Raw genomic sequence first — 52,463 nt, 5'->3', positions numbered from 1 at the left:
GGGAATGAGGAGCTGAGAAGCTTTTTGGAAAGCCTGGTGGAGTGGGCTCTAGGCTAAGACTTTGCAGATGATTTCCAGAACCTGACTCTGGAGAAAAATTTGCCTCCACTCCTGTGTGCTGCTTGTTGATACTCACAAGATCACCACACCAAGCAATTCCCCGTGACCCCAGCTGGTCGTCCTACAATTCAGTTCAATTCTCACATGCACCAGAGTGAACGCGGAGCCCAGAGGGGAATGGATGGGTCCCATGAGGCTGCCCCTCCCCCCCTTCTGACACCCCTGGATCGTAGGTCCCAGGTTACCCACAGCTTCTGTCAAATGTGACTACAAATTGGGGGTTTCCATGGTTCCCCCACCTTGGATTTGATTATTTGCTGGAACGGCTCATAGAACTCAGGGAAACACTTCTGTTTACCAGTTTATTATTATCATTATTGCTTACTCCAGAACTTCATATAAGTGGTAGTATTAGGAGTGAAAGTACCTGCGAGCTTTGGTACCCGGCTCCTTTCACTCAGGCTAATGCTTCTGCGAGCCCTCCTTGTTGCTGCCATGTTTCGTCGTGAGCCGTATTCCTTCTCAGCATATGCCACAGTTTGTATCCACTCACATGTGTGTGTGTGTGTGTGTAATATACACATGAATGACCTGCCCCACCATGGGTTAGGCCTCCAATTAGCAGCTGGTGGCTATCAATCAAAAATATTTTTACCCCCATACGTATATATCATACTACATACATCACAAATATAATATACTTGTATCCCATGTAATATGTCTATGCATATACATAGTATATATCACACATGTCCATATGATATATATCACATATAATACATGTTTGTTTTCAAGGGATTTATCCCATTTATTTTTTACTTGAGAGACAGAGACAGGAGAGTGAGCGCAAGCCAGGGGAGGAGCAGAGGGGGAGGGAGAGGGAGGAGGAAAGAACCTCAAGCGGGCTCCATGCTGGGCATGGAGCCTGATGCAGGGCTTGATCCCAGGACCATGAGATCACGACCCAAGACGAAACCAAGAGAAGAGTATATAAAGAGTCAGATTATTTGGAGTGTACTCTGATGTTTTTCTTTTCTATTTTATTACTTTTCTATTTTTTCTATTTTATCTATTTTTTCTACTTTAGTTTCTTTTTTTTTTTCTGTCTTATTACTTTTTTATGCTACTCACAGCCCATGAAACTGGTTTCATAATCCATGAAGAGGCTGTGACCCAAGGTCTGTGAACTCTTGTTATGCAAGCCCCCGAGGACAGGACCTGGTCTCTGTACTTTGTCGTGATGGCCTGTACACCAGGGGAGTGGCCTTTGCCCTGGGCCCCACGCTACACAGGGCCTGCTCCAGCCTTATCCGGCGGAGCCCCTCTCCAGGGCCTTCAGGATGTGCCCACCAGAGTCTATGCCTTTCTTGACCCTGCTCGGGGTCCCCGGGACCCTGGAATTCCCTGCCCAAATGGCTTTGAGCCCTCCCCCTCCAGGGCCTGTGTGGCCTTCTTGATGGGCCTCCCCCTCCACCAAGAGGTGGCCCAAAGGCAGTCATTTGTAGTGGGGGGTGTGGGTAGAGTTCGGATGGGCAGGCTGGGGAGTCCACACTCGTGTGTGAGGCCCTTCACAGTGACAAGGGATCTGCAATGTAAAGAAAAGTAGGCCCCTGTGGGCTTGGGACTTCCATTTGCACTTGGCCAGTTTCCTACCAAGGTAAGGGGTGAGCTCACATCCAGACGCCAGGCTGGGGTCTTGAACTGCTGTGGGCCCAATCCAGTGCTGATGCTCCCACCAGCCAGAGTCCCCACGGCCTACCCTCCCATCCCTGCTGCCTCACACCAGCCAGGCTGTGTTCTCTGGGTTCCCTGCCTTGGCTTTTGAGTCTGTGGCCCCCTTCCTTCACTCCTCTGGGGGCCCATCCCCAGTCCCAGCTGCTTTTTTCCGCTCCCCAGTCACGAATGATCAGAGGCCATAGGCAAGGACCACAGTGCTTTACTTTTCATCTGAACACAATGGGTAACTTGGGGAGCAGTGCCCAGGGAGCTGGGCAGCCCTCTGGGTGGGCAGGGTAGGGAGGGGAGGGGCCTTGGGCCATCAGCCCCGGCTTTGGCTCCATCCGGGTCTTCCCTCTCAGGCTGGGCTTTATTGACTATTCTGTAGGCTTCGCGAGGGGAGGGAGGTAGCTGGGCACGGTGAGCCGGTGGGGACTCAGTCTTGGGGTGCCCATCGATTCAGTTGCCGGCCCCTACTTCCAATGGTCTCACCTGTTACGATTCCGGCATAGTTGGGGTAACCGCCTACACTTGCCACCTGTGGGTAAAGAAAAGGGTTCAGTCATGAGTTGGAATAACAGTGATTATCGCGTGTGCTCTGGGTGCTAGGGGTCAAGGCCTACTGACCCTGTCCCTCAGGAAGCTCCAGGGCAACCCTGAGCCAGAGATGAGGAGCACACAGGAAAAGAGCAAGTGCGAGGGCCCCAAGGAAGCAGCCTCCCACACACACAGAGGAGCTTGAAAACCCCTCTGAGCTTGTGTGTGATTCGTTCATTCAGCAAATATTTACTGCACACCTACTATGTGCCAGGCTCTGATCTTGGTACCGGGAGCACAGCTGGGGACAGGAATGAATAAAATCCCTGCCCTGCGAGAGCTAACTTTCTAGTAGTCCGGGAGACCGACAATGAGCAAAATGACTAAGTCAAGTGTACGGACAATGATATCAGATGGTGATGTGGGCTCAGAAGAAAACTAAAGCCAGGAGGGAAGCAGGGAGCCCAGGGGCCGGCGCCATCCTCACGGCATTGACTAGAGAGACCTCACTGAGCAGGTGACATTTGAGCACATTGAAAGAGGTGTGGGGGGAGCCACGTGGACATCTAGAGGAAGGGTGTTCCAGGCAGAGGGAATAGCCAGTGCAAAGGCCCTGAGGTAGGAGACAGGTGGGCTTAATGGACAATAGTGGAGGTCGGGGAACCAGACCAAAGTGAATGAGGGGGCGGATTCCAGAATACAAGTCTCCAGCTGCCACCTTTGCCTACTCACCTCTTTCTACTCCCCGCCAGGCTCACACAATCCCAGCCACCCCGACCTCTTCCTGTGGCTGCTGCAACATGCTCAGCTAATTCCTGCTTTGAACTTGCTGCTCCCTTTACCTGTTTTTTCAAATCGTCTTTCTCATCATCAAGTATCTGTTCTGACTTTATCTCTTTAGCCGGAGTGTCTCTTCCCATCCCTCCTGGCTTGTTATTCTGCTTTTTTTCCCTTCTGGCAATGTCCACTCTGCTCACTAATGCACTCGCCTGTTTACTGTCATCCCCCCACTGGATGTGAGCTCCCCAAGGGTGGGGACCGGGCACAGCATAGGCACAGAGTAGGTACCCACAGATGACTGTCCCCGGAACCACTGCCGGCCCCAGAGCTAACTTTCAGGCTCTGCCCTCACACAGACCTGGGTCCAGTCCTTCCCTGATTTTCAGGCGCTGCATGACCTTGGGCACACCCCTAGTTCTCTGAGCTTCACTCTTCCCACAGCGGTCTGAGTGGGGGATGGCGGGAGGAGAGGGGTGAGGACAGGCTCCAGTACAAGGTCAGGATCAACAAATGGCAGAGACAGTGTTTCTTGAGTTCTGGACTCGGTGGGGGGCAGGAGGCACCCGCCATCTCTTCTCACCACTGCTAGTGTTCTGCCTCCCACCTCAGACAGAAAAGGATGTGGCTGTGTGTGCTTTCCTGATGGGGAAGTTGGGCAAGAGAGGCAATAACACTTGATGTAAGCTATATGGCTTCACGCAGAGCTTGTCAACGGGCGGCCTGTGTGTTTTAGTTCATCTGCAGCATTTTAAAAATTCATTTTTCTGCTCATTGTTCTCTCTCTGCCCCCATTCCCTATACAATGCTGGGCTCCATGCAACGCTGTCCCCAACCCCCAAGAGACGGCAACCCCTTGGCCCCTCGTCACCTAGCTGAGCCCTGGCTGGGAGGCCGTGGCCAGAGAGAGAGGTTTGGGTTTCAGATCCCTTCCCCCTCTGCTCCCTCCTGGTGGGATGGAGGGCAGGGGCATGCAGAGGCTGGAAACCTCTCCCTGGAGCCACGGAGCCACGACCCAAGCGAGTGGCCCCGTCTGCAGTTCTGTCTCCCACTAGTCCCTGGCGCCACCACTCCCTCCTGTCACCTCTCCAGGCTGTGGGGACACGGCTGCCCCTCCCCGTTGCTGTGCCATCCTGCTGCCACCAGAAGAACCACCCAGCTGAGCTCAGCCTACATCTCTAAGGGCATGTTTGGGCTAAGTCAATGGTGATCATTTTAAGCCATTGACTTCTTCCAGTGTGGTTTCTCCAGACACGTAGCTAATATGACCTGTTTAAAACAACTCTGCCTCAGGGAGGAGGGGCTTCAAGAACTGATCCCCTGAGTCAAAGTCCAAGCTGAAGCCTCCTCCCTCCCAGGCTTGGGGCCTCCCCCAGCTCTGAGTCTTACTCGTGAGGATGACAATGCCGGTGATGAACAGCACAGCTGCGACCAGCAGCCCCCGCTTCCGGAGAGTGTATTCATCTGCAGAGAGAAAAGTGGAGTAGAACAAGAGGGGCCTCCCTCCCTGCCTCTTCCCACTCCTCCCATGGGTAACTTACCATAAGAGAAGGGGTTGTCCTCGCTGGAACCTGGGGGGACAGACAGGGAGCAAGTCAGTGTTCAACAAAAATTGTGGAGTGAAGCAGTGAATGACGGAGACGGTAGGGAGGGAGGGAGGAGGACCTGGGCCTCAGCCTTGGGATGCTTAGAACCAAAGCCTCATACAACGCACCACATGGCTCCCACCTCCTCTCTACCTCAGCTCCTCACTCCAGTGCTCACCTCTACGGCCACCCCACTAGCAGCTGGACAAGGCCCCTCTCACCTCAGGGCCTTTGCACTGGCTGCTGCCTCTACCTGCAACACCCCTGCCCAGACATCCACATGACTCCCCCTCAGCTCCTTCTCAGAGAGGTCTCCCCAGCCCTCCAGTCACCTCTGCCCATAATGCTACTTTATTTCTCTTGATAGCAGCTTTAAACTACCTGATAGATAATTCTTATAACTCTTATTAGTGTCTCTATCCCCCACAAAAATGGGGAAGAGATTTCCCAAGAGAAGAGATTTTTGTCGGCTTTGTTCACTGCTATCTCTCTGATACCTAGAACACAGCAGGTGCTCGTCAATGTGTTTTGAATGAATGAATGAACTCTCTATGTGACCAATCATTTCTACCCCTTCAGTGGGGCTGGCTGGGCAGGAAGTGGAAGATAAGATCACAAAGGGACAGATCAAGGTATCCCTGAAACAGAGCTCCCTTCCTGACCCCTAAACTGATCTCAGAAGCATGAGTAAGTACAGCTGAGACCAGAAGAGCCCCTCAACTGAGCCCAGATGAAATCTCCAAACTGCAACCTTGGGAGCTACATAAATGGTTGTTATTTTAAGCCAGTGAACATCACAGTGGTTTGCACTGGGCAATCATTCATGGATTCGTTTGTCTATCCAGACATTTATTGGACGCCTACCTTATAGCCCCCTCCTTCCAGCCTTGAACTCATGTATCCACCCAACACATGTTTACGGAGGACTATTTCATGCTGGGCATGGTTCCAGGTGCTAGAAATACACAGGGTATAGGAAATTTCCTGTTTCCAGTCTGGGAAGGGAGTTACTGACCAGTCGGCCCGAGGATAGGGTCTGGCCTGCCGCCTTTGCCTGGAGACTGCCTTTTGGAGACCGTTGTGCCTTTACTGGGTTCAGCTGAGGGTGTGGCTAGATGGTGGCAGAGGGCAGAAATGAGTTGTGGAGGAGACAAGGAAGACAATCCCTTCCTGGGATCATGACCTGAGCCCAAGGCACCCGCTTAACAGACTGAGCCCGCCAGCTGCCCCACCACCTCACTTCTTAAGTATGAACCGACAGGCAAGGGTCACGAGATGTTTGGGAAAGCCTTGGCCAAGGGAAGGCTCAAGCCAGACTGGCAGCAAGGACAGACACATGGAAACCACAGAGAACGTAAAGGACTGTGTGCTGTGCGGGGCTCAGACACACTGGTCCTAGAGAGCCTGGGCTCACATTCTGGTTCTGCAGCTTTGGGCTGTGTGGCACAGGGCTAGCAGAGGAACCTCTCTAAGCCCCAGTTGCCCTCCTATAAAATGAGGTTTTGACAGTTCCTACCACGCAGGGGGCCATGAGCACTGAATGAGTTAACATGGGAAAGCTTAGCACAGTGCCTGCCACAGAGCAAACTCCCCTGCTGCTGTCACCCTAGAGCTGGCTCTCCTCCTAGGAGCAGCTTCCCCTTTCTTTGGGGTGGGAGGGCCTGCTCCCGCTTTACCCAGTCCATCTGGTTCTATTGTAACACAGGCCACAAGGGGGAGCATGTGACCCAAGCTCCTTCTTCCCTGGGAGGAGGGCTCTGGTGAGCCAAGGCTCTAAGGTGCCTTTTACCACTTGATTTCATGACCTCCTCAGCCCAACTGAATTTCTCTCACGCATATTCAGGAACATGATATCATAACACAGAGTAACTCGAGTCAACACGGACTCACAACAAATGAATCTAGAGATGTGAGAATGTTTTCTCCATTGGGAAGAGTGGACACAGTCACTACACATCCCTGTACCTCCATTTTGGTGGAAAATAGAATAGTTCTCTTCTCTAAGACATTTTATTTCCATCCATGGTAAAATTGCTTTAATAGATAGGCTCTGTCAGAATCAGATGCTTCACTGCCATCCCTGGAAAACTACAATGATTATAAAAATCCACAAGGGGAATGACATGGCCTTGGAGGTGATGCTCTTGTGCAGTGCCCAGTCTGCACAACTGTGCATGCATGTCAGCCTGGGAATGATCCAAGCTAAGGTACCTTCCAGATGGGGCTGCTCTTCAAATATGGGTCACACAGGAATGGGAGACCACCTGCTGACTTCCCCTCAGCTCAGCGTCCTTTCCCATGCCTGTTAACTGACTCACTGTTCCTGAGGGGAACTACTTCTTCCCTGACTCTGGTCTTTGCAGTGCAGACAGGGGTGACCCTGCTCTCCAGCCCCAGAGTGGGCACAAGTCTCGGGTCTAACCAGTCAGAGCAATCCATTTCCCTGGCTCCCTTGCCAAAGGCCATATGTGGGCGTGTGACCCCAGCTGGCCAGTGAGTGTCAATTCTATGCCTTGGGCTACAGGTGAGAAAGAGATGTGCTCTATCTGCTGGGTTTATGACTTAAATAGAACTATAGGACTATATTTGCCACCAAGAGGGGAAAAGAAACTTGAGAACTTAAGAACATAGACAACAGAGCTGAGAAAGAGAGAGCAAGTCAGTTATGATGGCAATCCTTGAGGACCTAGATCCACCTATTCCTGAAATCCTATATTGGGACTTTACAGAACACATATAGCCAATAAATCTATTTTACTTTTAGTTGTGTTTGCAGTATTTTGCAAGTGAAAAGCTCCTGCTCTAACATGAAGAGGTACACAAAGGAAACATCTACATCCACATTTCCAGGTGCCAGCCCTATAAAGGAACCTGAAAAACAAAATTCCATCAGGTTTGGAGAACACTGTGTACAACAAGCTCCTGTAGGGAATGCTTGCTGCAAATGAGTGTTAATAGGACTCCAAGAAGTCCCGCCAAAAAGAAATGTGTTTAACTCAGAGTTTCCCAAACACCTTTGACCGCAAATCAAAACAGAGTTTTTTGAAAATGTATGAACAATTCCCCAAACAGGTGCTCTGAGAAATGTACCTGGGGAACTGTTGACCCAGATAGAGAATTAAACAAAATTTGTATGTTGCCTTTCTAGTCCCAGGCCATACCTTCTGGGCCGGTCTTGCCTGTCCTCGGATCTGTGGTTAGGGGCGGGTACACTCCGGTCGGTTGCTGGGACTCCATTTTCGGGGTCTGGATCTCCTCCTCCTGCTCTCGTGTTGTTCCTACTCAGGTCAGATGAGTGAGGGAAGGGTGAGCAATGAGTAAAACAGGGGCTTGCAGATCCATAAAACATCAGAGGGCCCTCTCCCCCTCCTCTGGTTCGCAAAAATCAGGGACGGTCATGTTGCAGCTGTCACAGTGCAGGTGGGAAAGGGGGACACTGGCCTGGGGCTGGCGGTAGGGTGAATCTGCACAGCCACTTCCCAAGAGGCTTTGAAAACACATGTCGGTGTTCGTGTTCTTTGTCCCATAGCGTTGTGGGTAAACGCCGACATCCGGGACCCCCAGTCCCACCTCAGTCCCTGACTTGTTGTGACACCTCAAGTTATTCTGAGCCTGTTTCCTTGCCTGTAAAGGAAGGCTGTTCTATTTCAGAAGGTTTGGGTGAGGATTGAGTGAGTGAACGCAGGTCAGATAGAAACATGACCAATATATCATAAGCGTTGATGGGGTTTGCTTAAGGAGGAGGGAACGAGGTTGCCTATTGCGTTGCTGGGTGTAGGAGAGAAGACTAATATGTTCACAAGAGGTGCAAGTTTTCCTTAACCGCGCGCAGACATCCAAGCGGAGTACCAGACAGCAGTGCAAAAGAACAAGACCAGTGGTTTATACAGGAATGTGGGGAGAGCCTCCAAACATACTGTTGAATGGGGGGAAATAGCAAGTTGCAGAACAATAATCATTTTGCAAACGACCAGCTCACAGGAACACGCTCCCCAGTCAGGATATTTTCTGCAGGCAATCCCCCTGTGGTCCAACATCTCTGGGGGGCTACTCCCCAACCAGCGCCAGCAGTGGGGGCCTCTTGGAGACGGTGGGGAGAGAACAAAATGGGGGATGATGGACCATAGGATTTCATCCCGCCTATAATATCTGTATCACTTCTAAGCAGAATGTGTGCACGTACTATGGTATCATTAAATATTCATGGAGAAAATCGGGGAGAACTTTTTGAATGATACTCCCAGAAACAATTCAAAGCTCGCTTGAAAACTCAAAAAAGGCAAAAGATACAGAGATTAAAGGAAGGAAGGAATGGCTTTGGCCCCTGGGGAGTTGCCGGAGTGTTTGCAAAGCTCTGATCCTTGAGCTGGGTGCCGGTTACGCAGGGGATCGATTTAGAGTGATCTGCTTTAGTTCTATGTTTATGGGTTTTGTATTTTTCAGTCTGCATATTCTTTTTCACAATTTCGAAGGATTTGTTTCTAAAGAAGCGGAGGTGGGTGGCTGGTTGTCCCACCACAAAGTAAGACAGAGGGTTCAGAGCTGGGGGACCAAAATGAGTAACCAAGGACCGGGAGGGTCATGTGGGAGAGAAAGAAGAAGAGGGCTCCATCCCAGGCCCATGGTCCCGCCCCCTCCTCCACTCACCACCAGTCTGCAGGCTTATCTGAGGGGTGGGCTTGGGTTCTGGGTCTGCATCTGGAGTCCAGAAACATGGAAAGAAGAGAGAGAAGATGTGGAGAAGGTCTATGGGTAGAGGAACTGGGGGATTTCTGTAGCCGTTCAATTTTTATAAAATTGAGATGACTTAATTAACCGAATCACTTGCTAATGTCCCAACGGCCTCGCCCACACCTGCCCTGCTTCAGCCTTCTCCTCCCACAGATGCATATGCCCCTACTCAGAACTCAGCCACCTCTGGAAAGAGCCCCCTGGAACTTCCCTTATGAACCACCATTCCCTGAGTCTGGGTCCACTTCATTCAGTGAGGCCGGCACCAGTCTTATTGGGGTTGGAACATGAGACTGGGGTCTGGTCAATCACATTTGGCCTGTGGCCACAATGATCAGCTCATGGCTGGACTTGTCACCTGAGGCCAGTCAGGGATGCTCAGTTGTGGGAATTTTGCTGGATTGGGGAAGGGGAAATCCATTTTCCTCTGGCTTCCTAACAGGACGGACGGAAGCCTCAGGTCTCTAGGGGCCGTCTTGATCTCATAAAAGGATCGTCCAGCCAAATCAGAAAAGATAGAACCAAGAGACTGAGATAGGTTCCTGATAGCATCATTTGAGCACCTAGACCCAGCCATGCCTGAAGGCCTCTCACCAGACTTTCTGATTGCACAAATCCAAAATTCTTAAGCGGTCAGAGCTTGAGATTTTTGTGGCTGTTGTTATTTGCAGTGACAGGATCTTGACAGATCTATCTCTCTTTCCTCACCTGGGGCTGGTGTCAGAGCACGAACATTTGATTGGTTTGGGTCTGCTGGAGAAAAAACTGTGGCCTCCTTCGATATCTGTCCTGAGAAACCAAGAGCAAGGAGTCAGAGAGGAGCCTCTTGTCCCGCTTCTCTCATCAAAATTCCACCTTGCCCTCCCCTCTGAAGCTGTGGGCAGTTGCTCAGGACATACTGGTGAAGCAGCAGACAGACAGACAGACATTTGAATAGTGATATCCATCCATGGTCCTGGAAGTGTTTTAAGAAACGCTGATGCCCAGCACTCCTTCTCCAGCTCCTCTCCCTTGCCCAGACTTGTGGGAAAGGAGAGGTGATTTAGCCTCGTGAGCCCGGGTCCTAAAGTTAGCCAGGGCTATGGTCTCAAATTCTGTTTCCAGCGACTTCCTTCCTATGTGACCTGGAGCGGGTGAAGTCCTCTCTCTGAACCTCAGCTGTCTCACCTGCAAAGACGGCATACTACCTGAATCTGCTTCTCAGGGCTACAGACAGGGTTTTAGGACACAGCAGAGGAAAGGGTCTCCCCTACTCCCTGATATGCAGCCAGAACTGGATACAGCCACTGCTCCCGCCCTGGCCCAGCCTCACCCTCTCTGGCCTGGATACCCCCCCACCCAGAGCTCCCTGCCTTCATCCCTGCCCCCTGCAGTCTGCTCCCACTGGCAACCAGAGAGGCCCATCAACCCCTGGGTAAGGTCAAAGTGTTGCTTGTGCAGAGCCCTCTCCTTGCTCCTAATACAAGCCAAAGAACTTGTGGGGCCTGGGCCATCCCCCTCTCCCCTCCATCTGGTCCCCTGTCACCCCTCTCACCTCTCCTCTTCCTACCCTGCCCTTGCTCACCCCAGCCTAGTCACTTGGCCTGCGCGCTGTTCCTTGCACTCACTGGACAACACTCATCCCCCAGATGCCTGCTTGGCTCACCCCACCATGTCCTTTGAGTGTCAGCCTAAATATCACCTTCTAGCAAGGTCTTCTGGGGCCACCCCGTCTAAACAGTCCTCATTACTCTGCTCTGGTTTTCTCCATAGCACTTACCACCTTCTAGCATGCCATATAGTTTGCTGATGGATTGTTTATTGCCTGTCTTTCCCAGCTAGAATGTGAGCTCCTGTGTTATGTGATGCTGCTTCTCCCATGCATAGAATAAAGCCTGGCACACAGTAGCTGCTCAGTGAACACTGGTGAATGACTGAAAGAATACATGAAAACCATTTTAACAAAGACAAATGGGGCAGTTTATGACCCAAATTCTGGGGGCAAGAAAGATGGTTGTATCCCAGCCTCATTGCTCTCTAGCCTCTAGCACACGACACTTCCCTTTGCAGAGCCTCGGTCTCCTCACCCATAAAATGGGCCTGACCATATGCATAACAGGGTAAGGCTTAAGTTGAAATGAGTTCCCCTAGGCACCACAAGCCATGTAGAAAGCACCTGCAAATGCCCACCATGAGTACTGTCTTCTAGAAACCCTCCCCAGGGAGGACTGAGACAGTTCTTACTCTTGGACTGGCCCCAGCTCACCCCCTTTGCCTAATCGTGTATTACCCGGATTACTCGGCTGTCCCAGGAGCGGCTTTGCTGAGAGCCTAGGGTTCCTGGCTGCTCAGTAGAAAACTGACACCAGTCTCCCAGCCAAACCAAACTCAGTGAGTTCTTCTTGGAGGTGAAATGAAGATGCTCAGCAGGATAGGCTCTGGCCAGACTCATTGGAAGCGGCCACCCAGGTGCGAGGTGTCCAAAGAGGGTGTAACCCCGGTCCCCTCCACCAAGCCCCCACTTCCTGGTGCTGCCTCGGTAGGAGGGTAGAGACACAGGGCAGGCTATCGAAATCCACTGGGCGCCCGCCCACCCCCCACCAGTGTACTCAAGGTGGGGCACCCTGGGACAGAGTGGGGACAAGGGCTCAGCCTTACCTCTGGTGGGGAGAATCAGGCCAACGATGGTGAGGAGACACAGGCGACCAGAGGGCGACATCTATGGGGTGAGCAGGAGCTGGAGTCAGCCATGATGTCACTAGGCAGGACCTCCCCACACACACACACACATGCTGGTCCAGTGGGGATCCTGCAGTCCCTTCTTTACCCAGAGGAAGCACCTCTGGCTTCAAGGACACCCCCGCCAAGCCCCGCCAGGGCTTCAAGGAGAAGGAGGGCTCTAGAAGTGGAGGGAGGCCCCCAGCAACCACCCCCTTCTTCCATCTGCAGGCCCCCAAAGAAAACAAGAAGCATCAGACGGAAAGGGGCTTCCAGTAGCAACCACCGCACAGGGGCACCCCTGGGGCAGAGAAGAACTTACCCCACCAAGGCTGAGCCTACAAGGCACAGGAGTAGATCAGGAGGGCCCCGTGCCTCCCTCCGGGGCTGTCCCCAGAGGCTAGGAGTCAGCAAGGAGGGGAAAGAGGAAGAATGAGTAATGTGCTCCCGATCTCGAAGGAAAAAGTGAGCTGGTGTTAGGGGCCTCACTGCCTCAGGGACAATAGAGCAGGATGCTGGGCACCTCTTGGAGACCCGACTGGAGAGGAATGGCAGAGAGCTGGGGAGACTGAGGCCCACGGGCAGCCCGCAGCCCACCGTAGTGCCCGAAGAGCAGGCGCGGAGACTGGAGCATGAGTAAAGAGGAAGAGAGGCACGAAAAGAGCAGTCCTCCAGGCACCTGAGCCCGGCCCCTGAGCAGAGGGGAGGCGGGCGCAGGCGGATCGGAGGAGAGACTTACGTCAGAGCCGGGGGTCCCAAGCCGGCAGCCTCGTGGACAGAGGGCAGCGGCGGTGGCTGCGTCCCGGCGGAGGGTGTGGCCAGGGGAGAGCTGGCGGGCGGGGACCGAGACGGGCTCAGTCATTTCCTCTCGGGTTTCCTGGCTTCAGAGCCCGCGGTGGGAGCAGGAGGGGGAGACGCTGAGGGCGATGGGGGGCAGGGGTGAGAGGCCGGTTAGTGGCCTCCACCCACCCGCTGTGGGGAGGAGGGCGGGAGAGCACCGGCAGGTCTCGGTGGGTGGGAAACCTTTGGGGAGGCAGGGGAGGTGGGCGGGGTGTCTACTCTGGTGGCGGGGGCGGCGGGGAAGCGACGGGAAGGGGCAACTGGGAAGGAGGCGCGGAGCACGGGAGGGGAAACTCCCGGGTCTCTGAGACTGGGGAGGTCACTGGGGCGCTGGGGGAGGGGAGGAAGAAGGAGGTGGCAAGCCTGGGGACGGGAGAGAGTTCCCCCAAGGTTCAGTTTTGCCCTCTCCCCCATTTTGTCCCCACAGATGAGAACTCACAGACAGAACAGGGGAAAAAACCAAGTGCACATTTATTAAGCTCAAGACAGAGACTCCAAGGGTGCAAGGAAACCGATCTTCGGAGGGGAGACAGGGAGGTGCAGGGGAGCAATACGTGGGCATTCTGGGGGGCTGGGGCTGGACTCCTGGACCCCAGGAGCTGGAGGCCTGAGTCCCTGGGTCCGGGATGCAGACGGGCTCTTTGGGGGGTCATTGCCAAGACCTGGGGAGGGGCAGCGGGGTGCAGCCGCACCAGCCTCGGGTGGGTGAGGCGGCTCATTCGGGGGAGCGCTCCCCGGCGCAAGGCTGGGGTCCCCACCGCCTCCACCCGGTCCTCAGGCTTCTGCACTCAGGCAGGGACAGCAGTGGAGGTGCCCAGGGCTGGTTTTACACGCCACCACCTCCAGGGGCTGGGGACCGGGGGTGGGGGGTGGGTGGAGACAAAGAGAGACACAGAGACAGTGTCAAGAGAGCTGTGGTCACCCACACTGGGCACCTGTGCAAGCAGCCTCTTCCCACAAACCAGTGCCCCCTTCCCCCCATCCTCCCATGGAAACCAGACCCCCAAGAACTGTCTCCCTGAGCTAACACTGGGAATGTTTTGCCTCCCCACACAATGATTCCTTTAGGGACACCTGTGTGGCTTTTGTCCTGCCCCACAGGACACTGTCATGGAGGGGAGCATACTTTTGATGAGGCTGGAGACCCCTGGCCCATCTTGGGACCTTCTGGAATGTCCCCCCTGCTAGAAGGAAATCTCCATGCCCCTCCTGGGTCCCCAGCCTCCTCCTATACCCCCATCCTAGACACACACCCTATTTCCCCAATGTTTGGACACAGTTGGAATTCCTCTGTGTCCCACCCACTGGGGACCATCAGGCAACTGGAGTGGGTCACAGTCCTGGGCATATTCTGAGACCTTGCCCCAGGTACTAGCGCCACCCACCCCACCCCACCCCCGCCGCTGTCATCCACAAACACCCCCCCCCTTAGGGTTTTTAAATGTCATGAAAAGAACACAAAACAAAACACATCAAATTCCACACAAAATCCCCCCAAGCACAGAGTACCCCAAGACCCACTTTTTAGTTCTAAGCCTTTCTGTGAGAGGCAGAGAGATTCCCATTTCTGATTTTCATAAGTCCCTGGAAAGGATGCAGTTCCACTAAAAACAGGTCAGGATATTTTTACATAATTCGAATTAACACCCCCAAGGAGTCCCAATCTCTCATCTGCAGCTTATTCCCTCCTACATCCTAATCTCTGTCCACCTTCCACCCACCTGCACCGCCTCCTTCCCCACCCCCCTCACTCCCTCACACCCCCACACCCTCATACTCCTGACCTCTCCATGCCCCCACCCCCTCCATGGCCCCCACCCCTTTTCCCCACCCTTCACTCCCTCCACACTCTTCACCTCTCCACACCTGCCACCCCTTCTGTGGCCCCCCACCCCGCAACTCTTCCATCCCCTTCATCCCCTGTACTCCCCCTCCACTCTCCACCCCCCACGTACACCCCCTCCATCCTTCTCACACTTTATTCCCTTCCTGTACTTTCCATCTCATACTCCTTCCATCCCCATATTGTCTTTTCCAAAATCAGTTTTTAAAATCTGTATTCTATGCGTCTCTCCTTTGGTTATTTTGATACAATTATCCAAAAACCCTTCCCTCCTTTCCTCCCTCCTCCTTCCCCCTCTCCTCCCTTCCCGCCTTCCTTTTTCTTTCTTTTTCCGTCTTTTAAAGTAATCTTTTCCCCCAATGTGGGGCTCGAACTCATAACCCTGAGATCAAGAGTCACAAGCTCCCACCAACGGAGCCAGCCAGGTGCCCATCTCCTTCCTTTTTCTTGATCATTTCATCCTTGGTCTTCCCAGCTGAACAATAAGGTCTGGGAAATATCCCATTCCCCCCCCCCACCCCTCCTGTAGTGCTCAGCTCTGTCCCTAATCCGAATGCTGTGGCCCCGCCTCTCTTCACAGACTTGTGGCTTTCTCCCCTGGAGAATTAGTTCATCCTTGCTTTCCCGGAGCTTGTCTGCTTGTTTCTGGGAAGCTTCAGTGGACTCTAGGACGTTCCCCACACCCCACTGACTCCATAGGTTACCCTCTTCCATCCGAGGGGCCTCAGCTCCCACTGCGGTTGGCCCATCCATGCATGGGTGGCATCATTCTCGGGGGACATCCAGTGCCACCCCTCTTCCCCAACTGCCCCCATTCCCCTTCCTCCCCCTCACCTGAGGAGGGCAGCTCCGACTTACAGGATTTGCACGTTGGGCTGCGGAAGCAAAGACCAGAGAGAAAAGCATCAAGAAATCCAATAGCCACAGGCTTTCTGGGAAAGATGGGGGGACCCTGGAGCCCTTCTGTTAGGGAAATACCCCTGCACCCCAGGCTGCTCCCGCCCCTCTCCTCTCTCTCCCCGCTGCTGCCAGACCTCTCAGACCTGGAGTCCGCCTTCCTGCACTTGACCTTCTTGCCTGTGAGGAGACAGATAGACACAACGAGGCAGGACGTAAGAGTCTGGATGAAAGCCAGCAGGGAAACTGTAGGTGCCCAGGGATCCCAAGGCAGCCCCCTTGGCGGCGCTCTGAAGCCCAGGAAAGGGTCACACTTACTGATAATGATGAGGATGCCCAGCAGGAACAATATGGTGGCCAGAGTCATGCCCACTGTCTGCACAGTGTCATAGTCTGGGGGAGACAATGGGGGACATCAACATGGGAAGCACCTCAGCCCTCCCTGGAGCCTCAACCTGGCTTCAAGGCTGCCTGGCCAGGGGCCCAGGGTCTAGGGATGCTGCGGGCTGTGCTGGGGGCTCCCCCAATGGGCTAGTGTGAGGATGGAGAGCAGGAGCTCAGGAGCTCCCTTGACTTCTTTACCCTGACTCTTCCCTAGATGCTTCATGTATACAAAAAACCATCCTCTACATCATAGAGGATGTACAAAAAACCATCCTCTACATCATAGAGGCTGATGTAGATCATAGATTTCTGAACTATCTCAGCAAGCAACCTGCTCTGTGGTCTCCCCGCACCCCAGACACAGGGATCCTGCTAATACCTGAGTCAGATCAGGGTCCCCCAGCTTGGAGTCCCCACCCCACCCTGGCTTCCAGTGCATTCTGAGGAAAAGCTGCAGTTCCTTCTCAGACCTCACCCCACTCCACTTTCTGCCTCAGTCCCCTCCCCCAGGCATCCTGGTCTCTCTGCCATTCCTGGAGCAGATCAGGTATGGTCCTACCTCAGGGCCTTTGAATTTGCTGTGCCCTCTGCCTGAAAGCTCTCTCCCCGCCAATATTCCCACCTTACCAATTTCTGGGCTTTATTCAAATGTCAGTGAAAGCTTCTCTGAAACCTTGTCTATTTGGAATTTCCCATTCTCTCCCTAGCACTTTATAATCTCATTCTTTCCTGTATTTTCCTTCATAAGAAGCATTATTGTCCAAAATGCCACAGTAAATATGATTGATCCTTGAACAACATGCAGGTCCCCTTAGATGTGATGTTTTTTCAATAAATATAGTATAGCACTGTAAATGTATTTTCTCTTCTTCATGATTTTTTTTTTGGGGGGGGGGTAAGCTCTACACCCAACTAGGGGCTCGAACTCATGACCCTGAAACAAGAGTTGCATGCTCTACTGACTGAGCCAGTCAGGCGCCCTTCTTCCTTATGATTTCCTTAACAACATTTTTTCCTCTAGTTTCCTTCATTGCCAGAATGCAGTACATAATACACATAATATACAAAATATGTGTTAATCAACTGTGTATGTCATCGGTAAAGCTTCCAGTTAACAGCAGGCTATTAGTAGTTAAGTTTTGGGGGAGTCAAAAGTTACATGTGGATTTTCAACTACATGGGAGGCTCGGAACTCGTCATCCCCACGTTGTTCAGGGGCCAATTGTATTTATTGAAATATGAATTTATAGAACACCCACTCTGTACCAGCAGTGTCCTGGCCTCTGCCTCAGGGAATTGGCTTTCGTATTGTGACAAAACAAGGGACAAGATAAAATGAAACATCTGGGCCATGTGACTATGACTAGATGTGTCTGTGGCTCGTGTTGGCAGAGAGTCAGGAAGGGCCTCTCCCAGCAGAGCAGTCAATATTTTATCTGAGCCCTGAAGAAGGAAAAGGAGCTTAGTCAGCTGTGTGGAGAGCTAGACAAGGAGCATTCCTGGTAGAGGGAACAGCACGTGCAAAGGCCCTGGGGTGGGAAAGAATTTGGCATATTGGAGGAACAGTACAAGTGAGCAAAGGGAGAGAGCAGAGGGGTGTTTAGAAAGGGAACCTGGGCCATGTCTGCTCAACTTGGGGGTAACTTCTTTAAGCTTCAGTGTCATGGGGATGATATAATGGCATCACCCAAGTAAAGCTTTCCACAAGCCTCATAGGTAGAACCTAATACTATCCCTTCTTTGCAGAAGAGCCCAGAGAGGACAAGTTACTTGCTCAAGGCCACACAGCTAGTGAGTGGATAAGCTAGGATTCAAATCCAGGCAGCCTGGCCTCAGAATTGTATGCTTCTCTGGTGACCACAATGTACCACCCCAGAGACATGATGAAGCGTAGATGAGGTCCAAAGTGGGTACCGCCCCCCACATCCCACCAAATCCAATTCTGCCCTCCAAGAGCCCAGCCGATGTAAACTGAAACCTCATGGTCACACGGCAAGTGGCCCAGCAGGTATCATGTTGCCAGGGCTGAAGCCACTTCAGCAATAACCTGTGGGGACCAGCAACCACCCCTCTTTCCAGCCCCAGGGTACCCTCATCACATCTACCACTCACCATAGTAAAATGGATCAGGTTCCTGAGGAACTGTGGCAAGGAAGACAGGAAAAGAGAGAGAGGGAAAACACATTTCAACACTGGGTTTCTTAACATTTTTGAGACTCCAGATGGGGCCACTGGTCCAATATTTTCTGGGTAGAAATCAGATAAAGATGTCCTTTGATCTGAATGATATAGCCTCATGCATGGCAAGACACAGGCTTGAAGCGTGGAGCATAGGCTGGATTCCAGTCCCCACTCACACCATTAGTCAGTACCTTCCCTTGTTCAGTGCACAACCCACCAAACTGTACATGGCAGTCCTGGAACTGCCTGTGGAAATCTGAGGCAAGCTACGGACTCATTCCTAAAAAACACATACACCTATCATTTGCATATGATGCTGGAGTTAACAGACTTCAATCCCACTGATAAACTGTTGAGTGTATCAGCTTCCCCTGAATACTCCCTAAAACTTCTCAGTTATTTGACAGCTCCCAAAAAATTAGGCACTGTGGCTACTATTCTCATCCACTCACTCCTGCCACTGAATCCAATGCAGAGGAATTGTCCTATAAAATACCCTATATTATATTACATATAATATATATTTTATGACTTATTTCTAAGACATCAATTTTAAGATTCAAAATTAATTTCATAATAGCTTTCTCAGTGTGTGTGAATATGTATGGAACTCTACCATACAAAACACACCCACCCATTAGAAGACTCATCCCAATTTCAGAAGTGTTAATGTGTGAATAAAATGTGTGTGTGTGTGTACCTTTCCCCATCCCCCACCTCCCTGTCCCAAACCATATTCCCCTTCGGAAGAGCTTAGACCACACTTCCCATTCAAAAAGCCCATCTTGATGGCTCCCTCATTCCTGACAGCTCTCAAGACATTCTGTCTTGTCTAGAGCTGAATTCTGCAGAGCATGCATCACTAGCTGAGGGGAACCAGCAATGTGAGGCCAATGCTAAGTACAGTCATCAGTTTTCTCTTCCAGGCTTGGGGAAGGATGGCAGCTTCCTTGACGCTGGGGGGTGGGGGGTGGGGGGTGGGGGGTGGGGGGTGTTTGGGGGGGGAGACCATGTGACTAATTCTGGCCAATGAATTGTGAGTGGAAGCATCAGGTGACTTCCAGGCTGGAGCATTTAAATGTTCTTACAAGAGCTCCCTTTTGCCTGTTGCCCCCGTGTTGCGAAGTTTTCTCTCATGAACAGAGACACCCCCCTGGGTCGACCTGCAATGGACGTATGGTATAAACGGGACTTCAACCTTGATTGTCAGAAGCCCCTGGAATTTTTGATAAAATCTTTACTATGGCACACTCTAGCTGACACATACAGATGGCACCCAGGCAAGACTCGGAATAGCACCATTTCTCATGTGTCAGTTTCTCCTTTGTAGTGCCCTGTCCGGTCTTCAAGGAGGAAGTCTTGGGTAGGTGTGGAAGTGTCTTTAACACCCTCTGCCTTGCTAAGCTCCCTCTTTTCCCATGAGGACACCATCCTTGGGCTCCCAGCCTTCAGCAGACAGTGATAACTCTGTAGAATTTTGTGACATTATCTGGTTTTCTCCTTTATTTACCTATCTAACCAGCATTTGATAGCACTGACTGCATGCCGGGTTCTGTTCTAAGCACTTCACAGGTGTTAACACACTTCCATCTACACAGCTGCTCCCTGATACGGGTGCTGTCTTCACCCTTATTCCACACAGAAGGACACTGAGGCCCAGAAACATGGAGTCACTTGTTAAAAATCGTGTTTATACTTGCCTTTAAGGCAAAAAAAAAAAAAAAGGTGAAATGAAAAGTCCTGATTTTCCATTTGTGATGGTGATATAAAATGAAGCTAATTAATTAAGCTTTGTCAAAAACGAATCCTTTAAAGGGAAAAAAGTAAATGTGAGGGTGGAGAACATCTAGATAGGGCAAAAATCGTCCTCGAAAGCATCAAGACGGAAAAACATTATTTTAGAGTCGCATGTGCTGTCTTCGCTCCCCCACCAGATGGGGAGGAAGTTTGTTTGACTCCTCTGCCATTAATCCTGACATTTATAAAAGTCTTTCTAAGAACTTTTCTGGAATGAATGAAAGAAACAATGCACACACGAGTGGGTAAGTGGGTGAATGAATGAAAGCCCCCGCTAGGCTGCAGGAAGCCCCATCAGAGGTGGAGCGGTTGGATTAGACTACTTTGTCTCCTGGGTTGCCAAATAGCCTGCCTTCCCAAACCATCAGGAGCCCACGGGGGGAGCACCTGGTCCAAAATCCTCTTTAGTTCATCCTGGGTGCCCCAGGCTCTACGCAGAAGTCCCTCTTCTGGTCCCTGCCGCCTCAGGAATCTGGTTTCTCAGGGGGAGACTGGGCTAAGGGTGGAGCCAGGAGGCAAGAGAAGAAATGTGCACCACTCCTGGCCAGTTGCCAGGGAGACATCAGGAAGGAGGTGGTTGCTATGGCAACTGGGGCATCTTCAGAGGTGAAGAGAGGTAATGGGTCCCGGCACCCCAGGCTGGGTGGGGTCCTGGGGGTTAGGTGTCTAATTCTGGGGCCAAACTTGGCTCCGTCTGCTCCCTTTGTATCTCTCAGTGTTGCCCTGCAGGGCTGGCTTCTGGCCAAGCGGAGGGTCCTTCTCAAGGATAGGGACCCAGACCCACAGGTTGTGCTCCTGCATCCCTTTTCTGTTTGCCCCCATCTCTCCCTCTTGCTTTCTGACAGAGTGGGAGAGGCCTCATTTCCCTCCCCCGTACTCCCCCCCCCCACCACACACAACTGATCCATTAATCAGTTTAAGTGGTGCAACACACAGCATGCTCTTCTTCCCCCCTCCCCCGGGGTTTCCCAAGACCTGCGGTCCCCTCTTCTGCTGTGACTGGGGAAAAGGAGGGGGTGGGGCTGAGGCGTCTGTCCTCCCACCTCGGCCCGTCTGCTGCCATCGATCCTGTTAACCACCATCTCTGCGAAAAGAAGCCCTGGGCTCCCGCCAGGCCCGCTGGCTCAGCCCTGCCCCCTCTCCCTAGGGTGGCTTCCAGCCTCTGCAGCCCCCCCCCCCGCCCTGCTTCAAATTCTGCAGATATGGCTCAGTGCAGCAGCCCCTGCCTGCCGGGAAAGGGGGCAGGGAAGGCGAGATCAGAGTGGAACTGGGGTTCCCTTCACCACCAGGGGCTCCTCGGCACCACCGGCCCATCCCCTCTGGCCCTGCTCTCAGTGCTGGAAACCCCACCCCCACCCCCATTAGAGCATTCTTCTCCTGGTTCCTCTGCAGAGACAACCTCAAGAAAGGGGGCTGTTAGGGGGCAGCCAGTGTTTAAGTGGGCGCATAACTGGGTTAAGGGGCGTGAGATATAAATCGCGCCGCAGCTGAATGGGGGTAAAGAAGGGACATCTGTGTGCACACCTGAGTGCACCTCCCGGACCAGACAACACCCCTGCATGCTGGCTGGAAAAGAGGGTCCCACCATCCATTCCTGCCCAAGCGGGGGCTCACCGCAGTGGCTCGGCCCCACCCCACGCTGCTCCTCCTGCTATCTCTCTCCCGCGCTGTGGGTCCATCTCTCCTCCTCCTCTGTGTCTTTCTCTATGCCTCTCTTTTTGTCTCTGATTTTCTCTCTCTCTGCATCCTTTTCTGTTGCTCTCCGCCTTCCCCTTCACTCTCAATCTCTTTCGGCATCTTATCTGTCTTCCCCCACGTCTCTGACTCTGGGTCCCCTGTCTCGCTCGCTCTCTCTTTCAGGCTTTCAATTTTTCACATTCCTTTCCATCTCCCTCTCTCTTCCGTCTCTTTCCATCTTTTTCTCACTTCCTTCAGCTCTCTACACCCTGTGTCTTTCCGTCCTTCTCCCTCCTTCCCGCGGAATCTGCCTGTCAGGGATTTCTGGAGACACCCACCATAAGAGCCCGCGCTGGAAAAGAGAGGCATATGCCTCCCCTCCCCCCACCTTGCCCATCTTGGAGACCCTGAAATTTGCGAGAGCCCCTGTGGTCGCAGACCCATCCGTTCCCACCCTCGAAGCCCGTCACTTGGCGTCCACTACCGCCGCTGTGCAGGACCAGCCGCCCGGTTGCCATAGCTACCGGTCCGCGCATCCTTTCTCCCGGGACTGCCGCTCTCCAACCGCGGGTCCCGCACAGGAACCACACCACCGGGAGGGGGTGTCCACGAGGCCTGGAGGGGCGCCAAGGGGTGCACTGCAGGGGCCTCCACCCATGGAAGGAACAGACATCCCCTTCCCCATTCCCTTCCCTTTTCAGTACTGGAATCTCCCTAGATCCTCTCCCCTAAGCGTTAAGATCCAGGACCCTCCCCACCAACCCGCTCGCCCTCTCCCCAGGCGGCGCTCACCCTTTGTAGGGGCCTGGGTCGGGGTCGCCATGCCGGGCCGGAGCAGGGGGCGGCTGGATGCGGAGACGGTGAAGGCGCGGCTGCAGCAGCTGGAAGCTGGACGGACTGATGTCGGGGGGAGATGGGGGGAGCCCTCGTGTGGGGGGGGCCGTAGCCAATGGGGGCCCGGAGAGCCCGCCCCCGTCCCGGCCACCCCCGCCCCCGCCCCCGCCCACTCCCGATGTCCCCGCCCCTTCCCCAAGGGTGGGGGCGCCCCCTGCCGGGGCCAAGGGGGCGCCCGAGCTTCCGCGCAGAGGGACTGACAGATCCACCAAACGCTGTCAAGAGAGAAAAGCACGTTTTATTGAAGTCTGGGCGGCAGAGGAGTCTGTGGGAGCAGGGCTGGGGAAGAGGGCAGTCCAGGGGGCGGTGGGCGCACAGGTGGTGGGTGGGAGGCATCAGGAGCCAGGGGAATCCTGTGGGGGTGAAAAACGTGAGAGGCAAGAGAGCCCCCCAACCACCCCATCCCACCCTTCGCCCCCTTCTCCTCTCCCCACCCCCCAGCCCAGCCCGAGCTGCAGGACCTGGCTGGGTTCCATCGCGCCAGGTGTCTCTACCGCCTGCGTGTGGACAGACCTGAGGAGGAACACGGAGAGTTCGGGTGTCAGGAGGGCCACCCCAGCTCCTGCAGAGCAGGGAGCATCAGGGGAACTCCCGTACCTCTGGTTTCAGATCAAGCCCCTCCCTCCACGTGCCTGTCCCGGCCAGGAAAGGGGTACTTGGAACCCGCCCTCACCCCCAAACACCCGACTCTCCCCAGACTCACGGCGGATGGAGCTGCGGAAAGTTCCCTCCTCTTCATCAGGTTCCCCAGTTCTGGCAGAAGGAATTGGGGATGAAAAAGGAGAGAGGCAGCCACCCCCATAAGTCCCCCAGTGCAGCCCTCATTTCACAGTCCTCCGAACTGAGGACCAGAGATGGGCAAGGAGCAGGCTCGGGGTCCGCCAGAAAACCGGGAGCACCCAGTTGCGGTTTAAGCGGGTGGCAGGGGGTGAGACAAGTGCCTCCCCGAGTGCTGGGGAAGAGCCTGGAAGTTGGTGGAGGATGGGGTGGCGGAAGGACTGGAGAGCAGACAGCCTAGAGACAGCCTAGGCTAGAAACCCAGAACCCTCATCTCTTAGTGGAGTGATCTCTGGCAAGTGACTTCACCTCCATGTGCCTCTGTTTCCTCATCAGTAAAATGAGGCTAATAACAGCACCTACCACACATACAAGGGTGTGAGGAGTAAATAAGATAATTCACAATAAATCGGTATCTGGCACTTGGGACTAAATATTAGCTATTATTTAAAATCACATCTATAATTGTTTTAACATGGAGAAGGTATTCATACATTGCTTTAAATTTTTATTTAAAGATGAATCAAAGGGCTAGGAACAGGACGCTGAGCTAAACTGGGCCGCCGAGAGAGGTGATCTCATTTCGCCGTGGCTCTTTCTCTCGCCGCTTACCACGCTTTGTGATTTTATATTTGTGGGGTTGCTGGAACCCACGGTCGCCGCCCCCACTGGGCTGGGAGCTCAGCCAGGCAGGGAGGGCAGTTTACTTATTCACCATTTGGTCCCCGGGGCCTGGCTTTGGGGCTTGGCACATAGTAGGTGCTTAATACATAATTGCTGAAGGGTCTCTGGCTGCGGGTCCGATGGACTCTCCGCCTCACCCCCAGCGCCCCTCTAGAGCGAAAGCAGATGAGTGAGAGCCTGGAGGGGCCTCTTACCTCTGCTGCTGGTTGAATTTGCACCGGCACCTTCTGCCTGTGGGTGGGGGTAGGAGGAGGACGAGGCTAAGCTTCGGCTCCAGGCGGGCACGGAGCGGCGCTCTTGCGCCGGCTCAGGCTCGCGAGGGGCGCGGCCGTGGGGACAGGGGCGGGGCGGGGGCGGGGTAGGGCGGGGGCATCAACAGGGCGGGTTGGAGCCGATGGGCGGGACAGGGGCGGAGATGGGGCGGAGCGTGGGCGGGGCTGAGGGCGGGGCGGGGACGAAAACCCGCTCCTGCGGGGGCTGGAGGTAGCGGGGTGTGGGTACTCACTCAGGACGATGAGGATACCCAGGATGAAAAGGATCCCGGCGATGATGAGGCCTCCGATCCGCAGGGTCTGGTAGTCTGTGGGCGGCAGGGAGGAGAGTGAGGGCAGGGAGGGGAGGAGGAAGGATAGAAGAGGGGCAGAATGGGGAGGAGGGGGCAAGGAGGATCGGGAGAGGAGAGGAGAGAGAAGGAAGAAGATAAGGGAGGAAGGAAGAGAGGGATCAGGGGGAGGAGAGGGTGGGAAGGAAAGGGAGGAGGTAGGCAGGGCACGGAGGAGGGAGGTAGGGGAGGTTGGCGGAGAGGATCAGGGGAACAGAGAGGGGAAAAAGGGAGGCGCAGCAGAGGATGAGCCATAAGATACTGAGAGGTTAAAGGAGAAAGAGACTCAGAGAGACAGAGAGGGATCAAACAGACGGACACACAGAGACAGAGACAGACAAGGGGAGATCAAAACAAAGAGTCAGAGATCTGAGAGACAAGAGAGAGAGAAGGAGAGTGACAGAGATACAAACACTGAGTCAGAGAGACAGAGATGGAGAAAGAGAAGAGGAGTAACTAGGACAGGACGGACAAACCCAGGCCATACGCCCTCCCAACTCCCAGGGAGAGACACCCCTCCCTCCCTTACCATAGGTGAATGGGTCGTGTTCCTGTGGAGCTTCTGGAAAGAGAAAGAAGTCAGGGGTTGGATGCTTCCTGGGACTCTGGACAGGGACGGGCGAAAAGGGACCTTGTGGGGGTTTTACTCTCCTGGGCTGAGAGTCTGGGGACCGCTGGACCCTGAGCAGTCTGCCCAACCTCTCTAGGTCTTAGTTGCCACATCTGCCCTGTCTTGGTGGGGCAGGGGGCACCTAACTGCCCCCCAAATCTTGTCTTATCCCGTGTTGTCAATGATTCTGTCATCTGAGGGAAGTGGGCCTCCATCCCACAGTCCACCTTTGCCTGACCTAGCATCAACCCCCACCCCAAATACTAGCTTCTGACTGGACCCATGTGAAACCCCCAATTTCCTGGTACCCCACTGACTCATTTAGCTTGGAGTCTCCAACTTGGTTCTCTTGAAGGGCTTCCCATCACCCCACCCCCGCCTCCCTTGGGGCCAAGGTGGGTGGTGGGCTACATACCCCAGACTCACCTGCGCTGGCCTTGGTGAGAAAACCCACACAGAGAACCAAGATGTGGTAGAGAGGCTCCATTGTCCTGGGGGACACCAAGGGTCAAGAAATGTGTTCCCTCATTCCCCCCACCATTGGGGCTTGAACCCAAGGGGTTAAATCAGGGTCCGGGGGTTTGATTTCAAAAATGTTTATCATCCAGCTTGACCACTGGGAGAAGCAGGGGCACCCCCTGCCTCATCAGACACAGTGTCACCAAAACAAGCCACAGTGGGGGTCATACGACACACAGCAAGGGCAAGGGGTAAGATACACACGGTCCACAGGGGCCTCCACAGGCCTGGGCCTTCCCACAGCAGGCCCCAGATGCCCTACACCTACCCTAGGGGAAGAGCAGGATGGCTTGCCCCAGCCAGCCAGAGAGACAGACACACAGACACACACGGTGAGGGGTGAAGGATGAGGGATGGTCCAGCCAGGACCTGAGGGCCCACCTGCCCGCACACCACGGCCTCGCTGTGTCTGTGTAATATCCCAGCTCTCCTGCCCTCCGCCGCTGGCCAGCTCTCAGCCTGACCCTGGGTATAAATATCTCCCACTTCACCCTGGAGGAATTTGCCTCACACAGGCCACCATGGCAACAGCCTTCCTTCCCCCACTCGGGGGTCACGCACAACCCTGCCGGGGTGAGGCCCGGCTGCCACATCGCTCCCGGCTGCCCCTGTGGGAAAGGCCACCACTCCTCGTCTTCTGGAAATGATGAGAATGGGGGGAAAAACATCCCCTCCTCCCGCCTCTGGGTGACATCTTCCACAGGCAGACACCACCAGGCCTGTGGCATGAGGCCCAGAGCAGTGGGGCTGAGAGACAGAAGACAGATGCCAGGGGCAGGGACACACACACACACACACACACACACACACTCAAGCACAGGCAGTGGGGCTGGAATGGAGGCAACGCCCGTTCCCCAAACTCCTGGTTGGAGCAAGACATGGGGTGGAGACAGTTATTAAAACGATTCTCTTCATCTGAGCTTCCAGTGCCCCCAAACTGTGACGCAATCTGACCTACACACAGGAGTGTCCGAAAGCCACCCCAGCCAGGGGCACACGCAGCAACAGGGGAGCGAGGCGTTGGACCCCCACGCCCACTCCTGGGGAACCCCACCGTCCCAACCATACTCCCTCCCTCTCCGGTCTGGCCCGCCTGGGAAGCCACGGGCTGGCCACTCCTGCTCCCAAAATAGGTGGCCCAGCCAGGCGAGGGGGTGAGGCCTGGAGGGGAGGGCAGGGGACGCTCACCCCAATCAAGCTGTCCCCTGCTGAAAGAAGGCCCCCAAAGGTCCGGCTGTGCCGGGGGTGAGCACTTTGGACCCCCTGGCCCAGAGCTGGACTGCGGCCGCCCTCAGCGATCTCCCCTCCCAGCCCCACCCCAGCCTTCCCCTCCCCAACCAGCAGCTGTAACTGGAGCCGAGGCTGGAGGGGGGCCAGGGGGCGGCCCCCAGCCCAGACCGCCCTGGCCCGTTAGGTTAACTCTCTCCGCTCAGATGGAGGAGCAGCAGGCGGCTGGCCTCTCTGGAGAAGGGACGAGTCGGGAGGGAGGACAGGATCACGGACCCACGCATGTGCCCGCACACACGTACCCGCACAGGCATACACCCACGCTTGTGCCCTGCGGTGCAAGGGTGGGGGTCAGGGGTTTTCTGTGAGGCTCCCTGGGGTTTGGGCCCATTCGGCTCCTAAGGTTATCCCCGTCTGAGTGCTCAGGAGCCCACTGACCCCTAACCCCAGTGTTCTGTGGGGACCTGGACTGCCCCACAGGGCTCTTGAGACATTTCTGTGTGTGTGTGTTGTCTGCTGCTGACTGTGAGGTCCCCCATGAGTGCACCACACACACACACACACACACGCACACATGCACACATTCAGATAGATGCCGTAGACAGACACAAGAACCTAGCCACACACGTGTCCACCCTTACAAACGGTCACACTCTTGTGAAGACATACAAACCGGGGGACAGAAACACACCAATACACACACCACACGTAAATGGACTCAGAAGCCCAGACACACAGCCGGCCCTCCTCCACGGTTTCAGGGATGGGAAGGCCCATACGCCGTGTACATAGGGACACAGGGGATGGCACACAGTGCCGTGGGCACAAAGAGAAGCAGAAATTCTGTCCAGGACACCGCCCTGTGACCCGCCACTCTTACACACAACCCCGAAAACCGACGCATACAAACTGTGTTCGTACCCTCACATGCGGGCCACCAGGGCATAGCGGGCCACTTGGTCACAGGGAGACAGGCCTACACATGTATGAGGCACCTCCAAATTTGTGTCGATGTGTTTAATTCCAAACCTCCCCTTTCCCGATCTCACATGGCCTGTGGGACTCTGTGGAGGACGATGCACATGGTGTCCTCACCCGCAGGCCGGACTCACAGACTCTGGTGACAGAGAAACCCGGCTTCCGGTGGGAGCTCTGCCATCCTGGTAGTGTGACCTTCAGCAGCCCATGTGACCTCTCCGACATGCCTCAGTTTTCTGTCCCACAAAATGGAGAAATCACGGAGATCATATGTATTGCACGGGGCCAGCCTTAGAGGTCTCTGAACCCCACACAGTCTTATTATTAATTCCATTTTCGGGATGAACAAACTGAGGTTTTAGCAAGATGGAGCTAATTCTCCTGAGGCTCCTGGTGGCTGAGGACCGAAACCGGCCCCACCCTGAAAGGGTCAGATCATGGGCTCAGATTGTGGAGGACACAGTTGAGAGCAGGTGGGCGTGTTCAGACCAAGGCACAGGGGTAGAGAGCCCTGACACACACACACACACACACACACACACACACACACGCGTACACGCACACGCATACACAGAGGACCCACCTCAAAGGACCCACAGGGCTTTGAAATGCCCTCTCATCCCTGTGCGTCTGAGCCCCAGCCCCTCATGGCCCTGCACCCCAAGGCCACCAGCGGTGGCAGTCTCTGGTTAATGATAACCCTGATGTTTATGCAGCCCTGGGGAGGGTGACAGAGCGGCAGGGAAGGCAAGCAGGGCTGGGGGCACCTGGCCAGCTCCAGCCCGTCCTTGGCTTCTCCCCCTCCCAAGACCCACTGCACCACAGTAGAGCAGCTCCGCCGCTTTCTAACTGGGTGATGTCCGGCACCTGACGTAACCACTATGAGGCTCAGTTTCTCCTTCTGTAAAATAGAGATAAACTCATAGTCCCCTCAGAGGGAAATTGGGGTGATTATGTGAAACGGCTAGGGCTGTTAAGTCTCCTGAGTGTGCAGCCCTGGCCAGAGAAGCTGGGTGTGTTCCTCAGGGGTGGGAGGAGAGGGGTTCGATTTAGATCTGTCCAGGGCCATGAAGGGAATCATTTAAACTCCTCCAGCCTCGGTTTTCCCATGCGCAAAGGACACATCAGTAGTATGACCCAACTCATGGGACTGCTTGAGAACTGAATAAATTCATGTAAAGTCAGGCATGTAGGAAGTGCTCGATGATTATTATTACTGCTATTTCAGGTTAGATAACAAATGTCATTTCTTTATTCTTTCTTATTTAATGGGCAGACTCTATCCAAATTGCTAAAAGCTTAGTCCAAATGAAAATGACCAATATCCGGGTCACCTGGGTGGCTCAGTGGGTTAAAGCCTCTGCCTTCGGCTCAGGTCATGATCCCAGGGTCCTGGGATCGAGCCCCGCATCTGGCTCTCTGCTCCGCGGGTAGCCTGCTTCCTCCTCTCTCTGTCAAATAAATAAATAAAATCTTAAAAAAAAAAAAAAAGAAAGAAAGAAAGAAAAGAAAATGACCAATATCCATGAGTTCGGATCTCCCAAGAAAGAAGACAAAATCAGGGTGCCTGGGTGGCTCAGTGGGTTAAGCCACTGCCTTCGGCTCGGGTCATGATCTCAGGGTCCTGGGATCGAGTCCCGCATCGGGCTCTCTGCTCAGCAGGGAGCCTGCTTCCCTCTCTCTCTCTCTGCCTGCCTCTCCATCTACTTGTGATTTCTCTCTGTCAAATAAATAAATAAAATCTTTAAAAAAAAAAAAAAAAAAAGACAAAATCACACAGAGAGGCCCTGGAGCCAGCTGCCTGGGCTTAAGCGCTGGCTCTGCCCCAGCCTGGTAACCTAAATCTCAAACTGACTTGACCTCTCTCCTCAGTGTTTCCATCTGTAAAATAGCCAAATGATAGGATCAATGTCAGAGGGTTGTGATGAGGTCGGCATGAGCTGACAGACAAAGTTTTAGGACAGGGTCTAGTGCAGAGCCAATGCTGAGGAAGGGGGTGGCATCCTCACTTTCATTTTTCCCAGGAGTTGGCTCCTTATCCCAGTATTTGGTGGGCACTCAAGGGGTTAATTTCAGGCCTGGGAGGGAGGCTTTGAGTTTGAGGTCTGACAGCTGCCCTGCTGAGTGTGGCCACCAGAGGGAGCAGCTGGACCCCCCTCTGAGCCTTGGTGAAGGGGCACATTACACCCTCCTGGGATCCAGGGGAGGGGGCTGTCTGGGCGTGGCCAGGATGTCTCCAACCCCCCAAGGGTCTCTCCTCCCACCCCCTCCGCCTGCCAGCCATCCGGTCCCCACCCTGGTGACATCCTCCTCTCACTCCGAGTGGGATGGAGTAGGGAATCTGGGGAGGGGGCTAGCTGAGAGTGGTCAGGGCAGCTCCAGCCCTTTGTGGCCCCTCCCCTCCCATGGGGCCATCCAGTCCCTTCCTTAGGGCTGCTCTTCCTATGGCCTCTGACCCCCTCCTTCTTAGGCTGCATTGCGGGCGCACCCAGTGCCCATTAAGTCCCTTTCCCAAACCTCCAAGGAGAAGGGGCGTGGGAGGAGGAGAAGAACAGGGAACTGGAAAGGGTGGTGAGAAATAAAGACACCAGACAGAGGAATACACACACACACAGAGGCCGACAGACAGAAACTGAGAGCCTGAAACAGAGACAGAGAGAAACAGAGACCAAGAGACAGAAAGAAATAAAGACGGACAGAGAGTGGGAAAGAGACTAACTCACTGAGTCAGAAATACAAAAAGAGAGAGAGACAGAAAAGGAAAGAGAAATAGACAGAAAATTAGACACCAAAGCAATACAGGAAGAAAGACAGGCTGAGAGAGAGACTGAGAAAGGAGAGACAAGGCGGACAGAGTGTGCCAGCTGGCGGAATGGAGGGTCGCCTGGCACGCCAGAGGTAGTGGCCCCAGCCCGCTGAGCCGGGTAGGCAGAGAGAAGCCGGAGCCTCAGCGGGGGTGAGGGGGCATGGGAGGGGCGGGCGTGCTGCTGCTGCTGCTGGCTGGAGCTGGCGTGGGGGTGGCCTGGAGACCACCAAAGGGAAAGTGTCCTCTGAGCTGCTCCTGCTCCAAGGATAGTGCCCTGTGTGAGGGCTCTCCGGACCTGCCCGAGAACTTCTCCCCAACCCTGCTGTCACTGTGAGTGTCAGGCCCTCCGGGGGCCTGAGGGCAAGGATGGGAGTCCTGGGACCCCAGGGGCTGGAGGCAGGGTGTGGGGGTCCCTGAAGAAGCAGGGACCCTTCAGGATCTTGGGAGGTGGGCAGCAAAGGATGTTGGGATGCCTCAAAGGGGGGTGCTGGCATTTGGACAGGAGCCGAAGGGAGGCTGCAAAGCCCAAGGCAGCATTTGGGACCCAAGAGGGGAGGGGGGAAGGACGGCCGTGGGTGGTGGGGGGAAGCTGAATGTTGCCAGGATCCTTGCCAAGTGAGGAGGGCAAATGCCTGTTTCCCTAGGATGGAAAGGAGAGACATCCGGGGTTGGGGCAGCACACCAGTGTCCCCCAAACAAGAGATGGCTCTGGGGCGGGACCAGAGCACTGGGGGTGATTGTCTCCTCACCCGCCATTGCCCACATCCCCAGCTCATTCGTTAGGACTGGAGTCACCCAACTGAAGGCCGGCAGCTTCCTGAGGGTGCCCACGCTGCACCTGCTGTGAGTGGGGCCCAGCTAAGCCGACAACTAGCTCGAGGGAGTGGGTGGGTGTTCACACAGGTGCGTGGGGAGCGTGTGCACACGTGTGTATGCGCATGTCTGCGAAGGAATCACATGTACCTGTGTGTGTGTGTGTGTGTGCGTGCGTGTGTGTGTGTATGTGAATACTGTGTGTGTGTATGTGGAGGGTGGGGGTCAATGTTAACGTGTCAGAGAGGGGGCAGCAGCAACTCTGGAAAAGTCTTTCTTGCTCCCTTGCCAGCCTCTTCACATCCAACTCCTTCTCCGTGATTGAGGACGATGCATTTGCGGGTCTGTCCCACCTGCAGTACCTGTGAGTGAGGTCAGGGAGTGGCAGTGGGGATGGGGGCTTGGGAGAGGAGCAGGGACCCATCTGTGGCTCCGGGAGCAGAGGGAGGTAGAGGCTTATTGGCATGTTGGGTGGGGGGTGTCTGAACAAAGATCCTTCTTGGAGGGGGATGGGGTCAGGGCTCCTGCTCAGCTGTGTGACCTCAGCCTGCTCACCTCCCCTCTCTGTGCCTCAAGATCCACAAAGAGCCTGGGTAACCCAGGACTCTTTCAGGCCCTCCCTGACATAGCAGAGCCCAGGGAGAGGACAGGGAGGCCAGAGACAAGAAAATATTTCATATGAACGGGAGACAACTCTGAGGAGGTGATGGGGGTGATGGGGGTGCTAGTGTCGGGGTTGGTGACTATGGTGGTGGTTCTGTTGGTGTCATGAAGGCTGTGTTGTTGACGATGCTTCTCAGTATTGCAGGGTGAGGCTTGGTGACGATGGCGTGGGTGTGGATGACGGGAGTGAGTGGTGGGGTCGGCAGCGGTGGTGGTGGCACCGTCTGGCATTAACAAGAGTTGCCGCCATGTTGTTGGCACTGGGGTTGGGGATGGTGATGGATGCCTGGGTGTCTGTGGTGATGGATGTTGGTGGCGGTGGCAGTGGTGACACTGGAGGTAGTGTGGGAGGCCATGAGCCTGTGCAGGCAGGGTTCAATGTTAGCTTGGCAGCGAGCATGGGGTTGGGTTCATGACTCCTGGGATGACCATCTGGAGCCTTGGGGAGGACAGGTTTCTGGGGAGGCTTCAGCACATTCCAGTGGCCTATGGCTTCAACGGGGTGAGTCTCCCCAAGCACCCTAGGGCCACAGCAGGGAACCGAGGGTCTCCCCCTCAACCCGCCTTCCCTCCACAGCTTCATTGAGGACAATGAGATTGGCTCCATCTCTAAGAACGCTCTCAGAGGACTCCGCTCGCTCACACACCTGTGCGTGCCCCCCCAAGGCCTCACCCCCTCCCTTCCGCCTCACCACCCCCAAACCCCATCACCCAGGGACACTGGGGATCCGGGTCACTGATCTGGGTGACAGCTTCTCCTCCTCCTCTCCTTCCACCAGGAGCCTGGCCAATAATAACCTCGAGACCCTCCCCAGATTTCTCTTCCGAGGCCTGGAGACCCTAACTCACGTGTGAGGCTCAAGGAGGCTGGCTGGGCCCGGAGAGTTGGGGGTTGTTTGAGAGGGAAGGGGAGCTCTGGGCCCACTTTTGGCCGACACCGAGAAGTATGGCTGCTGTGGTTCTTCCGTTATTTTTCACGCCACCTCCGGGGGGTGCCCCATTTAGAACACTTGCCTGGGGAAGGGATGGGGCACATGGCTGCCAGGTGGCGTGGAAGCCAGGTCGCAGCCCCTTCCCGGCCTCTTGCCCCAGGGACCTCCGCGGGAACCCGTTCCAGTGTGACTGCCGTGTCCTCTGGCTGCTACAGTGGACGCCCACCGTGAATGCCAGCGTGGGGACGGGGGCCTGCGCCGGCCCCCCTGCTCTGGCCCACATGCAGCTGCGCCACCTCGACCCCAAGACGTTCAAGTGCAGAGCCATAGGTGGGGGCTTTCCCCGCAGGGTGGGAGGGGCAGCCGGGGTTCCAGAAGAAGGTGGGAGAGCAGGGGCATGGCTCCCAGGGCTGAAGGGCTCACCTCGCTCCCCGTTCAGCTGTTCCCCGGCTTGTGAGCCCCTGAGCATGAGCATTAGCTCTCTGAGCCTCAGTTTCCTCATCTGTAAAATGGAGCCATAGGATTGCCGCAAGAATTCGGTGACGTGTCCACGCCTGCATTTGGGGCAGAGCCTTGGATGCGAGGCCCTCCTAAGTGTGCACGCTGGTGGCTGTTATTAATATAAAAACAGCTATTTAAAAAGACTTGCTATGATCACATTGCTTTTCCATAAATATGTTTTGGTAACGTTATGGGTCCTTAGCAGTGCAGAAGGCACAGCGGTGATGAGGACTGCCCTGGCTCTTGCCTTCCCAGAGCCCACAGCACAGGGGAATGTGGAGGTTGAGAGCCCGGAGTGGTCAGGGCTGGGTTTTGGGTGTCCCGAGCCAGAGCAAGGACCAGGCACAGCGGGAGGGCCACAGAGGGCTTCCTGAAGGAGTGGGTAAGGCTACTAATGTAATAATCAATTTTTACCAGCATCTAAGTGTAAGTCGTGTTCTGCATTTGTGGGACTCATAGAAATGGAGAAGTTAACTTAAGAGTCCCTCTTTATTCAGTTGTTCCACAAACAGTCACTGAGGGCCACTCTGTGTCTGGTCCTATGAGAGACAGTGGGCATACTGTGGTAACCCAGACAGCCGTGAGCCCTGCCCTCAGAGCCCTGGCGGATGAGGACATAAACATTAAGTAAAACACTACAGAAACAAACTTTGTGCTATACATTGTGATAAACACAGGGAGTAATGAGGGAGATTAAGGCAATGGGGTGGTCCTACCTTCTGTGGGGCATCATAGAAGGCTTCTCTGAAGAGGTGGCTTTACATCCAGATGTAGCTCAGTGCAATACAGAGGAAAGAGCACTCTGGAGAGAGGAGACAGCATGTGCAAGGGTCCTGAGGCAGCAGAGAGTCTGTCCTGCTTGCAGATCAAAGGCAGGCAGCATCTTGGGGGAGTGAGTGAAGGGAAGGACACAGGTGAGATCAAAAGCAGCAGGGTTCTCACCGTGTATGACTTTGAAAGCCACAGAGAGCAGAGTGATCTTACCCTGAGGGCCGTGGGAAGCCTCGGAGGGTTTTGAACCAGGGGTGATGATATGATGGCCATTTTTCAAAGATCCACCTTTGGGCCGGCATCCTTGGTGCCTCGGTTTGTTGCTTCAACCCTGGTGCCTGGAAACAGGGCCCCACATATAGAGTGAAGTATTATAACCTGGAGTCTATAACCCACCTCCACGCTGGGCAACCTTGGTGTACCGTTACCATAAAGCTAAGTGGCTGTAACCAAGAGGTCCAAAATCCCATGAATTAAAGAAGACAGAAGGGTCTGAGGTGAGCAGTCCTGGCGGGTGGGTGAGCCCCTGGGTGTTGTCCTGGTTTCCATGGTTGAAACTGAGTTGTGGCCCATCTATCGGCCAGGTCACAGGGAAAAGGGGCAAGAGACTAAGTCCAGGAAGAGCCATTAGCAAACAAGGGAGACAAGCATTACGGCCAGCATTTTGCTCTTTCTCCACAGGGAACTTGGCCTAGATAGGGCCACACCTAATTTCAGGAGGGAGGTATTGGGGGAGCGCTGGGGTCAGCGCTGTGGCTGTGCTCCAGTCCTCTTTCATGGAACATGGAAAGGCTGGACTGTGCCTGCCGGCCTTAGCTTCCTCATCTGTAGAATGGGTAGAATGGAACGTCCCTAAATGAATTGAGAAATACGTTGTTTCTAAGCAATGATTTGATGGTGTCCTGCGACTTAGAAAACAAAGCATTCCCCTGTTGTTGTGACTTAATTCATCTATAGATGAAAAGATCCTACTCTGTGTCCCTATGAGGTGCACACTGCGACGGTACTCATTTCAGAGATGTGCAAACCGAGGCTCAGCGATGAGGACCCGCGAGGTCCCGGTGCCCACCTGACTCTCTCCTGCCACCCCCAGAGCTGTCCTGGTTCCAGACGGTTGGGGAGTCGGCACTGGGCGTGGAGTCTTTCTCCTACCAGGGGGAGCCCCACATCGTCCTGGCGCAGCCCTTTGCAGGCCGCTGCCTGATCCTCACCTGGGACTACAGCCTACAGCGCTTCCGGCCTGAGGAAGAGCTGTCCGGTGAGCCTGCCCTCCCCACCCCTTTCCATCCTTCTGCCTGCAGGGGGTGGAGGGGCCCAACCGGGCGGGCCTAACCTGCCCTCCTGCACCCCGCCCTCCCACAGCGCCCTCGGTGGTGTCCTGCAAGCCACTGGTGCTGGGCCTGCGCCTCTTCATGCTGGCCGCCCGCCTGTGGGGGGGCTCGCAGCTGTGGGCCCGGCCCAGCCCCGGCCTGCGCCTCGCCCCCACGCAGGCCCTGGCCCCGCGGCGCCTGCTGCGGCCCAACGACGCCGAGCTCCTGTGGCTGGACGGGCAGCCCTGCTTCGTGGTGGCCGACGCCTCCAAGGCGGGCAGCACCACGCTGCTGTGCCAGGACGGGCCCGGCTTCTACCCCCGCCAGAGCCTGCATGCCTGGCACCGGGACACGGACGCCGAGGCCCTGGAGCTGGACGGCCGGCCCCATCTGCTGCTGGCCTCTGCCTCCCAGCGGCCCGTGCTCTTCCAGTGGCTCGGCGGCCGCTTCGAGAGGCGCACGGACATCCCCGAGGCGGAGGACGTCTATGCCACACGCCATTTCCAGGCCGGGGGCGATGTGTTCCTGTGCCTGACACGCTACATCGGGGACTCCATGGTGAGGCTGGGCCCAGTCAGGTGGGGCAGGCGGCCACAAGCCAGATCTGACCTGCAGTGGCCTCCCGCCTCGGGGCTGGCTTTGCAGCGCTGACTCCCACCTTGCACAGGAACTTCTAAACTCTGACCTGACCGCACAGACTCACCTTTGAACTCTGACCCCACCTGATGTACTGATCTTTGAACTCTGGCCACCCCCTCCCCACACCCCCCCACACCGACTCTAAGACCACTGTGACTCCTCAAGGCTGAGTGACCATAAGCTACTTCGTATCCCCCCAACACTAACACTGCCCCCCCCCACTCTGAGCCTTACATTTGAGCACAGCCACCACATTCTGGACCCCCGAGGCTGATGGCCCACCCACTCCAGCATTCTCATTCTGGGTTGAGGAACAGCCAAGCAGGCGCTCTGGGCCTAGAAGGCTATATGGTCTGACTCAGGTGTTCACGGGACATGTGTGTGGGGAGCAGACTGTGGGTGCAGGGATGAGAGTGGGGAGCCTAGGGCAGAGCCTGCCGTCATGGAGGGAGGTGACTGTGGCTGGGCGGAGTGCGGCCAGAGGAGATAGGAAAAATAGATACCGTCGTAGGTAAAACGGACTGATTCTTTGTGGGGTGTGAGGGAGAGAGAGTGGCCAAGAATGACTTCAGGTCTGTGGCCTGGGCAACCGGGTGGTGACAGGTATGAAGGTAGGAAAGCTGTGGGAGTTTGGGGACCTATAGGCCTGACTCCAAGCTGTTCCGGGTGCTCTGAAACCCAGGGTGCTACTGGCAGGCCTGGCCCTCCTGGACCCCCCGCCCTAACTGGTCGCCACACTTCACAGGTCATGCGCTGGGATGGCTCCATGTTCCGCCTCCTGCAGCAACTTCCCTCACGTGGTGCCCACGTCTTCCAGCCACTGCTCATCGCCAGGGACCAGCTGGCCATCCTGGGCAGCGACTTCGCTTTCAGCCAGGTCTTTCACCTTGAGCCTGACAAGGGGCTCCTGGAACCTCTACAGGAGCTGGGGCCCCCAGCCTTGGTGGCCCCTCGTGCCTTTGCTCACATCACCATAGCCGGCAGACGCTTCCTCTTTGCGGCTTGCTTCAAAGGCCCCACACAGATATACCAGCATCACGAGTTAGACCTCAGTGCCTGAGACCCCACAGGACCTTGGTCATGGCCGGGAGGGCCTTAGGGAGCACTGACTGGCACAGAGAGTCCCAGGCCTCTGGATACCCACTTGACAGGGAGCCTGGAAGAGATGATGGATCAGTTTGTGAGAGCAGATGGAGTTTTCTCCCCAAGACACCGGCCTCCTGGCCCTACTCGGGCTGATGCTACCTGTGAGGTCCTGACCAGAGGCCAAATTCAAGGCAAGAGCTGTCCTTCCAGTCTTTAAGCAACATCTCAGCTGGAGGCTCATGTCCCCACTAGAGATGACTTGGGAGCTCAGGCTGGGGCGCTGCAAGGAGCCAGGATACAATAGTCATGGTGGGGATAATGTGCAGAACTCCTTGCGGTCTGGAAGTGCGCCCCCTCAACCCACTCCCACCGTTTCTGCTCCCTGAGAAAGTACTGAGGAAGAGACAGCTTTCCTTTCCCTCTAAACTCAATCTGGCCAATCGCTTTGGTGCCCGCCTTCGTGACGTCATCAGTCGCTGGGCCGGTTTCCCAGCCGGGCTTGCTAACTTCCTCTGCTGCTTGTGCGCATGCCTGCTGCCCGGGCGGAAGACCAGCATGTTGGCCCTCTTGCGCATGCGCGGGAAATAGGCGGGAAAGTGGGAAATAGGTAGGAAAGCAGGAGCTGTTGTGGGGAGCCCGGCTGCACATATCCGATGAGGGACAGGGGAGAGGAGAGAAAGTGTATGAGCTCAATAAACGCGCTGTGCAGCTGCCCCGCTCGTTGTTGTGGGATCTTTGGGAGAGAATAACAAGGGGGAGGAATGGTGTCCCAGGAGCAGTATTGGGGTGGGATTGCCCCAGGGATGCATTTTGTCTGCCCTGGTGCGCTCACGCTTGCCCGATGTGTGTGGGCTCGTGGGTTGTGGGGGAGAGGCTTATGGGATGTTTGAGAGATATAAGGGCATTGGTAGGGGACAAGTCTCTGGTTTATTCTGGGTTTCTTCTTCAGGTCATGACTCAGTGCATCGTAGGAGATAGTTTTGGGTGTTTTAGAGGGTTTTAGGCATTTTATAGAGTGGCCCTTTGATGCAGTTTGGAGATCTTACTGGGTACTGGGGAGTCTCAAGGGAGTTTGAGGCTCCTTGGAAGTTCTCACACCGCTGTATATTATTGAGTGTCATGAGGAATTATTTAAAGGTCTCAGAGGGACGCTTGGGTATTAGGAAGGGTTTTCTATGATAGAGTGGGGTCTTGGGGGTGAGTGGGAGGGTCATGGGGGTCTTACCATTAAAATCATAATGTATCTGACTAATCATACTGTGGTAGTAAGATCCACATCCTTGTTTTCCCAGGATGGTCTCAGTGTCCACTGGAATATCCCAGCATTCCATCTGGCTAGAGCCCTCGTTCATTCCCCAAAGCATCAGCCGTTTGGCTACCAGAAAATTTTAAATTGCCGTTGTGGTTCCCCTAGCCTTGGGGGTAGAGGGCAGGCCTCATGCCATCCAGCAGGCCTTGAACTTTTCCAGCAAAGAGATTTAGCTGCCAGCTTCTGTCCCAGCTGCCAGGGTGTATCCAATCCACCTTCTGCTAGTCCTCAAAAGCCCACCATGACGTACACATAGGGAGTCTTGAGGACACTTGGCTAATCAATTTTTAGAATAAAGGATAAGGAGGCAAGAGCCATTTTTAGAATAAAAATTGAACAAAAAGACCCCTCCAGTGAGAGGTAAGGTGAGGCCCTGGCAAGGTGCTCTGAGAAGAGGGAGAATTCCATCCTGGAGTCTGGGCTCCCACGCAGAACCAGGACTTGGAGGAAGAGATGGGAAGGGACCTCTGTGTCCTTTCAACGGATCCATCCTCAACAGTTCTGGGCAGAGCCTGGGAGAGATGATGGGTCAGCTTGTGAGAGCAGATGGAGTTTTCGCCCCAAGACACGTGCACACACAGGCACACACCCTCGCACGTGCCCAGCCCTCACGGTCTGTGTTCTCTGCATCCCCATTCTGTTCCCGGCTTACCTGGAGTGATGAGAGGTGGGGCTTCGCCTGGATGGTGGCTGGGGAAAGAAAAGTGGTGAGATGTGTTTCCATCCCCCTTGTCCTCTCCCTTAAGGCTAGAGGATTCTCAGCTTGCCCTAACAGAGCTTCCTGGCTATTTTTCCTGGAATGGGACCAAAGCTTTTCAGGCTTTCGGGCCCTCTGAAGATGATCAGCTCTGAAGAATAAACCTGGGACATTTCAGTGGCAGGAATTCTCCAGGGCAAGGCCTGGAGGCCTCTTTCTGCGAGATTCAGTTCTTTGACCAGGGAAAGGTGTCTGTTCAGTATGAAGTAGGCACCTGGGGAGCCCGTCTTACCTGGGCTTCTGGCTGAACTTGCATTTGCATTTCCCACCTGTCAGGGGAGAAGGGATGGTTGAGGGAGAGGACCCACAGCCCTGCCCTGCCCTGCCAGCTCGGCCTCCAGGGTCCCCACTCACTCATGAGGACGATGATGCCGATGGTGCACAGAACCGCAGCACAGATGAGCCCACCAACCCGAAGTCTGTGCCAGTCTAGGAGAAACCCAGAGGAGGCCATTAGTGCCCGCCTGTGTCCTCCCTGTCCAAACCTCCATCTATCCGACAGGTGGGTATGGGGAACCTGACCACCAGCAGGGAGTTGTGGATACAGAGGGGAGAGAACAAACAGCCCCGCAGCCCTCCTGGGCTCACATTCTCCCTTACACACAAAACAACCGATAAGAGATTTAATGGAAGGTCAAGTGGAGATAAGCATTCTGAAGGCAAATAAGCAGAGCCAGGGAACAAAAAGTCAGAGGGCAGCTCTTTTAGGGAGACTGGTCAGGGAAGGCCTCTCTGAGCAGAGCCCTGGGGAGATGAGGCGGTGGGGGGGGGCCTGGCAGGGAGATCGGAAAGTATAAAGGTCCGGGGGTTTGGAGGGTGTCTACTGTGTGTGTGAGCAATCGCAGAAAAGCTGCCCAATAGCTTCCCTCCTCCGGGCAGTTTTTGCAAAGCCAGCCTCCTCCTAGCATTTGATTTGAACCATAACAACGGCTTCTGGTGAACCTTCCCGGCTTCCTCTGTGCTGCTCTCCTGCCCCAAAAGAACCTTCCCTGGGACCAGACCCGCGTGGCTCGTTCCTTTCTTCCACTGTGTGGCTACTAATCCTCACAGTGGCTACTAAGTACTCTCTCTCTCCCCATCCTTACCCCTTCCTACCCTCGCCTCCTGTTTCGCCCACATCGGACCCCCGCCCAAGCCCTGTGGGTCCACAGACACAAAATGTGAGCAGGGGGAGTGAGTGGGAGGGAGTCAAGAGAGGGGCACAAGCTCTCACCATAGTAGAAAGGACTGTTTTTATCTGCAAAGAAAGAGAAAAAGAACATGAATCCAGGACAACAGCCAGGAGGCAAGGGTGGGGGCTAGAATTTGGGGGTGAGCCTGGTGGTGGAGTCTGACTCACCTTCTGGGTCGTTGGCATCCAAGACAGGCAGGCCTGCTGGGAGAAGCGGGAAGGAGAGGGGATGGCCTGTGGACCTCAGCAAAGCTGGGAGGCAGGGCCACAGAGCCTCAGGGGCCCCTGATGGACAGGTCCCCGCCTCCAGAGGGCCCAGGGGTCCTGGCCCCAAACCTGAAGGTGTGGGCTTCCCCCGCCGCCCCAAACCTGTGAGCCCCCCAGGTCTGCCCACATTTTGCCTCCCAAAATAGGTTTTAGCCTAGGTGGCTTGGGACCACTCTTTAGCCTGATGTTTCCAGACACCTAACTAATCCTCCCTCCAGCAGAAACCGAGCAACATTCTCTTCGAGATGACAGACGGTCCCAGCTCCCAGTCATTCTCGGAGCCTCGTCCATACCCTACCTGTTCTGGCGTGTCCTCACCGCTTCCTTGTAGAGCAAATTACTAATGATAAACTTAATACACTTTCTTTAAAAATGCAGCCCTCTCTCCCTAACCTGAACGGAATGCCAGCCTGGCCCGATGTAAGGGATAAAAAAAATACAATAAAAGCAAAGGACTAGGATTACATTCTGGCTAGAAGCCGTGGGCTACCTGAGCTCCGGGCCTAAACTCTGATCTTTGTGTGTTCAAGGGTGATTAATAAGTTCTAATTGTATTTAAAGCATGAACACCTAGAGCTTACTCTGTCCCAGGCCCTGTTCTAACCACTTCTCAAATACCAATTTGTGTAATCCTCACAGTGGCTACTAAGTACTTACTAGTAGAGCTGGGGAAACTGAGGCAAAAAGGATTTCCATAACGGCTACAACCTCAAAGCTCCCAGCTCCCTCTCATAATAAAGGGCAAGGGAGGTGCTGAAGACCCAGTGCCCGGGGCTGAGTCTTCTCATCGGGGAGACCTCAAGGGGGTGACTAGCTGTGTGAGCCACTGCCGTAAGGTGGGGCCTGTCTTTGTGTGCACTTTGAAACCATCAGTGCAACACTGCAACCCTCAAGGAGATGCTGACCGGAGAATCGCCACCCGACAGGGGAGGCAGAAAGCACGAGAGAGGCAGACACACCCACAGATGCACAGACATGGGGCTTGGAGTGTTGATACACCCACAGATGCACAGACATGGGGCTTGGCCAACACTCTGTGGCAGGGTTTGGGAAAGGCAGTGAGGGGCCCAGGCACTCACCTGCCAGGAGGAGGAGCAGGCTCAGTGTTGTCACCTCCCGCATGTCAGCCAGCTGACCTGGAGGGGGAGGGAGAGGGTAGGGTCCAGCTCTATGGGGGCCCCCCACCAAGGTGCCAGAGCGGTGCCTCTGGTTTCCAGTCCTCTTGTACTCTGCTCTCCAGGGTACACAACTCCCCCCGGGGCAGAGAGGCTGCTATTAACCAACCAGCCTGTCTGAAAGGTGAGGAGGAGCCATCAAAGGGGGTTGAGGAGTGGGGAGGTGCGGGGGCGGGGGGTGGGTGGCAACGGGAACCTGGAGAGGAGCTGCAGGAATCACTGGCTCAACACAGACCTGGGGCTCTAGGGACTTGGCCCTGGTGACCAAATGAGGGAGGTGCTGCCTGCTGTTTGCCCCAGCTTACAGATGGGGAAACTGGGGCTCTGCAAACTAAACATGGGTGCATAGGGTCACCTTGGCAGGGAGCAGGATTTTGAGCAGCCCAGCTCTGCAGCGGCTGTTTGTGGCTCCGGACTATCGGGGCCTCGGGGTGTTTTGGGAAATGGGATGTAGGGAGCCAGGTGGCAGGAGGCCCGGGTTGCCGGGTGTGTCTCTCAGAGACAGCTCAGAGCCTGCCCACCCTGGCCAGACTCCACAGATCTCGAGCTGGCTCCTCAGGCTGCTCAGAGCAGGGTGTGCGGAGGAGAGAGCTGGAGGCTTGGGGCAGGGTCGAGGGCCAGAGCAGAGAGGAGTCACATGGCTGGAGCCCTAGCCCCATCTTCTGCCTCCATGACTCCTCGTTTCTGTCCTGCCTCTGCCCCTGCCACAGCCCCTGCCTCTATCCCCACCCCAGCCCCAGCTCCAGCCCTTACCCCTGCCCCAGCCCCTACCTCTGCCACAACCCCTACCCCTACCCTGGCCTCTGTCCCCCGTACCTGCCCCTGATCCTGCCTCTACCCCTGCCCCAGCCCCAGCTCCTACCCCTGGCCTTGCCCCAGGCCCCGCCCCCCGCGCCTACCCCTGCTCCTGCCAAGCTCCTCCTGGCAGCCATTACTTCCTCTTTCTTCAGACAGGCCTGTCCAGCAAGAAGAACCCCTCCGATCCCCTCCTGGTCTGGTCTCAGCCCACCCTCTCCCCATTCCGGGTGCCTGAGCTAAACCTTGGTCTCTGTGTGCCCCCCAGTCCTCTCCCAGTACCCGCCTCACTGCCACCAGCACTGTCCAGCACGTCCTCTGCCCCACCCTGTGCTGGGCCCCCTCCAATGACCTTGCTGTGTCTTCGCCCATTCCCCTCCCCGCACCCTGTAACCCCAGAGATGATCTGTTCCCGCTCTCATTTCACTGATGGCACAGCACGGGCCCTCACTAAGCCATCTGACATTCCCTGCTCTGTCCCTAGACTCCTCTCCACCACTGAAGACAGTGACCCCATCTGTCTCCGCACCCTCGGCGTCACCCCCACCTCACATTTCCTTCTGTTTCTTGCACATTCCTCACAGGATCCTCCCTCTCCCTGGGTACACTCAGGTCCAGGGCATCCTCTCAGCCCTGAATCCCATATGGTGGACTCAAAGGCATCCATTTCTTGCAGGCAGGGGGCCTATAGCTTTGGGGAACATTGCTAAGGCATTCAGGACCCCGCAGATTTGGGGAGGAGAGCTGGAGCAGGTGTGTGGGCAGGACAGCCTGGTGGTTCCAGGCACAGGTCTGGAGAAGGACCAGCTATTGTCTAAAGCCCCGAGATAATACCCCAGTAATAGGAGCTAGTGCCCTGTGAGCATTTACCATTCGCTGGGCCCTGGTCTCAGCGCTTCACGCTTATTCATATAACTCCGCAGCGTGATGGGGTGGCACTGTGGTTACCCCACTGTGCTGTCGGAGCCCCATAAACCCTGCTAATGAAGCTGAATGCTGCAGCTGTCACCAGGGACCCAGAGTCCCAGCTCTGAAGTCTCTTGCCATGGAGTTCACCTAGTCCCCCTGGCTGCCGGGCTCTGCTACTCCCCATCCCCAGGGCATCTCTCCCAGCATCCCTGGCCTAGGGGAGATGTGGGAGTAATCTTGGCTGCACCCCAGCCCTGGGGCCACATTCCCAACCTGGCTCTCCTACAGGGCAGGCCACTGGGAGCTGGTGTCTGGCATCTGCCCTCACCTTCCCCTCCCAGGCTGTTGCTGGAAGGGGCTCCTGAGCTGCTTCCGGACTGACTGTAGTTGGCGTGAAGCCTGGGAGAGGAAGACAACCGGCAGAGAGAGGCTGTGCCCACCCCTCTGGGCTCCTTCCCCGCCCTGCCGGTCCCAACACCCGAGTGATGGACATTTCCACGGTCCGCCCTCTGCTATCCCCTTTGTTCCTCCGTGATGGTGGCCAGGCCCATCAAGCTTGTGCAGAATGACTTTCCCATGTCCCTGAAATTTCCTACCCACCTCCCCACCTTACAGTTTCCCCCAGGAAGCCGCTGTCCCCTCTTCCAAGAGGTCTCCAGGATCCACACACCCTCAATCCCTAGACACCCCAAGTCCACGCAGTCACCCACCGTGCACTCTGATACCCTCAGTCCAGCCTTGATCAACTTAGCTACCCCCCACCCACCCAAGCAGCCCGCTCCAACCCTATCCACCCAGATGCCCCCGATCCAGATGTTTCTGGTCAACTCAGACACCCCCAATCTACCCAATCACCCCAATCCCACTGGTGGGCTCATCCCAGCTAGCTTACCCAGCCTCCCGAGGGGAGAATGATGGGGGGATGATCACATTAGTTGAAGGTGCTTTCCCTAACCTCCTGTCCCCTGCCCCCCAGAAAAGATCCTTGAAGAGAGGAAGTTCTAGAGAGGGGCAAGGAGAGGTTGGGGGCAGAGCCGAGAGGGTGTTGGAAGCAGGGGACCCCAGCCTCTCACCTGTGTGGCTCCCCAGGCTGCTTGGAAAGTTCCGGGAGAGAAGGGGAGAATGCAGCTGCTAAGCCTGAGTCCTGCCTTTATCCACAGCTGCCACGCCCTAGGCAAACCTGGGCAGGTAGAGAACAAGTCAGACTCCCTAAAGCTCGGGGGCTCTCTCACCCCATTCCTGCTCTTAAAGAGACAGCTACCACCCTTTCTTCCCAGCAGAGAGCTCCCCAAGGTCACAAGAGCCTCAGGTAGGCAGAAGGAGCATAGGACAGGGCAGAAGTCTGTTCCTTGCATCCGGGGAGGGGGCTTTCTTCAATCTCTTGCCCCCGTGAAAAGGACCTGGAAGGAAGAAATTCAAGGTCTTTAGCAGCAAAGCTTCTGCCTCGCAGAATGGTGGGGGAAAGCAATGCATTGGCGTAATTGTCTCATTTCCTTCACTTAGATGGCAGGTTACACTTGGAGGAGGGCTTGGTGGCAATTGTGGGACATCCAAGGTCCCCTTCCGGACCACTTGCTGCTTTTGACAGTTTGGGGGTCAGCAGAAGAGGCTGATATGACCAAGATCATGAGGTGGGAGTGGGGGTGGGGGTGCACAAGGGGTGGGGGGGGCTGTCGGGCTTTAGACCGTGACCTCTCTCCCACATGCCCTTAATGCTCTCAGGAGAGACTGAAGAATGGTTTCTGAGCATCAAGTAGACCTTCCGAGCTCAGGCTCTTCCCAAGGGTGCTGGGAGCCAGATGCCCGGGTCTATGCAGTGGGCGTTAGGGTGGAGGCTGCCTCCCACTCTGGATAAGGCCACTGCACTGTGTAAGGCTCCCTTCACCTCCCTCCCCCCTCCTGCCCCTCCTCTTCATGGCATTCCTTCTGGCTGGGGTCTGCGTGGGCCCCCACACGGTCCTCGTTGGGGTGCCCCCTCCCCCCAATTCTGCCTTTTCAGACAGAGGGACTTTTGTCTGGGGGCTGGATGGAGAACAAGGCGCCTTTGAGTGGCTGGCAGAGGATTGGGGTCATGGGGAGGGGCAGGGCCAGGAAAGGGGTGGCTGTGCCCTGGCCACCAGCTGGACTCCAGGCGACCCCCAACACCATCTCGGGGGTGGGACAGAGGGCTGCAGGAACCAGGCCAGGGAGAGGGTGGAGTGCAGGATGGGGAAAGGGGGTTTCTGAGGTCAAGACTCTGCTGGGGGTTGTCTGCTGGGGACAGAGAGAAAGGACCCCCCACTTCCTAGCAGAAAGGGATGGGGAAGCAAGGAAGTCCCGCCCAATTACATGCTTTCTTTATGTGACTCCCTCAGGCAATTTTTCAATCCCAGGTCCTAGACTAGGACAAGGCCTCTCCATCCCCCAACCACCACCACCCTCCTCCCATTAGGAAGGGGCCAGTCCCTACAAGGAGTGGAGGGGATGCTCCGGGGTGGGGCTCAGTCAAAGTGGGAGGTGGGGGGACAGAAACAGTTAAGGGAGGCCTGGAGAGGAGGATCCCAGTCCAGCTAAGGGGGTCTTTGTCTCTGGGAAGAGAGCATGCATCCCTCGCCTAGACATTTCCCTATTACAATGTCCCTGGGAAGACCCCTTTGGTGCTCTTGCGGGTGTGGGGGGTGGTGAGTGGTGTCTCCCTCTGCTGGAAAGTTCAAGAACTGCAGGCTTCAGAGAGCGAGGGGGCCAGTGCTCCGTGGCTAGGCTGTCCTTCACCTGTGCCAGATTCTGCAAACTGAGATGCCAAAGGGGCCAGGCAAGAATTGTGAATGAGTGAAACGGGACAGGCATGAGACCCCAGGGAGGGCTGGAAACTGGGCAAACGGGAAAATTGTCCTGTTTAAAAGGCAGCCCCCAAAACAACTTTAGCTAGCTCATGCAGACAGAGACAGAAGCAGCTCCCAGACGTCTTGCTACATACTTGGGGGGAGGGTCGGGGGGGGGGGCAAGATGTATAGAAGTACATCTTTGAGGCGGAAAAGAATGTGTATACATTTGTTCATGAATGAGGTATCTTTGGATATTCTGCTTCTGGGGAGGAGGAGTGAGAGGCTGGGGGATGGGGTGGAGGGAGACTCCCTCTTGTACCTTTTGAATTACAGATTCTGAAAATGTCCTACTTTGAAAAAAAGTGTAATTAAGAGAATTGAAAGGTCATCTCTACACAATCCTAGCCAACTGCTGCTACATTTTCAATCGATGTCAGAAACCTGAATCTTCATACAGAATTCCCAATATTAAAAGTTGGTTCAGGGCTCCTGGCTGCCTCAGCCATTGGGGCGGGCGACTACTGACCTCAGGGTCATGGGTTTGAGCCCCACGTTGGGTGCAGAGATTACTTTTTTTAAAAGTTGGCTAGATTAAAAAATATATGCAGGTTTTAAAAGGTATGCAAGTCCAACGAATACATCTAAGGGCTGGTTTCAGCTTGGGGAAGCAACTTCTGCCAACTTCATTTCCTGAACTTTTAATGACGGTGGCTTTTCATTTATGGGGCTTTAACCCAACCCAGGCCAACTATAACGTCCCCCTGAGGCTGGACTGGAAGGTGTCATCCACAAGTGTGCTGGCCTGGGCTGGGGCTTCAGGCCCAGGGAGGAAGGATTTCAGACCCCCGTGTGGACAGGTGAAGGCGTGCCCACTGACCCTTGAGGAAGGTTTGCAGGGAGTCGGGATCTATTTTGGGGTGTGTTCTAGGTCAACTTGACTTCAATCATATCTGAAGTCCCCCCTCTCTCTCTCTATATATATATATGTCTGTATATATAATCTTTTATATGTAAATATATGTTGTATATTATACTATATTAATAATAAAAAGTCATTTGAAATACTTGCCCTTCATTTTGCTTTTGACATCATTAGGCCCTAAAGAATCCGCTGAAGTTGTGATTAGCTGTGAATTCTCAGTATCCTAGGAATTCTAGCAAGATGAGAAAAACCAAACCTACAGATAGCTTCTGAACACCCCAGTTTTCAGGAATGCCGAACTGAAGCACGAAATCAAAGCCATAGGGTGTTACATAGTCACCAACTCAAACTTAATTAATTTTGATTTTGCCATTAAGCTTCTGATGTTCAGAAAGACCAAAACTCAACTACTGTACGTGTTTCCTTTGGTTTACAAAGTGTTGCAAAAATTAATAGTCACCAATGTTGAAGCATCAGGATGTTACCAGTAGCTAACCTGCATATCTGGTTTATTAGGAAGACATAGCCTCACTGCGTGAACGTTCCCATTCGACAGCAGCGGCTGAAGGGGCAAGACCATCTCCCCCTGTTTTGAAGCTTCATGGGAGAGAATATGGGACAGAGAGACCCACCTCCCATCTCAAACCTGCTTCTGCCTTTGGGCCTTCCGGCCCAGGATGGATCCGGTGTGGCTTATGCAGGCAAGACCCCAGGACCGTCAGCCTTAGTCTGCCCTTGACTGCAGAAAAAACACAACTAAGGAAAAGCTTAGTCATGTTTTGTGACTCTGTCCCAAAAAAGCTTTGATGGGCAAGTACCAGTGGAGAAGAGCCAGTCTTTCGCAGTGCCCACCTGCTCAAAGATGGGCAGGGGAAGATGCCTGCAAGGCCAGACACTCAGAAAAAAATAATAACTAGGGTACAGATATATGGAGCGAAAGCAGACAAAGCAAAATAGTCAGAATCAGGGCATCTCCATGAAGGGTACTTGGGTTCCTCATATCCTCGGGTAAATCTCCTGTCGTGACAAAAATTCAAACTCAAAGTTGCAGAAAAGGAATAAAAAATCTCCAAATCTGGGGCGCCTGGGTGGCTCAGTGGGTTAAGCCGCTGCCTTCGGCTCAGGTCATGATCTCAGGGTCCTGGGATAGAGCCCCGCATGGGGAGCCTGCATCTCTCTCTCTCTCTCTCTGCCTGCCTCTCTGCCTACTTGTGATCTCTCTGTCAAATAAATAAATAAAATATTAAAAAAAAAAAAAAAACTCCAGTTCAAGTCAACACAAACTAATCCCTTGCAAGATTTTTTTAAAAATGGCAAAAGAATGGAAGAAAAGGTCAATCGGAATTGGATAAAGTGTTAAGTAAACAGAATCTAATGGGACTTAGGAAATTATGGATTTATGTATATGGCACCTGGGAGATGAATTGTTCTATGAATTTCTTTCTTCATGGATAAAAGCTGTGCTCTTTACTCATCCTCCCCCGGTGTCTTCCTTTTCCTTTGCTTGGGTGGCCTGCATCGTCTTGGACCCCTGGGTGCCCAGCTCTGGGGGCCTCACGGGCTCCTGGCAGCCCAGCCCAGCCCCGCCTGCTGAGGGGCCCTGGGGCTCTGAGGCTGGCGCGGGGGCTGGCAGGCTCCCACCTGGCTTTGGACATAGGGAGATGAGTCTGCAGTTCTAAGAGCTTTGCTGGCACCGGTGGCTCCAGAGAGGCACTGACCCAGCAGCTTGCTGGCAGTGGGGCCCCTGACGTTCCAGCAGTCCCATTCTCCTTCTCCCTGCACCCTGGTGTCTAAGAAGGCGGTGCCACACCCGGCAGAACCAACTCCACACCCCTGCGCATCCCTGAGTCATTTACCAACTATCCTAACTGCCTCACTCTCTTGTCAACGGATTGGATCGTCCTCTACTGGGTTGTGGGCCTCGCCACCTAGTGGGCGGGCATGACTTGCCCAATGAGGGTAGGTGTGGCAGAGAGGGGCTGTCATTAGTCCTGAGGCACACAGTTAACAAAGGGTCAAGTTTGGGATGCCAAGCCAGGTCACTGGGCTCCACACTCATGTGTATGTGTGGGGAGGGGAGGGAGCGGAACAACCAAAGATCAGGACCCCGCGTAAATTTGAGGGTCCTGAGAACAGACAGCAGGTTAGAAAAAAGAATTAGATCACAAAAAATATTTCCAGAACCAACCACTTCTCCCCCACTGCCCCTACCCTGGCCCGTCCTGGACCCCATAGCCGCCGCTCCCCGGGCTCCATGCTCCCTTGCTGGCCCTTGGTCTGTTCCCTGCTCACCTGCAGCCAGAGGGAGACTGTGAACCCCTGAGTCAGGGCAGGGCCCTGCTGGCTCAGAGCCTCCTCTGGCTGCAGCTCTCTTCTGGTAGAAGCAAAGTCCTCACTGTGACCCACGACCCAGAAGTCACTGCTCTGGCTGGTCCCCTGTCATCACTCCGACATTGTCATCTCCTCCCCCTCAACCGCTCACTCACTTGCTCACTCCCTCCCACCACCCTGAGCTCCCTGCTGGCCCCAGCCTCCAGACATCCGGCTTGCTGCTCTTGCCTCTAGCAGACCCACTCTTCTCTCAACGCAGGTGCACACATGGTTCCCTCCCTCACCTCCTTTCTTCAGGGCTTTGCTCAAACGTCACCTTCTTGATGAGGCTTTCCTTGACCATTGGATTCAAAACTACATCTTCCTCCTGGAAACCCGTCCTACCCTATTTTCTCTTTCTTTCCTTCTAGCATTTGCACCAACCACCTCCTGACATAGTGTATACACACTTACTGGTTCTACTTATTATCTCTTTCGCCTCTGGAATGTCAGCTCTGGGAGGAAGGGACCTCAACTGTTCCATTCCTTCCATGTCCCCAGTGCCAAACACAAGGGTCCAGCACATACTAGGTGCCCAAGAAATATTTGTTGAGTGACTGAATGAAAACCGTTTTTGAGAGTTACTATATCCCAGGCCTCGTAACAGATGACTCAAGGACCCTGCACTCCTTAAGTGGGAGCACACCTGGGAGGCACACAGTAGGTCCACAGGTGGAGAGGGAAGGAACTTGGAGCCAGAGAGCCCAGGTTCACATCCTAGCTCCACCCCCTTCTCACTATGTGACTTCAGGGGAGCCAGTTGTCTCTCCGTGCCTCAGTTTCCCCATCTGTAAATTAGGCTAAGAATAGCCCTCACCCTGCCTGGGCTGCCCTTTCAACTCAATGGGGTTGTTGTGTGGGATGCTGGCGGCCCGTGACTAATTCTGAAAGCTGGTTCCCTTCCTGGAAGGGGGTGGGGTGGAAGGGGCAGGGCGGTGTGTTTTCCAACAGCCAACAATGGAACTCTTGTAGGCAAGGGCCCTCAGGCATGGAAAACACATCCACCCCTATGGGCTCCAGATAAAATTTTCAGGTCTCAGGAGGGAGTTTTTCCAGGGCATTTACATTCTTTGACGATTGTTACAACGAGAAATACTGGTTTGGGAACGTGAGCCCACCCTAGTGGGCTCCCTGCGATGAACAGCTACAAGGGCTGGGGTGGGGGGTGTCTCTCCTGGGGTGGTGTCTCTCCCACCTGCAGCTCCTGAGGCTAGTAGGACCAGAGAGGCTAAGATAATCTTTGGGCCGCAACCATTGGTCCAGTGGGGTCCAATCAAAGTGAGGCCCAGAATTTTGCTTAGTAATTGAGGGAAGAAAAGATTTGGGTTTTGCTTTGAATAGTGGGAAATGCACATTTGGGTTCTGGAAATTGCTATTGTTTTGCCACCACAGGAAGAGCCAACCTCAGGACAAGGCTAACACTAAAGAGGACCACAAACCAAGAAAAATGCTGAGAAACAGAATCTGCACCCTGATCAAGTCATGCCTGATCTCCCTCTGGAACTTTCAGTTATGAATCTAAAAATCTGACTTGTTCGAGTTAATTTTAATGAGGTTTTCTGTTATTTGTAAATAATGATAACCAAACTAGTGCACAGAGAAATTCTGTGGACCCGGCATCACTGCACTTTCACTGGACTATGTCCCATGATTTTTATTTCATTTGAGCCAAAGCATTTCTTTTTGCTTTAATCACTCCAAGTATCTCCAGGAGCCAGTAAGTACTTACCTTGGCCAGGTCAGGTCTCTCTGTGGACAAGTCTCAGACTGCTCACCTGGGCAGACATCTTTGAGAAGGACCTGTCCTCGTCACAGCTTCCACCTGGAAAAAGGGCAGTGAGCCAGAGGAGCCACAGGGGTTGGAAGAGACAGAAGCAGAGGTGCCTTGGAGCTCAAAAGTCCTCCCATGGAAGGCGGTGATGGACGAGTACTCAGATGTCCAGTAGGTATCTCCCCAGGGGAGAGTAGGTGACACCCAGAGATGCCTCTCAGGCTCCCATATTTCTGCCCAGGCCTGTGGGAGGAGAGGGAGCAGCGAGCGCGTGGCATGGTCGGGCAGTGACAGAACGGCTCCCAGCGCTCCCCAGCCCCCAAATCTCCCCTGGCCAGGTGGTACCTGCCACCCAAGGAACAGCCACTTGGATGAGGGGCATACAGTCAGTGTCCCTGAGCACGAGGCCCAGCTCACACTGGTAGCCCGCCTGGCATGGTGTCAGGCAGCAGTCGGGCAGGGCCATCTCAGTGCAGGAGCCAAGACATGTGAGGAGTTTCAGAGCTCATCATGGCTGTTGGGAGGGCAGGCCAGCTCTGGAGGGACACAGATGTGGGTTAATAAATAACTGAGTATTACCGTTCTGGAAAGTTTCCAACCAGAAGATGACTAAGGGAGCAGAGGGCAGTTTAGAGGCCAGGGGCGGGTCATAAGGGCAAGGCAGGGAATGTGGAGGTCT

The 52,463-nt window shown here is 54.8% G+C and overlaps 5 protein-coding genes across 9 annotated transcripts; 1 reads left to right on the top strand and 4 right to left on the bottom strand.

Annotated features, from left to right (window-relative positions):
* Window positions 1-1,978: 1,978 nt before the first annotated feature.
* Window positions 1,979-13,055, bottom strand: FXYD5 (FXYD domain containing ion transport regulator 5). 3 transcript variants are annotated; one of them, XM_059151954.1, is made up of 10 exons: window positions 12,844-12,946; window positions 12,427-12,504; window positions 12,045-12,105; window positions 10,116-10,196; window positions 9,324-9,374; window positions 7,838-7,954; window positions 5,692-5,787; window positions 4,632-4,661; window positions 4,480-4,554; window positions 1,979-2,314 (listed from the first exon to the last, which is right to left on the bottom strand). In XM_059151954.1, the coding sequence occupies exons 3-10, from the start codon at window positions 12,103-12,105 to the stop codon at window positions 2,265-2,267; spliced, it is 561 nt and encodes a 186-aa protein (XP_059007937.1). In that variant the 5' UTR covers window positions 12,427-12,504; window positions 12,844-12,946; the 3' UTR covers window positions 1,979-2,264. The 3 variants fall into 3 exon arrangements, with proteins under 3 accessions (XP_059007937.1, XP_059007935.1, XP_059007936.1); XM_059151952.1 differs by lacking the exon at window positions 12,427-12,504 and having other exon boundaries at window positions 12,844-13,041; XM_059151953.1 differs by lacking the exons at window positions 5,692-5,787; window positions 12,427-12,504 and having other exon boundaries at window positions 12,844-13,055.
* A 343-nt stretch (window positions 13,056-13,398) lies between these two features.
* FXYD7 (FXYD domain containing ion transport regulator 7) lies at window positions 13,399-22,702 on the bottom strand. Of its 2 annotated transcripts, none has more exons than XM_059151958.1 (6): window positions 22,516-22,702; window positions 18,181-18,210; window positions 16,003-16,077; window positions 15,822-15,864; window positions 15,622-15,662; window positions 13,399-13,793 (listed from the first exon to the last, which is right to left on the bottom strand). In XM_059151958.1, the coding sequence occupies exons 1-6, from the start codon at window positions 22,544-22,546 to the stop codon at window positions 13,771-13,773; spliced, it is 243 nt and encodes an 80-aa protein (XP_059007941.1). In that variant the 5' UTR covers window positions 22,547-22,702; the 3' UTR covers window positions 13,399-13,770. The 2 variants fall into 2 exon arrangements, with proteins under 2 accessions (XP_059007941.1, XP_059007942.1); XM_059151959.1 differs by having other exon boundaries at window positions 15,831-15,864.
* A 133-nt stretch (window positions 22,703-22,835) lies between these two features.
* Window positions 22,836-27,135, bottom strand: FXYD1 (FXYD domain containing ion transport regulator 1). 2 transcript variants are annotated; one of them, XM_059151956.1, is made up of 8 exons: window positions 26,997-27,135; window positions 25,716-25,780; window positions 25,209-25,241; window positions 24,584-24,658; window positions 24,273-24,309; window positions 23,321-23,370; window positions 23,079-23,130; window positions 22,836-22,970 (listed from the first exon to the last, which is right to left on the bottom strand). In XM_059151956.1, the coding sequence occupies exons 2-7, from the start codon at window positions 25,774-25,776 to the stop codon at window positions 23,108-23,110; spliced, it is 279 nt and encodes a 92-aa protein (XP_059007939.1). In that variant the 5' UTR covers window positions 25,777-25,780; window positions 26,997-27,135; the 3' UTR covers window positions 22,836-22,970; window positions 23,079-23,107. The 2 variants fall into 2 exon arrangements, with proteins under 2 accessions (XP_059007939.1, XP_059007938.1); XM_059151955.1 differs by lacking the exon at window positions 26,997-27,135 and adding an exon at window positions 26,190-26,416.
* A 3,152-nt stretch (window positions 27,136-30,287) lies between these two features.
* Window positions 30,288-38,247, top strand: LGI4 (leucine rich repeat LGI family member 4). Its single transcript, XM_059152557.1, has 9 exons — window positions 30,288-31,149; window positions 31,591-31,662; window positions 31,925-31,996; window positions 32,873-32,944; window positions 33,075-33,146; window positions 33,388-33,557; window positions 35,593-35,757; window positions 35,862-36,367; window positions 37,194-38,247. Exons 1-9 carry the CDS (start codon window positions 30,980-30,982, stop codon window positions 37,506-37,508), a joined length of 1,614 nt encoding a protein of 537 aa, XP_059008540.1. The 5' UTR covers window positions 30,288-30,979; the 3' UTR covers window positions 37,509-38,247.
* An 863-nt stretch (window positions 38,248-39,110) lies between these two features.
* FXYD3 (FXYD domain containing ion transport regulator 3) lies at window positions 39,111-45,121 on the bottom strand. Its single transcript, XM_059152558.1, is given in 8 exon segments — window positions 39,111-39,355; window positions 39,496-39,533; window positions 39,833-39,922; window positions 39,924-40,029; window positions 40,814-40,837; window positions 40,940-40,972; window positions 42,118-42,174; window positions 44,991-45,121. Coding segments are annotated over 7 exon segments (354 nt in total). The 5' UTR covers window positions 42,161-42,174; window positions 44,991-45,121; the 3' UTR covers window positions 39,111-39,335.
* Window positions 45,122-52,463: the final 7,342 nt, after the last annotated feature.

This window comes from Mustela lutreola, chromosome 16 (assembly GCF_030435805.1).
Source record: "Mustela lutreola isolate mMusLut2 chromosome 16, mMusLut2.pri, whole genome shotgun sequence".
In the NCBI taxonomy this organism is placed as follows: Eukaryota; Metazoa; Chordata; class Mammalia; order Carnivora; family Mustelidae; genus Mustela; species Mustela lutreola.
Note: the sequence above shows the minus strand (reverse complement) of the source record. Positions and strands in the feature narration are given on the sequence as shown.

What these genes read in the sequence shown, in the direction of transcription:
- FXYD5 (XM_059151952.1), bottom strand. Translation starts at nt 12,966, where the DNA reads ATGACTGAGCCCGTCTCGGTCCCCGCCCGCCAGCTCTCCCCTGGCCAC. An exon ending in AGGCAAGACCGGCCCAGAAG is followed by an intron (nt 5,788 to 7,837) that starts GTATGGCCTGGG and finishes GCCACCATCTAG; the next exon opens with CCACACCCTCAGCTGAACCC. An exon ending in GGACAACCCCTTCTCTTATG is followed by an intron (nt 4,555 to 4,631) that starts GTAAGTTACCCA and finishes TTCTCTCTGCAG; the next exon opens with ATGAATACACTCTCCGGAAG.
- FXYD7 (XM_059151958.1), bottom strand. Translation starts at nt 22,546, where the DNA reads ATGGCGACCCCGACCCAGGCCCCTACAAAGG. An exon ending in GGGCATCCTCATCATTATCA is followed by an intron (nt 15,865 to 16,002) that starts GTAAGTGTGACC and finishes GTCTCCTCACAG; the next exon opens with GCAAGAAGGTCAAGTGCAGG. An exon ending in GCGGACTCCAGGTCTGAGAG is followed by an intron (nt 15,663 to 15,821) that starts GTCTGGCAGCAG and finishes TTGCTTCCGCAG; the next exon opens with CCCAACGTGCAAATCCTGTA.
- FXYD1 (XM_059151955.1), bottom strand. Translation starts at nt 26,401, where the DNA reads ATGTGGCAGCCGGGCCTCACCCCGGCAGGGTTGTGCGTGACCCCCGAG. An exon ending in ACACGACCCATTCACCTATG is followed by an intron (nt 24,659 to 25,208) that starts GTAAGGGAGGGA and finishes TGCCGCCCACAG; the next exon opens with ACTACCAGACCCTGCGGATC. An exon ending in GGGTATCCTCATCGTCCTGA is followed by an intron (nt 24,310 to 24,583) that starts GTGAGTACCCAC and finishes CCCCACCCACAG; the next exon opens with GCAGAAGGTGCCGGTGCAAA.
- LGI4 (XM_059152557.1), top strand. Translation starts at nt 30,980, where the DNA reads ATGGGAGGGGCGGGCGTGCTGCTGCTGCTGCTGGCTGGAGCTGGCGTG. An exon ending in CTGTCCCACCTGCAGTACCT is followed by an intron (nt 31,997 to 32,872) that starts GTGAGTGAGGTC and finishes TTCCCTCCACAG; the next exon opens with CTTCATTGAGGACAATGAGA. An exon ending in GTTCAAGTGCAGAGCCATAG is followed by an intron (nt 33,558 to 35,592) that starts GTGGGGGCTTTC and finishes TGCCACCCCCAG; the next exon opens with AGCTGTCCTGGTTCCAGACG.